General features: G+C 40.4%; 3 protein-coding genes across 3 annotated transcripts; all 3 read left to right on the top strand.

The window, feature by feature from the left end:
* Positions 1 to 12,630: 12,630 nt before the first annotated feature.
* On the top strand, positions 12,631 to 37,536 carry LOC132767085 (transmembrane protease serine 9-like). The gene is made up of 11 exons (XM_067465610.1): positions 12,631 to 12,693; positions 16,510 to 16,654; positions 17,648 to 17,789; positions 19,025 to 19,297; positions 22,209 to 22,360; positions 23,122 to 23,179; positions 27,289 to 27,469; positions 31,378 to 31,516; positions 33,618 to 33,759; positions 35,035 to 35,292; positions 37,248 to 37,536. Exons 1-11 carry the CDS (start codon positions 12,633 to 12,635, stop codon positions 37,404 to 37,406), a joined length of 1,710 nt encoding a protein of 569 aa, XP_067321711.1. The 5' UTR covers positions 12,631 to 12,632; the 3' UTR covers positions 37,407 to 37,536.
* Positions 37,537 to 42,498: 4,962 nt separating this feature from the next.
* Positions 42,499 to 54,018, top strand: LOC132766987 (granzyme A-like). Its single transcript, XM_067464605.1, has 5 exons — positions 42,499 to 42,589; positions 46,816 to 46,954; positions 48,849 to 48,990; positions 50,572 to 50,844; positions 53,641 to 54,018. The coding sequence occupies exons 1-5, from the start codon at positions 42,499 to 42,501 to the stop codon at positions 53,794 to 53,796; spliced, it is 801 nt and encodes a 266-aa protein (XP_067320706.1). The 3' UTR covers positions 53,797 to 54,018.
* A 2,576-nt stretch (positions 54,019 to 56,594) lies between these two features.
* LOC137096215 (granzyme A-like) lies at positions 56,595 to 66,999 on the top strand. Its single transcript, XM_067464860.1, has 5 exons — positions 56,595 to 56,655; positions 61,535 to 61,673; positions 63,005 to 63,146; positions 64,420 to 64,677; positions 66,657 to 66,999. Exons 1-5 carry the CDS (start codon positions 56,595 to 56,597, stop codon positions 66,813 to 66,815), a joined length of 759 nt encoding a protein of 252 aa, XP_067320961.1. The 3' UTR covers positions 66,816 to 66,999.
* Positions 67,000 to 72,089: the final 5,090 nt, after the last annotated feature.

Raw genomic sequence — 72,089 nt, 5'->3', positions numbered from 1 at the left:
TGCAGCTGGCGCATGAGCCTGAGCTGTGCAAATGCTCCCCTGGTCACCGCTGAAACCTGGGGATCCAGGCTCAACGATGAATCCAGGATCACACCCAAGCTGCGAACCTGCGCCTTCAAGGGGAGTGCGACCCCATCCAGCACAGGCTGTAACCCTATACCCTGTTCGGCCTTGCGACTGACCAGGAGTACCTCTGTCTTGTCTGGATTTAATTTCAATTTGTTTGCCCTCATCCAGACCATTACAGCGGCCAGGCACCGGTTCAGGACCTCGACAGCCTCCTATTATAGTACTACTTCTACTATTATAGTAGTGTTGCATGAAATAAAAATTATGGGGTTTTTTTTTGTGTCAGGAGTGAATTGAGAAACTGCAAGTAGCTTCTGGTGTGAGAGAATTGGCCATTTGCAAGGATGTTGCCTAGGGGATGCCTAGATGTTTGATGTTTTACCATCCTGTGGGAGGCTTCTCTCATGTCCCTGCATGGGAAGCTAGAGCTGAGATGGGAGATCATCCCACTCCCTGGATTCGAACCACCAACCTGTCGGCCAGCAGTCTTGCTAGCACAAGGGTTGAACCGACTGCACCACCGGGGGTTCCAAAAAGGGACTTTCCCTCCTTGGCACCTCCTACACCGAACAGGAGACAAAGTAGTTCCAGCTGGAACTACTTACAGCAGGGGGTGAGCCAGGCTAATGGCCTGGGTCTGCCCCCTTCTTCATTTGGTTCCTTGCCTTCGAGGGAGGATGATATCACCCAGGTTGGTATAGAGGGCCTTGGGGGATGGTGAGACCTTTGCCTCACGCCCCCCCCCCGGGCCCCCGCAGCTCCTTTGCTTTTCTTCCCATGGGCAACTGGGTGGCAGCCTGGCCATCTGCGGAAACGGAGGGTGGTTTTCTTTGTTGTCTGGGTAGTTGCAGGCCTGGCGCAGCCGCCCCCCTTTTTCTTTTGGGTGTGGGCCTGGGTCAGGGGTCCCTGCACCCCCTCTCTCCTTTTGAGCACATGCCCGGGCTGAGACCAGACGCTGCTGGGGTGTTGCTGATTTTGCTCGGTGCTTGATGGGGCTTTTCGGTGCTTACGGTGGCGCCAGCATGGTGCAGCTGGAGGCGCAGTGGGCTTGGTCCTCCTTCTTTGGCCATCGTCCAGCCCACTGTTTGTCTTTACAGATGCAGTTCCACTGGTTCATAGATAGAGGGTCCTAATTTGTGGCCACAGTTATATCCATTGGGCAGAGCGTCAGGCTCGGAAGAGTCCCTATGGCCAGCACCTGGGCCTTGCCTCCAGTGCCATGATTGAATGGAGAGGCAGAAGAGGCTTATGTTGGGATGGTTTGATCCCATTGTTATTTGAGTCCAGGAGTGGCCCCCCTCCTGATGTTTTGGTCATCCAACTAGGTGGAAATGACTTAGGCCTACTTAAAGACAAAGCATTGTGTTTATAAGCACACACTGATTTCCTTAGTATATGGGAGGTTTGGACCCATAACCATATTGCGTTGTCCGCAATGATACCATGCCTCAAATGGCCTGGAGGTGCTGAGGTTGGAAAGTTCGAAAGAGCCCGAAAGTGAGTGAATAGACCCATGCGCACAACGCTGACCCAAGATAGGGGATCCTACATCTATCACAATGACATTACCCATGACAAGACACTTTTTTTACCATGCAGATGGGATCCATCTCTCAGATATGGGCAACAGTCAGTTTTTGTTAGGTTTGCAGATAGGATTTAGGGCAGTTCTAGGGGACTTGGTGGGGGATGGGGACAAAATAGACATCTGCTCCCAATCCGTGGTGGAAATAGCAAGGGGTTCTAAATTTGGTGTATACCCAAGGCACCCCACTCTGTGTCCAGAAGAGGGCGACTAAAATGATCAAGGGTCTGGAGAACAAGCCCTATGAGGAGCGGCTTAGGGAACTGGGCATGTTTAGCCTGAAGAAGAGAAGGCTGAGAGGAGATATGATACCCATGTATAAATATGTGAGAGGAAGCCACAGGGAGGAGGGAGCAAGCTTGTTTTCTGCTTCCTTGGAGACTAGGACGCGGAACAATGGCTTCAAACTACAGGAAAGGAGATTCCATCTGAACATTAGGAAGAACTTCCTGACTGTGAGAGCCGTTCAGCAGTGGAACTCTCTGCCCCGGAGTGTGGTGGAGGCTCCTTCTTTGGAAGCTTTTAAGCAGAGGCTGGATGGCCATCTGTCAGGGGTGATTTGAATGCAATATTCCTGCTTCTTGGCAGGGGGTTGGACTGGATGGCCCATGAGGTCTCTTCCAACTCTTTGATTCTATGATTCTATGAAGGCCATGAACTTAAACACTCACCCGGGGTTCATTGTGATGAGGTGGGGTGAAACCAAATGGCCTAGAAATGGGGAGAGTCTGGCCTCAATAACTTTGAGAGAGACTTGTCCAACACATTTCCCTTAGAGGTTTCCCGGGTTAGATCATCAGGGGACCCAGATGTTTTGCCCTATTTAGCCAAGGGGCAGGGACACGTTCTCGGCTTTGCCACACCAAGTTCAGGACACCCATAGAATTAGATTCAGTTACAAAGTTAAATAGGTAACAGCTAATAAAAGTTGTCCATATTTAAACTCAATACTATTGTGTTGTCTCGTTATTTCATTGGTTGGCAGGCAAACATTATGATAAAAAGTATAAGTCAGTTGAATATCTAACCTCACCTCAGAATTTGGTCAAATGATTTGGACTTTTTATATTTCCATGTGTCTAATTCCAATGTAAATAAGAATATTTATGGGTAATCTTCTTACAATTTGATAAAGAATGAGTAGAGTTTTGGAAAATGATTTTGTACAGCAGTTTGCAGAATTCTCCTATCATCATGGCCACTATTTTTATAACTTTTAGACCAAAAATTAGTTGCAATGTGCATTGTGTTAAAGAGTATCACAATATCATCTATTGTTAGTTCAAGTACTGAAAATTACATTTCTCTTTACACAGACATAAGCCAAGGAGGATTCTTCAAATTCTAGGAGCCAGTGGGGAAAAAGGTTGTGCAATCTTTGAGTTTATTTGGCAGGGCTCAGGAGACTTACCCAATCTAACCCAATTAATGTGGTTTTTTAAACAACTAGCTAACGTCCTCATCTATGTTTTCTTGGCACCTTTAGCTTCTGATAAAATTTCAAAGATGAAGGAAGTGGGGGAACTGTTCTAGATGCTTAACTGTTCTGGCCAAATCTTGCAATCTGTGGGTAATATTGATAACAGAAAGCCTTTGATTAACTGCAGTTCTCTGCAATCCTGTGCATATTTATTTAGCATTAAATTACACAAGGTTTTGTGGACACTTTTAGAAAGATATGGAAAAGATTATCTCACAAGTGATAGGCAGGTAATAAGTTGATAGCTATACCTAGCCTCCAGCAACATTTTGGGGTAAACATTTATGTTATGTTATTTCATGTTGTTCATTTATTTCACTGTAGTTGTAGTTTAGTGAGGCACATGCACTCTTTGGCAGAGAAGGCTAAAGACTTTATAAAACTACAGCTCCCGTTATGCCATAGCTTTGAGTCATGGCAGTCAAAGTGGTGTTAAACTGCATTAGTTCTACACTGTTCAGACATGCTTAGGACCAGAAGCCAAAAGACAGCAGCTGACAGCGGGGGAAACCATGGGCAGTGTACCACTTTGTCCCCTTACCATCATGAGTTGTCGGTTGCCATCTGACGATGTTTCCCTGCGGTCCCCAGTTTCCTTCCATGCTATCCCAGCTTCTTCCATGAGGGGTCGAATAGCCACCTAAGGAGTGTTGGAAGTCAACCTCCCACTGCTCAAGTCTCAGTCCTCAACAAGGAGCAATTCGTTAGCTTTAGGCTGGGCTGAGGGAATCCCTTACTCCATGGATCCTGAATTTTGTTCTCTTTTTCTCTTACTCCTCTCATTTTCTAACTGAAATCTCAAGTTCTCATTTCTGCTTTTTTCCACTTTTACATGCAGACCTCTCTCTACTCTGTGTGTTGAAAAAATGTAGTGTTTGAGGTTTTTTTCCTCTTGTTTTGAACCTTAGAAGGAATAGAGTTAGAGAGAAGCTTAGATCAAGAAATGTAGGTCTTATATATTTTTAAATAAACCTTGTGGAACTTTAAAGATTGCATCTTTGCCTCCTAAGCTCAAGAATTCTTTACAGCCACAACACTTCACTTTCTGCTTGCTGTGAGCTGACTGCTCTATTAAGTATCCTGTTTGTATTTTTGGATGCTCTGCTATTTTTGGCAGAATTCCCTAAGAAGGAATCCCTCAGAGCTCAATCTCTGCATGCTTGCTGCCATGTTGCCAGCATGGAGCCCAAATGGAGTCCCGCCGAAAGTAGACCTGCGTAATTTGATAGGGTCCGGTGGACTGCGTGCCAGCAGCATGTCAGCAGCATGCAGAGACAGGGAAAATCACCCGCCTGATGAGGCCCTTAGTCAAACCGACAGCAGAAAGCAGTCCCATAGATAAATTTGGTTTGTGTTTTTAAAAATACTGGAACAGACATGGGGGGGGGGGTTCCAAATGTTATAATGACATAGGGTGCTTCCAGACAGCACTAAATCATAGGTTTTAAACAGGGGCAAAAATCCTGGGACTTCAAAAGAGGTCCGCATACAGACCTATTGCTCCCAGGATTTCTGCCTTTGTTGTCCAGACTTGATGCTTTGCTGTGAGATTTAGAGGCTCCCAAGATGATCACCACAGGACTTCCACTGGAAACTTTGGTGGCTTTTTAAAAAAAAATCAGGATGCGGATATGTGGATATGCAAAGATTCAAATATGAAAATCACTGCAAAAGTTCTGTTCTTTGTCCTGGCCAGAGAAAGTGTGCCCTCCAGATGTTTCATAAAGTTTCTGGCACACAAACAAAGTTTTTGACTTCTACTCAGCTGTCATCTTCTTTTTAGGAATGGACCAAACAAGAACAAACATCTAAAACCTGGGAACAAACCCAGAGAAAAAATCCCGTGATTTCCGATTGCAGAGACATACAGATCCGCATATTTGACTCAAAAACATGATATTACTGCACCTGGAAATCTCGTGTTGTTTCGCCTTTTGTAGCAATTGCTTCTACGTTTGCAAGTAATGGCATCTGGCCACCCTTCTGCTTGCTGCGGAAGCTCCTGGGATAAAGGTACTGTCTGGATGGGCCCTTAGTCTTATTTCATTTTGATCTGTGTTCTGACCATTAAAACATCTTTGCAAGCTCAGTTTCTTAAATGCCTTCTCATGAGTCTTTGACAATGCAGACAAAGTTGGTTCCCTGCTTTGTAAACATCTAAGGTTACCCCCAGATCAAATTACCAAAGAGGAAGTATCCTTTGACAGAACATTTACATGGATGAATGACCCTTGCTTGGGAGATAAAACTAGAGATTTGTCCCATCTGGAGTGGACAGGTTCCATTCTCAAAACATCACTCTTCCAGGAAACATCTCCAGTAAACTCTTCATTGTCTGTTGAAAGCCAGAAGTGAACTTTCATCAACAACAACAACAAAGAAAGAGAAAAAATCCAGCAGGAAATGTAGTGAGTTTTGTGTAGAACCAAAACAGAGTGTGAGAGATCATGTCATGACCACTTTGTTTATCAAGTGCAGAACAAAACATCTCTGTGTACATGCAGTAGTAACTTTGCCATGTCCTAATTCCCACATTTCCCTTCAAACGGGTAGCATAATTAAAAGATTATTTAAAAGAAGTTCAGTCCTAAATACAGTTAGGCTACTTAAATCTCACTGAAATTAATGGGATTTCAGTAGGTTTGGGCAGAATAACAGCCAAAGAAATGAAAGAAGGTTAAACTGGAGGATTTCCTTTGTTGTGTTCATATGATGAATATTTGTAATGAACGCTCTCAACTGCAATGAGGAGAGCAAAATGTTGCAATGAAAACGCTTGGAACCAAAAGAAAGATTGCTTAGTTAGACATGGGTGGAATGTTCAGAAGATATATTCACTGTGTAAAATTAAGATGTGTGTGTTTGTGTGTTTATCCATCATTAAAACGAATCTGGAGCTTTGCAGGTATGTTGAATTCTGGATTCTATTATCCCCAGCTATCGTGCCAAGTAGCCATGCTCATGTAGGCCCATAGAACTATAAAGTAGGGCTTCTTAGATTCTTTTCCACCCTAGAATTTTTATGTGACCCCAGATATATAGGTATATAAATCAGTCTTTAGCTTTTAATAAATCAGCAGTTGTTAGGCTTGTTAGACTGGTTTTCTGTATTGTCAAAGACTTTCATGGCCAGAATCACTGGGTTGTTGTAGATTTTTCAGGCTTTATGGTTCTAGAAGCATTCTCTCCAGACATTTCGCCTGCATCTATGGCAGACATCTACAGAGATTGTGAGGTCTGTTGGAAACTAGGGTTTATATATCTGTGGAATGTCCAGGGCGGGAGAAAGAACTCTTGTCTGTTGGAGGTAGGTGTGAATGTTTCAGTTGGCCACCTTGATTAGCATTCAATGGCCTGATAGTTTCCAGGTGTGGCTTGTTATTGCCTGGGGGAATCCTTTGTTGAGATGTGATTAACTGTCCCTGATTGCTTCTTGTCTCAAGTTTCCCTGTGTTTGAGTGTTGTTCTTTATTTACTCTTAGAATTTTAGAGTTTTTTTAATACTGGAAGCCAGATGTTGTTCATTTTCATGGTTTCTTCCTTTTGGATGAAATTGTTTTTCAACAGAAAAACAAATTTTCCTTTTTATGAAATACAGCTGAAGAATCTTCTGCAGAGTCCATTGTATACACTGCAAGTTGTTGCTAACAGATTGATGTAAATGTCTAGCATTTGCAAACATTTTACTGTTGCCAATTTTACCCCATTTGGGGTCAGGACCCACAATTTAAGAAGCAGTGCTCTAGAGGAGATCTGTTTGGGGAATGCTGACTTTCATCATGTTAGAAACTGATCTCAAGTCAAACTTCAGAGTTTTCAGACATAGCCAAATTGGCAACTAATGACCATGCCTAAGAAAACCCTATGCAATTCATGGAGTCACCATAAGAATGGGTTACATGATACATGCATGTTCCAAAGACAGAATTTGAGTGGTGATATTCAGATCTCTACCCAGTTACTCAGATCCAAGTTTAGCTTGGCGTCACAAATCAACAAAAAAGGAGATAAACTGACGACGGTCTGAAGGATTGGAACCACGATGCAGTGAAGTGTAGCAGGGAAATTTGAACCTAGAATCTTTTTTCAATATTGTGAAAGATTGGGAATGTATTGAAATGATGATGATGGGAAATAAAACTTGCACATGTGTTGGAAGATCCTTTCACTCCATATTGACCTTCACTCCATATTGGCCATCTGTCAGGGGTGCTTTGAATGTGATTTTCCTACTTCTTGACAGGGGGTTGGACTGGATGGCCCACGAGGTCTGTTTCTATGACATAGCACATCCAAGCTCTATTATTCTGGCCATATATCAAAATGCATAGTGCAAGGAGTGAATACAATGCACATACAAATTAAAATATAAATAGAATATAAATTTTAAATTTGCAATTGAAAATTGACTGGGAGAGATTGGTCAGTTCAATCTTGAATGCTGGGATGTGAAATAACTTTTTAAACTTCTTTAACTTGAATTCATCTGTTTTCAGAAATTATTCAATGCTGCAGGTTCTCCTCTCAGTCTCTAAGAAGTGTACATCCAAAAAGAGTGTCAAAATTAGGGTGTATCTACACTGTAGAATTAATGGAGTTTAACTAACAAGAGTCAATTCCATGGGATCATGGGAGGTGTAGTTCTATAAGGTCTTTAGCCTTCTCTGCCAAAGAGTGCTGGTGGCTCATGAAACTAGAAACCCGAGAATTCCATAGCATTCAGCCATGGCAGTGAAAGTGGTGCCAAACTGCATTAATTCCACAATGTAGACACACCTTCATTGCTGAAGTAATAAGTTCATATTGCATAGTCTGGGGATACACAAAGCAACATTTTATATAATACCTGAACTTTTCAGAAATATGACTATAACAATAGAGGGAAGAACTATAGAAAAACTTTAAAACAAGTTGTCCTTCCATTCAGTGATGAACTGCTAAACCAAATATAGTTTATTCAAGCAGCATAGCAAATCTATAGCATTTACTTAGTATACATATCAGTTCAAGGAGCCCTCTAGCGGACAAAAAAAATGGTCTTCTTTTAAACTTTTAAATTTTAAATTTGTTTCCCCAAATGGTACAGATGTCATTTCTTTATGTTGCAGCTCACATGAGAAGCATTAACTATCCGCTATCACCTCAGTTGTGGAGGGTGGTCTGGAGCGATCATTCTGAAAATTAGCAAAATACTGTCCAGAATTAGTTAATGGGGAAAAATTCAGCAAACATAGGTCACAACAGCCATAAAAAGAATCACAATCTGTCCAGAGGGCTCAGAATTATTTAATACTGCAGGGGATGATATCAGAAATCACGGAGAGATCCAGGAAAATGAGCAGAGTTTGTATTATTATTATTTATTTATTATTTATTTATTCTATTTGCACATGTGTTGGAAGATCTCTACCCAGAAGAGTAATCAATATGGCTCTACAATTATTTAATGCATTTAGAGAACAAACAATTAAAGACATTTAAGTTAAAATTTTAAAAATTAGAGTTAAAATGCACATTAAAACATATAAACATTATAGTCACTATTAAAATCACGCCATCCACAATCGTAATTCGGGGCCATTCCAAAAATCATTGCACATATTTTGCAGTTATTTTTGCACTATTGTTAATCTCCAAAGGCTTGACCCAAGAGCCAGGTTTTAACTTTCCTTCTGAAAGCCAGGAAAGAGGGAGTTGCTCTAATATTACTGGGGAGGTAGTTCCACAGCTGAGGGGGCACCCTTGAGAAGGCCCTGTCTCTCGTTCCCATGACATGCCCCTGTGTAGGTGGCAAGATTGAGAGCAGGGCCTCCCCCGACAATCTTAATTTCCTAGGTGGTTTATAGGAGGAGATACTACGTTCGGACACTGGACCGGAACTGTTTAGGACTTTATAGACTAAAGCCAGCACTTTGAATTGTTATTTCCAGTGTTCTTGGGTGGATAGTTTATACAATCATAAGCATGGTGAGAGATATCCAAAGAAATCCATTCAAGCAGCTGCACAGCTGGAATTGTATTGGTCTTACACCATCGCATTAACTGAGGTTAGAAGCAAAGAATCCATGAATGTACAAAGTTATAAACAAAGAAATTGCTATACATTTATCTAAGATAACATTTATTTATTTATTTATTTATTTACAGCAATTATATCCCGCCCTTCTCACCCCAAGGGGGACTCAGGGCGGTTCACAACAAGGCACAATTTGATGCCATAAATAAATATATAGAATAAAACAACATATACTTTAAAATCACATAATTAAAAAATATTTAATTTAAAATCACACAATCCGAAAGCATATTCCTGGAGTCATTTCGGTTGACTTTACTGCTCTGGGAGATCATTATTGCACTGGAAATCATTGTACAAAGGCTTGGTCCCACATCCATGTCTTAATTTAACACCACTCCAGGAATGTCTACATCTTCCAGCACAATTTGATGGTCAGCATCTGCTGGAAACTGACCACAGAAGTGCATTGATCTAGACCAGTGGTTCCCAACCTGTGGCCCTCTTACTACTGCCATGGCTTATTAAAAATGGTTTTCTGTGGATGCGCAGATGGCCACTACTGGATGGTATATGTTCTGTATCAGAAACTAGAGCTGATGTGGCCTATCAAATGCAATTTTCTGAATCAGCACCCCCAAATAACCAAACTGACCAAAAACTGATTCCTAATCCTTTGGGTACTAATGTTGGAGAGTGGTCCCTGGTCAGGTAGTCCCTGGTCAGAAAAAGGCTGGGAACCACTGATCTAGAGATTCCTACATTCTCTCTAGAAATCTCTAGGCAATTGAGCTAAGATTTGAGAAGTGAATTTTACAAGAAGAAAGTTTGAGAATGTGTTACAGAGGCAGGATGATCAAGTGAGAAGAGAGGGAACAGAAGGGAAAGAATTTGGAAAGAGATAATAAGCATTGCCAGGCACCAGGGGAAAGATGTGGGTGAGAGGAGAGAGGGATCGGGAGGACCTGAAAGAGATGGAAGGAGGGAAAATTGCGCAGAAAGACTGTTTTCAGAAATACAGACTGTTTTGGGAAAAAAGGAACAGAGAGACGCTGAATAGAAGGGTAGAGCTGAGAGGGCGAAAAGTGCAGCAAGGAGAGAGGGGAAAAGGTTTGATTGTGTGTGTGCACATTTACCTTAATGGCCCTGGTTTCACTATAAAACCCATGACAGCCAAACCCTTGGCAGGACAGCCAAGTGTCATGCTCTGTTTTTCTGGCAACCACACCTTAGTGTTTTCTTGAGATTAAACTAATGTATTTTGAATCTCCTCGTTTCTAGTTTTTTTCCTTTTCTTTTTTAAAATCTCTTAATTTTTTTTTCTACAATCAAAATTGGATAGAGAAAGATGGGGGAAAAAGAAAAAAGAAAGTGGGTAAATATGGGATATTTACAGAAGTTCCTTTCTCTCGCCTATGGGCCTGGTTTTATAGGGTTTTTTATTTGTTGCCACCTATATTGATTCCTTGTTGGCTCCAAGCTTAAATCCACTTTATTCTTCTATTTCAGCATGATCTTCATCTTTTCTTGCTTCAAAAAATTAGTTAGTGGTGACCAATCCAGTCTCTTTTCTAGTTCTATTTTGGTTATGGGATAGTTGTTGTGTTAATATATCAATTTCCATAATTTCTATTATTTTTATCATCCACTCTTGTCTTGTCGGAATTTCTTCCGTTTTCCAGTATCTTGTGAGTACAATTGTCGCTGCCGTAATCAGGTAGGTAAAAAGAATATCTTTGTTCTTTTCCAATTTTTTATCAATGATTCCTAATAAGAAATGTTCTGGATTGAAGTTTATTCGTTCTTGAAGTATTTTCTCGTTTCTAGTTTCTAATTGGAAATAGCGGCAAGAGATATTTGAACACAGTGCCTTTCTCACCTGATGTTTCTAATTCCCACAAAACATACTTCTCATTCAGCAGAAAATTAGGGGTTTTTTTCATGAATTCCATAACAATTCTTTTACACATCAATCTTCGATGCATATATATGACATGAAACATCTTCTATATTCCAGACCATAAACTGAGTAAAAAGATGTCAGAACTGAGAACTCTTTCTCTTTTGCTTCATATTGCATTGAGAAGGGTATTTAGTAGGCCTGTGCGTTTCGTTCGTTAATTCGTTATTTCGTTATTAATTCGTTATTTTTACCACATCCGACGCGATTTCAAAACACATTTTTAAACCCGGAAGGGTTTAAAAATATCGAAACAGCAGCCCCATATATTTTACGAGCTTCAGCTCGTGTCGTTAATGGGATGGAGGCTGCTGAGTGCTGCTGGTGCCTGGGAGCCAATCTGGCGCTCCCAAGCACCCCAGCAGTAAATGGGGCGGGCGGGACGAAGGTGCGGCGCTAGCGCACACCCAGTGAGCCAAGCACCGCCCCTGCCTGTTGGGCGCCCGGCCCGCGCGCGCTCACCCTTACAACCGGCCTCCGCACGCCATCCAATCGGCTCCGGCTCCTGCGCCCTCCTCCTCCTCCTCCTCCCAGCTGTGTTGCAGCCAGGAAGTGCCAGGAGGAGGAGGAGGAGGAGGAGGGCGCAGGAGCCGGAGCCGATTGGATGGCGCGCGGAGGCCGGTTGTAAGGGTGAGCGCGCGCGCGCCATCCAATGGGCTCCGGCTCCTGCGCCCTCCTCCTCCTCCTCCTGGCACAGCTGGGAGGAGGAGGAGGAGGGCGCAGGAGCCGGAGCCGATTGGATGGCGCGCGCGTGCTCACCCTTACAACCGGCCTCCACGCGCCATCCAATCGGCTTCCTGCAACACAGCTGGGAGGAGGAGGAGGAAGAGGAGGGCGCAGGAGCCGGAGCGCAGGAGCCGGGGAGGGGATTCCTGCAGCGCCGGCTCTGCCTCCGTGGCCCGCCTGAGATGAGACCAACAATACCATCTGATTGCCACAAATTGAAGGCTGCATCCATCCAGGCTCTTTTGCTGTGAGTTTTCAGGGCTGTATGAGTGTATGACCATGTTCCAGAAGCATTCTCTCCTGACATTTTGCCCACATCTATGGCAGGCATCCTCAGAGGTCTGTTGGAAACTAGGCAAATGGAGTTTATCTATGGAATGTCCAGGGTGGGAGAAATGAAAGCCATTCAATGCTAATCAAGGTGACCATTACTGCAACATTCACACTTACAAAATGTTTTGTAAATATTTACGAAATTTCGTAAATAACAAAACATTTTTTTGGAAAGTTTTGTAAATATTTTAAATATCGAAACAAAAAAACACCCCAATTACAAATCGATTTTAGAAACAAATTTTTTCTTGATCAAACAGGCCTAGTATTTAGTGGAAATGGCATGATGAACATTTCAGGCCTAGAAATGAACAAGAGATGACTTTCAGTGCTCATATTGGAGCTATGGCAGATTTCTCGGTTTCTGACGCAATGCACATAGGAGAAAGAAACCAAACCCACTTCCTTTGAATATCATATATATATGCCATCGATACATGGGGTAAAACAGATAGGAGCAAGAATGGCTCTCCTCTTTGACATTTGGCTTTTTATGGCCATTTTCCTTCTCAGAATTTCCAGAGGTAAGTGTGCTGCATAATAGTAATCTGTGTTTTCTCTCTGCAAGAATTAACTACAAGTATTTAACTTGCAAAAGGTATGATATTATAGAATGAAACAGCCAATGTTACCTTGTGTTCTGTTTGTGGCAAAAATACAGATTCTTCTTATTTGCAAAACGAGGGAGACTACAGTGGCATCCATGATACAAACTTCATGCATGTGGTTTCATTGTTTGTTCTTTCTTCTCGCTTTACTTTTCCTTTCCTCAAACTGCATCCAAGATTCTGCAACACATGTTTCTAATCTGATGCATACCATCTATTTTTGTTGTAATTTCTATTGTTGTTGTTACCCTTCTTTTCTCCTAAGCATTGAAACCCAAAGTGTCGCACAATCTTAAAAGCTATACAAATTCAAAGCTACAAATTAGAAATACAGCAATGACCTGCAATCATGACATCTGTGTTTGAAAAGACATTGATAAGAGAGCAACAAGGAGAGAGAACAGGGCTCATGCCGGCAAGCATTAAACACTGTGCTTTCCTCCTATTTCCCTATTTATTTATACACTTTATAATTATTTCCTGTACCATTAAATGAATAAATCTCAAATAGAAGTAAGCACTTAGAAGTAAGCACTATCACTTACCTATTGTTCCCCCTTTATCCATGTTCAATGTATAAATTTGGGCAAAAAATAATTTTCTTTTAATATTTGGGGAGAAAGGCTTTTTCTATCACGCTCTTCTCTTAAGAGCTCATTTTCTAAATAAAAAGATTTATAAAAAAAAGAATGGGGATAAGAAAAAAAGGAGTAAGCACTTAGTTGGTGCTTAATTTGATGGTCCTTATGTTCTTCAGTTCTGTGGGAATCAGGCATGCTCAACTTCCACTGGATGGCACTCAAGATGTTTAACTTTAACATGGAATCGTGGGGTTTGGTTAGAGAATTGTTATGTTAACAATGTGATTACTGTGCAGCGACTGAATATTTCACCATTTAGGTTAGATAACAGAATTCTAACACAGACTTACAAGTTGACATAAGAAACCCCTTTGCATGGAAAAGCAAAAATAGGACACTTCTCAAAAAGCAAAGCTGAGGTAGCTGCATATTTTATTCAGAGCTGGTCATATTCCCCCAGATTCTGGAGGTGGTGGTCCAAAAAAGCAATTTTTATAGAGTCATGATTATTTTAAAGGGAAGACTCTTTTGTCTGAATGGTACTCAAAGTACTTTCTTCTGCAGGTGTTTTATATTCTAGAATTATGAATTCAACATTTGGTTAAGGGAACCATAAGGAAGAAAGAACAGGGGCCCTCAAGTTGCCTATCAGCACTTAGTGCCTAGGACCAATTCGCACTAGACAATTATACCACTACTATTCCACTTTGCTATCCTATGAAATCATGGGGTTTGTATTATGATGAGCATTCTGGGTGGGATTTTTAAATGCCCCTCCCCAATTCGTCAGACAAGAGATTCCGTATTGACCTCATCAGATGCAAGTCCTTCTAAGACAGTGGTTCTCAACCTGTTGTTCCCCAAGTGTTTTGGCCTACAACTCCCAGAAATTCCAGCCAGTTTACCAGCTGTTACGATTTCTGGGAGTTGAAGAACAAACATCTGGGGACCCACAGGTTGAGAACCAGGGACAAAGTGTCACAGAACCCTTCACGTGACATAAAACTACCTCCAGTTGTCATCCATAGCCTTCATCCCTGAAATGTAGAAGTGTACAGAAAGGGGGCAGTGCAGGGGGGGAGGGGACGGGGAGAATCTGTTTTCTGAGCTGCCAATGTGTCCGGAAGTGAGAGGAAGTGATTTAAAACACATGTGATCTGTCCGATCTGCCCATGTTGAATTGTTTCAGTAATGTGGAGTATTTTTTAATTAATGGCACAGTGGGTTAAACCGCTGAGCTGATGTATTTGCTGACCGAAAGGTTGCCGGTTCGAATCCAGGGAGCAGGGCGAGCTCTCACTGTTAGCCCCAGCTTCTGCCAACTTAGCAGTTTGAAAACATGCAGATATGAGTAGATCCATGAATACTGCTTCTACAGGAAGGTAATGGTGCTCCATGCAGTGATAATGGCCCATGATCTTGGAGGTGTCTACAGACAATGCCAGGTCTTCGGCTTAGAAATGGAGATGAACACCATCACCCAGAGTAGACTTAATGTCAAGGGGAAACCTTTACCTTTAATCCTTTGCTGCATTTCCTTCTTCATAGAAATTGTGCTATTACTAGCTTTAAACATAACACTGGTATAATGAAAGGGAAACAAAGCCTGGGAGGAGGGGATCGTGACAAAGTTGTTTATAATTACACTGCTATAATGGATGGAAGGAAGGCATGGGAAAGGCAGATCATGGCAAAGGAGTTTTAAATTCCTTTGCTTCCTGCCCCATGCCCCTCCCCCCACACACCCAACGGGAGGAGGTCCGTAGTAATCTTGGCTTTTGATATTGAGGTTTCCCTTGATTTAAAATAATAATAATAATAATAATAATAATAATAATAATAAAATAAACAAAATTACCATCTGTCAGCTGCAAACGGCCACACTATTGGGATCTGCATGCATTATTTGCCAATACATCACATAGTCCTAGACACTTGGAAAGTATCCAACATGTGATCCAATACAACAGCCAGCATAATGATCTTTTCTCTGTACTAATCTTACTGTGTTTCAAATAATAATAATGCGGTTTGGGTAGGGAGAGAACTTACATGTGTGATGGTTCAGATTTTTTTAAAAAATCGTTTTGTTACACTCTGAGAAAGAATGGGAAAACATAAAACATCTGATGGGATTTATAAAACAAAACGATTTTTTTAAAACAGAAGGGGATGATGCGCTTTGCTAAGAAGGTGATTCCCCCCACTTTCTGCAATGTGCCTGAAGTCCTGGGACAGAACCATGGCAGCTGAAATGGAATAGTAGCACTATACAGGCATTGTGTGGATGGGCCCCAGATTAACAGATACACAAATTATCTGTTCACAATCTTAGACATATCAATCACACAAGCACATTTGACCAAAAAAATATTTTCCTCTTTGGGGTGATACATAAATGGCTGCCTGAAATACCCTGTGTTCACCTATGTTAGTGGCGCACTTTTTTGGTTTGATGTTTTGAAAAATGTGAATCTCCATAACCATTCAGGAAATGGGATTCATCACCCTTGTGAAAACCCACGGGTCACACGACCTTTTGGAAATATATACAGAAGAGTATCATAAGTGTTCCTTTAGTTGCCCAAAAACATCTACTCTCCCTTAAAATATATTTGCCTTTAAATCATGCTCCCAAGAGACAAAATAAACGGTTCCTGCATTGAAGTCTAAGCTGAACTGTTCCTACTGATGTCTAAAGGCATCTCAAATCTAAAATGGAGCCTGAATCTGAATGTGCCCCATTCTGATCCCATGGTCTGCAGTCCCTTCCACAACAAAGAGGTTAGGGAAAATTGCAAACCAATATACACACACAATACAGTAAGCAATTATATAGATAACAAATAACCAGTGGAGGCTTGAGAAGGTTGCTATTTCCAACATGATGGTCATCAGGCCTCTCTTACAGCAGTATTGTTTTTGTGTGAGTGTGAGAGGGAAATATAGCTTACAGCACCTGGTATTCATTGCTAGTCTTCTATCTAAATACTAGCCAGAGCTGACCCTACTTAGCTTTTGAGATAAGACAAGATTTGGTGCCTTTGTGATACATAGGGCTTAGCACCACTATTACTGAAGGATTTACTACTACCATAATGTCTGTTTGTGTCTCTTTGTAACTTACACTGTTTCTTTCCCTTCCCTCTAGATCAATGTGCAGATATAATCGGAGGGAGAGAATCCATTCCACACTCAAGACCTTACATGGCCATAATCAATGTCGGAGAACAGCTCCACTGTGGAGGAACATTAATTAAACCAAACTGGGTGTTAACAGCAGCCCACTGCAAATCGTGAGTTTACATGGCTGTTCTTGCAGAGCCTTGTAATATAGCGCTGACCATCCAGACTGAAGCCTTTCCCATCTTTATCTCGGAGATCATCTTATTACAGATCAAATCTATCAAAATGTGTCAAATTGCTTCGGGTCTGGAAATTTTCATTTTGTAGTATTTGAATGCATATTTGAATGCATATCCTCAGCACATTTTTTTATTCCTGTAAAATTTGTGCAGATGAATATGGTACCTTTTGACATTGTGAATTATCTGAAATTGTGAATTATCCTTAACCAATTAAAACAGAGACAATCTGTACAGTGTGAGGGTAGATTTATGTTATGCACCTTTCACTGCTGAAACATTACAGCGCCATGATGCTTGCAGTAGTATGATAGGAAAGATCCCCATGTCAGTAAATTGCTACTGTCCCTGTTCATACAAAAGGTGGAGGGGAGCAGCATCATGCAGTAAAGTTCCTAGGAAGAAGCTCTTGGCATGTCACAGGAAGCAAGTCCTGATTACAAGAATGATGTTAAAAGGGACATTGATGATATTATTAAGTATAATACCTTGAGCAACTGCTCAAAGTATGCCTTTTAGGTTAAAAAATAAGCTCTAAAATGCACTTTTATCCTGTGTAGTTCTTCCTCCTTGCCCTGAGGCCTGAAGTAGAGGGTCCAAATGCTGAATCTCAGGGCCAGTCCCTGACAGCTAGCATTCCTAAAACACAATCCGTCAATCAATCCGTAGTGTGCAGTCATAAGCCCAACGTACACCCAACAGTGATGGTAAGACCTCCAAGCTCTAGATGGTCACTTCTCCCATGCCTTACTTCTTTCATGGCCACCTGCCTGCTGTATCATTCTTCCTTCTTATACCAGGTACACTGATGTACTTATGCTGCACCAAAACGAGCACCAATAAGGTTTCAGGCCATGCATTAGTATTCTACTTGCTAGGAATGCACTTTGCATGTATTCTAATTTGTCTTCTTTATTTTTGTAGCAATGGAACTGTCAAAGTCATTCTTGGAGCTCATTCGCGGAAGAAGACAGAGCGTTCGAAACAGACCATTGCAGTTGCCAAACAGATTCTTCACCCAGGCTTTATTTCAAACACATTGGATAATGATCTAATGCTGTTGAAGGTATATTATGTAGCTGCTAACAAAAAAGCCAAGTATTTTTTATTTTTCCCAGTGGTTGAAAAAGGTACATTTTGGGCTACAGCTCCCAGAATCCCCTTTGCCATTCTGGAGACTGGTGCTGAATTTTGCTGCTGCTTTGCACTCTTTCTTGGTAGGAATATTGAGCAATGCCATCATCTCAACAGTATGAGAGCACTTTTTTGCTGATCCATTCAATCTTGAATAGGAACGTGTGGGTCAGGAGAGGGTCCCCAATGAAACCAATGCTGTGTATTTTTACTCCAGACTGAGTTGCCAATGCTACTTTGAGATAGAGGGAGTGTATGGGAGAGAGAATTGTCTGTGCACGCACACATGTACACACATATTTTCTTCATTGTGATAAGAGGGGAGAGGTATAAAACCCTAAAACCTCCATATTTTCTGTTAAATCGTCTTAATTTTGTCTCTTTAAAGTAAGTGCAACATGCTTTAGTCATCAAAACTCTTACCGATTTTGGTGCTTTTTAAGAATGGCAATCTCTTGGATTCAATATATTGTCCTGAGATTTTGCAAATATTTCAGAACTCATTCATGCATGATATCAGCAGGTGATACAGAGTTCGTCAACATGGGCCTAGTAACCCATACTTGCTTGGCTACATATGTCCCAGATTTCATTTCTGAAATATCAAAGCATGGGAAATACATTTTAAAACAAAAACAAATGGTTACTCATATCCATGCTATAAGCGGATTCTTCAAGCTGTCCTTCAAAAAAGTAACTCTTCTCAAGATCTTGGTGGACGAGTGACCTCGCTATTACTATCATTTATACCCTTTGTTATGTCCCATTTTTGGGCTTTAGATGCAAAGCTGGGGACAGTAGCATAACAGACGTCATACCTTCCTTCATCTCTGCTTCCTGCACTTTCATACATCAATTTTATCTCCCAAACAGTTAAGTTGCAAATCTTAAAGTTGCTATCCACTGAAATGTCCAAAAGCATGCAACTGGTAGGAATGGACAGAAGCCTTAACAGATTATGACTGGGGACCACAAAGCAAAAGATGGAAGTTGCCCCAAGCAGGCAGAGGACTACAAACAGTCAGCCCAACCATTAGGCATAGTCATTTCATAGGTGTCATAGCTAAGTGGGAGATTTTGAATCCAGGTTTCTTTTCTCATGCATTGTTGTTCTCTCTCTCTTCTCTCCCCCACCCCTTCCTCCCTTCCCCTTTTAACCCACCAAAGCTTAAACGTTCAGCCAAGGTTAATCGATATGTGTCCATCATCAAGCTCACTCAAACTTTCGGTGACATAAAAGCGGGTACTCAGTGTCTTGTAGCTGGCTGGGGAAGAATTCACAAGACACTCCCAAATTTTCCTGATACACTGCAAGAAGTGAATGTTACTGTCATTGACAGAGGAATCTGTAGTGATCACAACCATTATGATTCCCACCATAACATAACAAAGAATATGGTGTGTGCTGGTGACAAAAAAGGAGGGAAGGATTCATGTGAGGTAAGATTTTTTATTTACAAGTACTTTACTCTTGCTAGGAGCTGCGGTGGCACAATGAGTTAAACCCTTGTGCCAGCTGAACTGCTGACCCACTGACTTGAAGATCTGAAGTGAGCTCACATCTGTCAGCCACAGCTTCCCATGCGGAGGCAAGAGAAACACCTCCCACAGGATGGGAACACATCTGGGAGTCCCCTGGTTAATTCTCTCACACCAGAAGCGATTTGCTGTATATTCTCAATTCACTTCTGACATGACCTGAAGAAGTGAGGGTCGGCGGTTTGAATCCACCAGACGGAGTGAGCTCATGTCCATCAGCCGCAGCTTCCCATGCATAGACATGAGAGAAGCCTACCACAGGATGGTAACTCATCCAGGCATTCCCTGGGCAACGTCCTTGCAGACGGCCAATTCTCTCACACCAGAAGCAACTTGCTGTCTATACTCAATTCACTCCTACACAATTAAAAAAATACTCTTGCTGAGCAAAAATGTGAAATCTCTTGTGATTCAATCCTTGGGTTTGAAAAATTACTTCTGATTTGCTTTGTACAGTCAACACCTCCACATTTTCGTGGCTTAGGGGCACAAGACTCCCACAAAAGCAACAAAAAAAATCTAGAAATAAAAGACCCACTATTTTTTAATCTTTGGGATTAATTTTTTTCCCCTCTTTGGGAATCTCTGGGTCCTGCAGCAAACCTCTATTTTCAATTTCTCTCAGACATCAAGCACAGAATTGGGCTGGAGGACCTACAAATGCCTAGTGAAGTGTTCTCTCTAAGAACCTCTAGTTCCTGGGGTTCATCTCTTTTGTCAACCTCTGCCAGGAAATGACCATGGGGTCACACAAGAGGACCTTGGAGATTCCTAGAGAGAACATATCAATCAAATTCACTCAAAAAATTCAATCTGCAGAGTCTTTATGTAAACTGAAATCCAAGCCCTATCATTCTTTTACAAAAATGCCTCTAGTGCTCCTGGAAGTACCATATGGAAACATCCACATTGTGCTATAAAGATACAGTTTAGCATGGACATTATAATATTCATGGTTTGGGAGCCTATGGAAATCCATGCATGTCCCATGTGGCTTTGATGATTTGTTTGAACAGAAGGACTACTTTACAAAAACAATCAGTGGCATGGTAGAGTGGTTTGAGCATTGGAATAAGTCTAGAGAATAAGGTTCAAATCTCCGCTCAGCCATGGAAACCCACTGTGCATGGCAAAATTGGGTAAATCGTAGTCTCTCAGAAAAGGCAACAGCAGACCGCTCTGAACAAATCTTACAAAAAAATACTCTATGAGAGGGGTCACCATAAGTTAGAAACAACCTGAAAGCACACAACAGTCATGAGCAACCATCCACCAACCTCTGTTCTTGTTTCATGTGAAGATATATGGGCCTTAGTTGCATTATTCAAAAGGAACAATGGATGGTATAATTCATTGCTTCCAAGCCATAGTTTGGAGACTGGATGCCCATCTGTCGGGGGGTTGCTTTGAATATGATTTTCCTGCTTCTTAGCAGGGGGTTGAACTGGATGGCCCATGAGGTCTCTTCCAACTCTATGATTCTATGATTCATTGCTTCCAAGCCCTAGTCTAGAAACATCTTAATGTGCTTAAGAAAATTATCTAGACTCAAGGCATCCATAAATGTGTACATATCCTCAAATCCCCTGTTGACTTATGGTGGCCCCATGAGCTTGATGGTTTTTCCAGTCCCTTCCTCCAAAATATGGCCCACAGCACCTGGTATTCACTGGTGGTTTCCCATTTAAGTACTAACCAGAACTTACTTAATTTAGCTTCCACAATCTGACATAATCTGGTGCCTTTATGGCAAGAGTTGATAGAATATGATTTATGTGAATATGATCTCAGGTTCAGCCATGGCTTCTCTAGATTGTTGTCCAGCAGTTAGAAGCAATTAAGTGAACCAATACATACAGTTACCTTTAACAATATCAGTTTGATCTGATAGCAACTTAACTTCTTCTTTTTTTAACTCCTAAACAAAGGTTAATGTAAACAGATTAAAATTTTGAGTTCTACCACAGATATCAAAATGTATCAGACCTTTATTATTAATGGTCCATTAGTTTCTCCACTGTCATTGGAAACTCAGGAGGTGCATCCAGTCAATGAAGAGACTACTGGCCTAACTGGCCCGTGGTCTGTCTCAGGCTGGATCTCCTCTGCCATATGATGCAGTTTCAGAATGCAGATTTACTGCATTGAATTGGATTATATGGCAGTGCACATTCATATAAATCAGTTCAATGTAGTCAGTTTGTATTCTGGAACTGCATTATATGGCAATGTCGATTCAACTTCTATATATAGTAGCTTCCTTTGTTCTTGATCAGAGGCTGAAAATATCATAATCAGAGGCTGAATATAACTAATCTGTGATGTAATTTTTAGTCAACAAGCAATACATTTGGAATATACTATTATCTCCTTTAAATATTTAACTGTGAGACCACATAGAGCAAAATTAACCTTTTAGATTTTTAAAAAAATGTATCTTCTGACTCTTTATCCCTTTTAAAATGTCCTGGCTTTATTTTTAACACATATCTGCGACCTATTTTATATACTTCTATTTAAAGCACCTAACAATACAAGCCTAATTTCTACTTGCACACAAGTCCCTTTGAGTTCACCCAGGTTCACTTTTGAATAAATGGGAAAACACGGCTGTAGAATTCTGACGAACGGAGTGGGTCTCACACTTATTTAGCAAAGAGGCAGAAGATTGCACTGTTAGAAAAATGTATAAATGCTAGGTTTACATTTTTCAGCATTCTCCTTATGATGATGTTGTGAGAATAAATATGTTATTATATAAATCTACATCTGTGAATAATAAAATAAACTCTGCACTTTCCTTTTTTATCAGTGTGATTCTGGTGGCCCTTTGATATGCAACGGGGAACAAAAAGCCGTGGTTTCTTTTGGAAAAGGATGTGCAGACAGTCGCTACCCTGGTGTTTATGCTCGTCTTGGAAAGGACCAACTAGAGTGGATAAGGAGAATCACAAGGGGATACTTGTAGATTGGGGTTTTTGAGGGGGGGGGGGGGGACTATGCATTTCTTTAAAATTTCTTTGTTTCTTTTTATTATGCCTGTGTTGTTCATTCCAGCAATATCCTATGAGGTGCTTCAGCTGTTGCCTATCAACCGCTTAATAGATTCAGACTGTGTAATGTGTTTTAAAGGAGAGGCCATGAAAAGCGCATAATCTCAAATGAGGTTTAGATGCCTGAGTTCATTTCAACTACTGTATTATAGGGAAAGGGATATTTGCCTTGATGGGAAAGAAATGTCAGCTGAGCCAAGAAAAGGGAATACAACAATGAGATGGTTTAAAGAACAAAGTGATTGGGTTACATCCCTTTTTCCTTTCCATGTTTTTAGGATAGGGGAAGACCAGCTTGCCATTTGTCTGTTTCATTAAAAGCCTTAAAGATTTACAAGGCAGACTTTAGGGAGTTCTCCTTGGTCTAAATCCGATTGCTAATCCCAATTACAGCAGCTTCCTTATATCAATGAGGTAGAGATTAATGTTGGTTTATCATTCAACAGTTAATTCAATTAGTTAATTTTAGGTGACAAGTGACTGGCAAGATCAATCTAACCCTACTATGCCTTATAGTTGGCTGATTTAGCCCCATGGATTTTGCAATTGCTTGAAGCTATGCTTTATCAAATGCTTGTATTGTTTTGTTCTGAGAATACTGCCATAGTTCCTTGGAATGGGCTTGATACCAATTCTCACATAAGGTCATTTAGATGTGATATCTACCTGCAGAAATGTAGAAGCCAATGAAGAAGCTATTGTGGCAGCAGAACGTGACCCATCTACTAATGTTGGAGCAGGTGGCAGAGAGAAAGGAAAATGCTGTCGGTTAGGAAGTTTTAAAAAGACTTACAAATGGATAAATGTCTGTGTTTGCTTTATGAATGATCAGCACCCATTTCTGCAGAAACTGAATTAAAGCTTTGTTTTCATCATCCATCCCTGTATGTTAATTGGCTACAGCACAATGAGCATGAATCCCTTTTCTTTTTGGTTACAGCAATTTGACTAGCAATTAGATTTTGGTCCTTGCATTTAGGTGGTGTCCAAAAGAAAGATGCCATTCTAACTTTCCTACACATACACTCACAAAATCACCACCTCATCCATCACTTCATGTATTTATTTATTTATTTATTTATTTACTTTCTTTGTCCTACACTGGAAAGCACGGCAGTTTACTAAATGTTATAAGCATGCAATTAAAAGTATACATAAACTGAGATGAAAGGAGTTTTAGCAAACTGTCAGATATACCCAGTCAGATGTCTCAAGTGCTATACTAGATATAACTGAGGAAATACAGAATCCTCAGCATCCAGGTGTAAGGCTGAAATCAGGAAAACATCCGAACCGTGAATTCATCTGTACATCAGATGCCTGCAGGGTCCTTCAACAAGTTGCAGAGATGGAGAATACTGGAGGCAGCACTACATATTGTCCCAACTTCCAGCACTTCAGAAATGCTTCTGTTAGTGGAGCAGCTCTGCTGAAATGTGCCAAAAGGTGTGCCTATAACAGCTTCATAACGATAGCTATGTCCCTCTGGCAGGATCTTGAGCAATATTTCTTCCTTATATCCTTTGAATATTTTTCTATTTTTGGTATTGTTATTTTAAACACCAAAAGGAGTTTTACAACAGCTCTATGAGGCAAGCTGGAAAAGTATATCAGAGCTTCTGTTTTCCACATTTATAGAATCACATTGGAAAAGACCTTGTAGGCCATCCAGTCCAACCCCCTGCCAAGAAGAAGGAAAATCATCTTCATAGTACCCCAACAGATGGCCATCGAGCCTCAGTTCAAAAGGCTCCAAAGGAGGAGCCTCCACCACACTCCGGGCAAATAGTTCCACTGTTGAACAGCTCTCACAGTTAGGAAGTCTTTCTCATGTTCGGGTGGTATCTCCACACCCTTGATCATTTTAGTCGCCCTCCTCTGGTCACATTCAAGCTTGTCAACATCACACTTCAACTGAAGGCCCAGAATTGGACACAGTGTGATTCCAGGTGTAGTCTGACCATTAGTCCTTTGCTTAGAATAAATCAGCATTTGTTGAAGTACAGCTGAAGAATTTTCTTCGGAGATCAGGAATTTATTGAAATGATGATGGGGAATAAAACTTGTACATGTGTTGGAAGATCCTTTCAGTCCATATTGACTTTCACTCCATATTGGCCATCTGTCAGGGGGCTCTGAATGCCATTTTCCTGCTTCTTGGCAGGGAGTTGGACTTGATGGCCCACAAGGTCTCTTCCAACTCTATTGTTCTATGACTTAGAGCAGCCAAGCTCTATTATTCTGTGCCAAATATCAAAACACATAATGCAAGGAATAAATATATTGCACATACAAACTAAGACACACATAGCATACAAATTTAAAATTCACAATTGAAAATTGACTGGGAGAGATCGATCTTCAATTCCATTTTGAATGCTCAAAATTTACAGGGTACATTTCTTTATGCCACAGCTCACATAAGGAGCATATACTCCCAACTCAAGAATGAAAATCAGAATGTTGGTGGACAGGAAAAGAGATTTAAAGATGGGCTTAAAGCTAATCTTAAAAACTGAGAACTGGGAAGCCCTGGCCCTTGAGCACTCTAACTGGAGGTCAGCTGTGACCAGCAGTGCTGTAGAATTTGAAAAGGCACGAATTAAGGGCAAAAGGGAGAAATGTGCCAAGAGGAGGGCACATCAAACCAACCCTGACCGGGACCGCCTTCTGTCTGGAAACCGATGTTCTCACTTTGGAAGAACATTCAGGTCAAGAATAGGGCTCTACAGTCACCTACGTACCCACTGCCAAGACACTACACTTGGAAGGCCATCATACTCAGACAAGGAGGGATCATCTAAGTAAGTATCAGCTATCACCTCAGTTGCGGTGGTCTGGAGCGATAATTCTGAAAATTAGCAAAATGCTGTCCACAATTAGCCCCTTAGAAGCACAAGGGTAAATGGGGAGAAACACAGCAAACATAGGTCACAACAGCCATTAAAAAAAATCACAATCTGTCCAGAGGTCTCAGAATTATTTAATACAGTAGGTGATGGTTTCAGAAATCACAGAGAGATCCAGGAAAATGAGCAGAGTTTGGAATTTCCAATGTTCTTGGTTGGAGAGTTTATATAATCATAAGCATGATGAGAGATATCCAAAGATATTCATGCCGCTGCACAGCTAGAATTGTATTGGTCTTCCACCATCGCATTCACTGAAGTTAGAAGCACAGAATCCCTGTGAATGTGCAAAGCCATGAATAAAGTAATTGCTATACATTTATCTGAGATAACATTAATTGATTTATTTACTGCATTTATATCCCACACCTTCTCAGGGCAGCTCACAACAAGACACAATTTGATGCTATAAATACACATATAGAATAAAACAAAATATACTTTAAAACCACAAAATTAAAACATATTTAATTGAAAATCACACAATCCAAAAGCATATTCCTGGAGTCATTTTGGTTGACAATTACATTATTCATTACTGCACTGGGAGATCATTATTGCACTGGAAATCATTGTCCAAAGGCTTGGTCCTGCATCCATGTCTTAACTTAACACCACTCCAGGAATGACTACATCTTCCAGCACAATTTTATGTTCAACCTCTGCTGGAATCTGACCAGAGATGTGCATTGGAGGATCTAGACCAGTAGTTCCCAACCTGTGGTCCATGGACGACCAGTAGACCACAAGAACTAAAATATGCTCTACGGCCTCACTGTTACTACACTGTTGCAACAAAGGAACTGGTCTTGCGAAACCCTCTTATAATGCCGAGGCTTATTAAATATTTTTTTCTGTGGGTGATCAGATGCTGATTACTGGATGGCCTATGTTCTGTATTAGAAACTAGAGCTGATGTGGCCCATTCAATGCAATTTTCTGAATCAGCATCCCCAAATAACCAAACCGAATCTAAAGCTGACCAAAAACTGATTCCTAGCCATTTTGGTACTAATGTTGGAGAGTGGTCCCTGGTCAAGTGGTCCCTGGTCAAAAAAAAGGTTGGGAACCACTGATCTGGAGATTCCTAGAATCTCTCTAGAAGTATCTAGGTGATGGAGCTAAGATTTAAAAAGTGAATTTTACAAGAAAAAAGTTTAAGAATGGGTTACAGAGAGCAGAGGACTGAGTGAGAAGAGATTGAAAAGGAGGGAAGGAATTTGGAAAGAGATAAGAAGCATTGCCAAGCACAAGGGGAAAGATGTGGGTGAGAAGTGAGAAGGATCGGGAGGACCTGAAAGAGACGGAAGGAGGGAAAATTGAACGTTTGTTCTCAGAAAAACAGGATTTTTTTGGGAAAAGGGGAACAGAGAGACGCCGAATTGAAAGGAAGAGCTGAGAGGAAGAAACGTGCAGAAAGGAAAGAGGGGGATAGGTTTGATGGCATATGTGCATGTTTACCTTAATGACCCTGGTTTCACTATAAAACCCGTGATGTGGGACAGTCAAACGTAGTGCTCTGCTTTCTGGCAATCACTCCTTAATGTTTTCTGAAGATTAAACTATTGTATTTTGAATCTCCTCATTTCTAGTTTCTGATTGGAAATAGAGGCTAGAGGTATTTGAACACAGTGCCTTTCTTGCCTGATCTTTCTAATTCCCACAAAGCATACTTCTGACTCAGCAGGAAATCAGGATTTTTTTCATGAATTCCATAACATTTCTTTTACACACCAATCTTCAATGCACATATATGACACGAAACATCTTCTATATTCCAGACCACAAACTGAGTAAAAAGATGTCTGACCTGAGAACTCTGTTTCTTTTGCTTCATATTGCATTGAGAAGGGTATTGAATGGAAATGGCATGATGAACATTTCAAGCCTAGAAATGAACAAAAGATGACTTTTAGTGTTCATACTGCAGCTATGGCAGATTTCTCGGTTTCTGACGCAATGCACATATGAGAAAGAAGCCAAACCCACTTCCTTTGAATATCATATATATATGCCATTGATACATGGGGTAAAACAGATAGGCGCAAGAATGGCTCTCCTCTTTGACATTTGGCTTTTTATGGCCATTTTCCTTCTCGGAATTTCCAGAGGTAAGTGTGCTGCATAATAGTAATCTGTGTTTTCTCTCTGCAAGTATCAACTACAGGTATTTAATATGAAAAAGGTATGATATTATGGAATGACACAGCCAATGTACCCTGTGTTCTGTTTGTTGCAAAAATACAGATTCTTAGTATTTGCAAAACGAGGGAGACTACAGTGAGATCCATGATATAAACTTCATGCATGTGGTTTCAACCACTATATCATTTGTTCTTCTCTCTTTACTTTTCCTTTCCTCAAATTGCATCCAAGATTCTGCAACACATGTTTCCAATTTGATGCATACCATCTATTTTTGTTGTAATTTCTGTTGTTGTTGTTACCCTTCTTTTCTCCTAAGCATTGAAAACCAAAGCGGCGCACAATCTTAAAAACGATACAAATTCAAAGCTACAAACTAGAAATACAGCAACGACCTGCAATCATGACATCTGTGTTTGAAAAGACATTGATGAGAGAGCAACAAGGAGAGAGAAAAGGAGAGAAAATAAAGAGCTCATGCCGGCAAGCATTAAACACTGTGCTTTCCTCCTATTTCCCTATTTATTTATACACTTTATAATTATTTCCTGCACCATCAAATGAATGAATAAATCTCATATAGAAGTAAGCACTTAGCTGGTGCCTAATTTGAGCGTCCTTATGTTCTTCAGTTCTGTGGGAATCAGGCATGCTCAGCTTCCACTGGATGGCACTCAAGATGTTTAACTTTAACATGGAATCGTGGGGTTTGGTTAGAAAATTGTTATGTAAACTCTGTGATTACTGTGCAGCGACTGAAAATTTCACCATGTAGGTTAGATAACGGAGTTTTAACACACACTTAAAGTTCTGCCTTTGGACATCAAGGTGAGCTAATGCTCAGTACCTCCACATAAGCTCCTCTGTGGAGGAGGCTTGTATAAAGCATGGTCAGTCCAGTCCATTAGCTATAGATGACAACTCAGCAATGGCATAAGAAACCCCCTTTGCATGGAAAAGCAAAAATAGGGCACTTATCATAAAGTAAAGCTGAGATGGCTGTATACTTTATCCATAGTGGGTCATATTCCTCCAAATTCTGGAGGTGGTAGTCCAAAAAGGCAATTTTTACATTGTCACAATTATTTTAAAGGGAAGAGTCTTTTGTCTGAATGGTACTCAAGTACTTTCTTCTGAAGATGTTTTCTATTCTAGGGCTATCCATTCCACATTTGGTTAAGGGAACCATAAGAAGGGAGAACTAGGGCCCTGAAGTTGCCTATCAGCACTTAGTGCCTAGGACCAATTCGCACTATGCAATTATAGCTCTACTATTCCACTTTACCATCCTATGGAATCATGTGTTTTGGAGTATGGTGAGCATTCTGGGTGGGATTTTTAAATGCCCCTCCCCAGTTTGCCAGTCAATTGATTCTGTGGGGATCTCATCAGATGCATGTCCTTCTAAGAGTGGTTCTCAACCTGTGAGTCTCCAGGTGTTTTGGCCTACAACTCCCAGAAATCCCAGCCAGTTTACCAGTTCTAAGATATTTCATGGACAAAATGCCACAGAGCCCTTCACATAACATAAAACTACTTCTGGTTATCATCCATAGCACTTCGTCCCTGAAATCTAGTAGAAGTGTACAGAAAGGTGGGGGAGGGGTTGGACAGGAGACAGGGAGAATCTGTTTTCTGAGCTCCCAACGTGTCTGGAAATAAGAGAAAGTGATTTAAAACACATGGGATCTGTCAGATCTGCCCATGTTGAATTGTTTTAGTAATGTGGAGTAATTTTTTAAATTAATGACACAGTGGGTTAAACTGCTGAGCTGCTGAACTTGCTGACCGAAAGATTGGCAGTTCGAATCCGGGGAGCGAGGTGAGCTACTGCTGTTGGCCCCGGCTTCTGCCAACCTATCATTTCAAAAACATGCAGATATGAGTAGATCAGTCAAGAATGAGTCTGTGGGAAGGTAATGGTGCTTCATGTAGTCATGATGGACACCTGATCTCGGAAGTGTCTATGGACAATGCCAGCTCTTCAGCTTAGAAATGGATTTGAGCACCACCACACATGACTAGAGTTAATGTGAAGGGAAAACCTTTACCTTTATTCCTTTTCTGCATTTCCTTATTCATAGAAATTGTGCTATTGCTAGCTTTAAACAAAATACTGGTATAATGAAAGGGAAGCAAAGCCTGGGAGGAGGGGATGGTGACAAAGTGGTTTATAATTACACTGCTGTAATGGAGGGAAGAAAGGCATGGGAAAGGTAGAGTATGGCAAAGAGATTTAAAATTAATCTGCTTCCTCTCCCCCCCCCCCCCCCACAAATGGGATGGGTTTTATAGTAATCTTGGTTTTTGATATTGAGGTTTTCCCAGATTAATAATAATAATAATAATACTGCATTATGGGTAGGGACAGAACTTGCATGCGTGATGGTTCGGAATGTGGGACAGAATGGGAGAACATAAAGCGTCTGATGGGTTTTGTAAAACAAAATGATGTCTTTTAAAAAAGAAGGGGATGATATGCTTTGCTAAGAAGGTGATTCCCCCCCCCCCCCTTTCTGCAATGTGTCTGATTCCCTAGGATAGAACCATGACAGCTGGAATAGTAGCACTATACATATGAGGGGTATTTTTTAAGTAAGGTCCGTTTTGTTGTAGACACTAGTCGTTTGCGCGCATACTGCAACGAGCGTGTGCGTCGTGTACCGGCATGCCTCGGGAACAACTGTGCTCAGTTTCAGCTCTGTAGCTAACCTGTATGGTTCTGTTCTGTGCTTTAAAAATGTTTAAGACTATCAACTCACCCGCCGCTTAGTGATACGGTTTTTGTCAGCAAGGAACCTGCCTGCTGCAGAAATTCATCGACAGATTTGTGAAGTGTACGGTGATACTGTTATGAGTGAAAGCAAATTGTGTAAGTGGGTACGACAATTCAAAGATGTCCGTGACAACATCCATGATAAGGACTGCTCCGGTCGCCCTTCTTTGATTACAGACGATTTGGTTATCGGAGCAGGCGGCAAGTTTTTATGAAGAGGGTATTTTAAAATTGGTTCAGAGGTATGATAAGTGTTTGAACAAACTTGGCAACTATGTCAAAAAATAGAGTGAAGTATGTACTTTCTGAAAATAAATTTACTTTTTTGAAATAAACTTTCGTTGTGTACTTATATTCAAACAGACCTTACCCCTCGTACATTGTGTGGATGGGCCCCCAGATTAACAGATACACAAATTATCTGTTCACAGCCTTAGACATATCAATTACACAGGCACATTTTATCTATCTATCTATCTATCTATCTATCTATCTATCTATCTATCTATCTATCCCTCTATCTATCTATCCCTCTATCCCTCTATCCCTCTATCTATCTATCTATCTATCTATCTATCTATCTATCTCCTCTTTAGGGTGATACATAAGTGACTGCTTGAAATATCCTGTGCCCACATGTTAGTGGTGCACTTTTTGGTTTGATGTTTTGGAAAATGTGAATTTCCATAACCATTCAGGAAATGGGATTCATAACCCTTTCGAAAACCCACTGGTCAAATATCCTTTTGGAAATATATACAGCAGAGTGCAATACAGTAAGCAATTATATAGATAACAAATAACTAGTGGAGGCTTTAGCAGGTTGCTATTTCTAACATGATGGTCATCAGGCTTCTTTTACAGCAGTGTTTTTGTGTGACTGAGAGAGAGAAATATAGCTTACAGCACCTGGTATTCATTGCTACTCTTCTATCCAAATACTAGCCAGAGCTGACCTTACTTACAGTAGTTTCTTAGTTTAGACAAGATTTGGTGCATACCTAGGGCTTAGCACCACTATTACTGAAGGATTTACTACTACTATGATGTCTGTTTGTGTCTCTCTGTAACTTAACATCGGTTTCTTCCTTCCCTTAGATCAGTGTACAGACATAATCGGAGGGAGAGAATCCATTCCACACTCAAGACCATTCATGGCCATAGTGCAAGGAAATGACAGTTGTGGAGGAACATTAATCAATCCAAACTGGGTGTTAACAGCAGCCCATTGCTATTAGTAAGTTTTCATAAATTATCCTGTTTTTACAAAGTTAATCAGTATTACTTGTTGAAATCTGCATTCTAATAAACAGCTGTGTTTGCAAATCATGCTACAAAGTAGAAAGGTGCATTTGCTAGAAGAATAAGCTCCATGGTGATTTTTGTTAAACAAAAATCTGTTTTTTAATTTTTATTTAGATTTTTTTAAAAAAACCTATATACCAACAAACAAACAAACAAACAAAAACAAAGTCGAAAAAATTAGAATAAAAGAAAACATATCACTACTACTACATTCTATACATCAGAAAACATTAACTACATACAATCTACATTATCTAATCTGTCTTGACATTATCTGTCTGATGGTTTCACTCTCTCTATATTCTACACCCATTAAATGAAAAAGAACCATTGGTACATCCTTTCCCCAAACAATAACACGAATTCACTTAGAAACAGTGCTTGATCTTCATCTATCAAGGCCTATAGGACTTTCTGCAACCTCTAAACCAGGGGTCCTCAAACTAAGGCCTGGGGGCCGGATGCGGCCCTCCAAGGTCATTTACCCGGCCCTTACTCAGGGTCAACCTAAGTCTGAAACGACTTGAAAGCACACAGTAACAACAACAACAGTCCTATCTCATCAGCCAAAAGCAGGCCCACACTTCCCATTGAGATACTAATAAGTATATATTTATTAAAACTGTTCATTTTAATTATTGTATTGCTTTTAAGTGTTTTCTGTACTACAAATAAGATATGTGCAGCGTGCATAGGAATTCATTCATGTTTTTTTCAAATTATAATCTGGCCCTCCAACAGTTTGAGAGACTGTGATCTGGCTCTCTGTTTAAAAAGTTTGAGGACCCCTGCTCTAAACCAAACTTGCAGCACAAATCTTATAGTCATTTTTAAGCAGAAATATATGTATGTAATTTTTAGGGTCTTCAATGTCTCAATTATCTTTAGGGATTACTCTTATAATAGCTTGCTATTACTTAAGACATTGTCCATCATTTGGAGTAATGGTATGCATGGCTGGTCTTACAGAGCCTTGTACTATAGCGCTGATAATCCATCTAGACCGGAGCCTTTCCCATCATTATCTCAGAGATCATCTCATCACAGATCAAAACTATCAAAATGTGTCAAATCACTTCAGTACAGGGCCTGAAAATTTTCATTTTGTAGAATTTCAATATATATTTGAATGCATATCATCAGCACATTTTTTTTGATTCCTGTAAAATTTGTGCAGATGGGTTTGATACTTTTTGAAAACAAAGTCTGCAATTGTGAATTATATTTAACAAATTAAAACAGAGAAAATCTGTACAGTGTGATAGTAGATTTATGTTATGCACCTTGCACTGCTGAAACATTACAGCGACATGATGCTTGCAGTAGTATGATAGCAAAGGTCCCCATGTCAGTACATTGCTACTATCCCTGTTCACATGAAGGGTGGAGGAGAGCAGCATCATACAGTGACGTTCCTAGGAAGAAGCTCTTGGGATGTCACAGAAAGAAGGTCCTGGTTGCGAGAATGATGACAAAAGCCACATTAACTGCATGAAGTATGCCTTTTAGGTTAAAAACAAATGTCTAAAAATTTGCTTTCATCCTGTGCCCTTGCCCTGAGCTCTGAAGTAGAGGGTCCAAATGCTGAATCTCAGGGCCAGGGCCTGACAGCTGGCATTCCTATAACACATTCAATCAGTCATTCTCATGAGAAAATACACTTTGAACAGGAATCCCCTGGTCATTCAACAACAACAATTCTTCATTGATTAGTCAATTTTGGCCATATCAAAACATGCAAAACATACAAAAAATACAAAACAGCCAATCAATCTTTAGTGTGCAGTCATAAGCCCAACATAAACCCAACAGTGATAGTAAGATCTCCAAGCTCTAGATGGTCACTTCTTCCATGCCTTACTTATTTCATGGCCACCTGCCTGCAGTATCATTCTTCTTTCTTATGCTATTTCACTGATGTACTTATGCTGCACCAAAACAAGCACCAATAAGATTTCAGGCAATGCATTAGTATTCCACTTTCTAAGAATGCACTTTGCATGTCTTCTAATTTGTCTTTGTTATTTTCGTAGTAAAGGAACCATGAAAGTGATGCTTGGAGCTCATTCACGGACAAAGGCAGAGCATTCGAAACAGATAATTGCAGTGGCTAAAAAGATTCCTCACCCAGGCTATATTCCAGAAATATTTGATAATGATCTAATGCTGTTGAAGGTATATTGTGAAGCTGCTAAGAAAAAACCAAGTACTTTCTATTTTTCCCAGTGGTTGAAAAAGGTACATTTTGGACTACATTTCCCAGAATGCCCTTTGCCATTCTGGAAACTGGTACTGAAGATTTGCTACTGCGTTGTGCTCTTTCTTGGTAGGAATATTGAGAAGTGCCATCATATCAATAGTATGAGAGCACTTTTTTGCTGTTCCATTCAATCTTGAGTAGGAACGTTTGGGTCAGGAGGGGGTCCCCAATGAAACCAATTCTGTTGTATTTTTACTCTAGGCTGAGTTGCCAACGCCACTTTGAGAAAGAGGGAGTGTATGAGAGAGAGAGTTGTATGTGCACACACACATGTACACACATATTTTCTTCATTGTGTTAAAAGGGGAGATGTATAAAACCCTAAAACCTCTACAATTTCTGTTAAATAGTCTTAATTTTGTGCCATTAAAATAAGTGTAACATGCTTTAGTCAGCAAAACTCTTACCGATTTCAATGCTTTTTAAGAATGACAATCTCTTGGATTCAATACATTGTCCAGAAATTTTGCAAACTGCAACACATATTTCAGAACTCATTCGTGTATGACATCAGCAGGTGATACAGAGCTTGCCAACATGGGCCTAATAACCCATACTTGCTTGGCTATATATGCCCCAGATTTCATTTCTGAAATATCAAAGCATGGGAAATACATTGGACAAAAATACAAAATGGTTTCTCATCCCCATGCTATAAGGGGATACTGCAAGTTGTCTTGTTTTAAAAAAATCGCTTTTTTTCAAGATCTGGATGGACAAATGACCTTGCCATTACTATTATTGATCCTCTTTGTTATGTCCCATTTTTAGGCCATAGGTGCAAAGCTGAGAACAGTAGGATAACAAATATCATACTTTCCTTCCTCTTTCTCTGCTTCCTGTACTCTCATACATCAACTTTATCTCCCAGAAAGTTAAGTTACAAATCTTAAAACTGTTGTCCACTGAAATGTCCAAAAGCATGCAGCTGGTAGGAATGGATGGAAGCCTTAAGAGATGATGACTGGGGAATGCAAAGCAAGAGATGGAAGTTGCCCCTAGCAGACAGAGGACTATAAACAGTCAGTCCAACCATTAGGCATAGTCATTTCATAGGTGTCACATCTAAGTGGAGATTTTGAATCTGGGTTTCTTTTCTCATGCATTGTTATTCTCTCTCCCTCTCCTCTCTCTCTCTCTCTCTCTCTCTCCCCCCTTCCTTCCTCCCTTCCCTTTTTAACCCACCAAAGCTTGAGCGTTCAGCCAAGATTAATAGATATGTGTCCATCATCAAGCTCACTCAAACTTCCGCTGACATAAAAGCAGGTACTCGGTGTCTTGTAGCTGGCTGGGGAAGAATTCACAAGACACTCCCGATTTTTCCTGATACACTGCAAGAAGTGAATGTTATTGTCCTTGACAGAAGAAACTGTAGTAATTACCGCCATCGCTTAACAATGAATATGGTGTGCGCCGGTGACAAAAAAGGAGGGAAGGGTTCATGTAGGGTAAGAAATTTTATTTACAAGTTCATTAGTATTGCTATGAGTTGCGGTGGAGCTATGGGTTAAACCCTTTTGCCGGCTGAACTGCTGATCCACTGAGCTGAGGGTCGGCGGTTTGAATCCGCCAGATGGAGTGAGCTCATGTCTATCAGCCCCAGCTTCCCATGCATGAACATGAGAGAAACCTACCACAGGATGGTAACACATCCGGGAATCCCATGGGCAACATCCTTACAGATGGCCAATTCTCTCACACCAGAAGCCACTTGCTGCCTATACTCAATTCACTTCTGACACGGTTTTTAAAAAATTACTCTTGCTGAGAAAAAATGTGAAATCCCTTGTGAAACGGTCCTTGGGTCTGAAAAATTACTTCTGATTTGCTTTGTACAGTCAACACCTCCACATTTTCAGGGCTTAGGGACACAAGACTCCCACAAAATTGAAAAACCCACAAATAAAACACCCACTATTTTTTAATCTGAGAAAACTCCTGCCATGGAATCTCTGTCTTCAACTTCTCTCAGACATCAAGCACAGAAGTCCTACAAATGCCTAAGGAAGTGTTCTCTCTAAGAACCTCTAGTTCCTTGGATTCACCTCTGTGGTCAATCTCTGCCACAAACTGACCATGGAGTCACACAAGAGGACCTTGGAGATTCCTAGAGAGAACATATCGATCATATTCACTCAAAAAGTCCATCTGCAGTCTTTATGTAAATTGAAATCCAAGCCCTATAATTATTTTACAAAAAATGCCTCTAGTACTCCTAGAAATACCATATGGAAACATCCACATTGTGCTGTAAAAATACAGTTTCGTATGGACATTATAATATTAATGGTGCGGGAGCCTGTGGAAAATCTATGCATGTTCCATGTGGATTTGATGTTTTGTTTGGTTTTTCCAGTCCCTTCCTCCAAAATATGGCCCACAGTATTCACTGGTGGTCCCCCATCTAAGTACTAACCAGCACTGACTTTGCTTAGCTTCCACAATCAGACAGAATCTGGTGCTTTTGGGTCAAGCATTGATAAAATATGATTTACGTGAATATGATCTCAGGTTCAGCCGTAGCTCTTCCAGAATTAGAAACAATGAAGTGAACCAAAGCATACAGTTACCTTTATCAGTTAATTTAAACAGATGTAAATTTTGAGTTCTACCACAGATATAAAAATGTATCATTAATGGTCCATTAGAGTTTCCAGTCTTATTAGAAACTCAAGAAGTGCATCCAGTCAATGAAGAGACTACTGGCCTAACTGGTCCGTGGTGTCAGACTGGATCTACAGTGCCATATAGTGCAGTTTTAGAATGCAGATTAACTGCAATGAACTGGATTATATGGTAGTGCAGACTCATCTAAATCAGTTCAATGTAGTCAGTCTGCATTTTGGAACTGCTTTTGAAACTCAACAATATGGCAATGTTGATTCAATATATAGTAACTTCTTTTGTTCTTGATCAGAGGCTGAAAATAACAAGTTACAAATAACTAACCTCTTTCTTGAAAAAATAATTTGTAACTATATTATGACATAATTGTTAGTCAGCAAGTGATAAATTTGAAATATACTATTATCTCCCTTAAATATTTAACTGTATGCATCACATAGAGCAAAATTAACCTTTTTTTATTTTTAAAGCATTATCTTCTGACTGTTTAGTCCTTTTAAAATGTCCTTTGTTTGTAACACAAATTTGCAACCTATTTCATATACTTTCATTGAATGCACTTAATAATACAAACCTAATTTCTACTCGTACGCAAGTCCCTTTGAGTTCCTCCAGGTTCATTTTTGAATAAATGGAAAAACAATGTATAAATGCAAGGATTACATTTTTCAACATTCTCCTTAGGATATTGTTGTGATAATATATTTTTTTAAAAGAAAAGTACAAATCTACTTCTGTGAATAATAAAATAAACTCTGCACTTTCCTTTTTTTATCAGGGTGATTCTGGTGGCCCTTTGATATGCAACGGGGAACAAAAAGGCGTGGTTTCGTTTGGAGGAGAGATATGTGAAAACATTCGCTTCCCTGGTGTTTATGCTCGTCTTGGAGAGCACCAACTTGCCTGGATAAGGAAAATCACAAGGGGACACTTGTAAATTGGTTTTTTTTTTAAAAAACCTATGCATTTCTTTAAAAAATCTTTATTTCTTCTTATTACGCCTGTGTTGTTCATGCTAGCAATATCCTCCCAGGTGCTTCAGCTGCTGATGTCTGATTCAGCTGCTTAATAGTCTCAGACTCTGTAATGTGTTTTAAAGGAGAGGCCATGAAAAGCGCATAATCTCGTATGAGGTTTAGATGCCTGTGTTCATTTCAACTATTGTATTATAGGGAAAAGGGATCTTTGGCTTGATGGGAAAGAAATGTCAGCTGAGCCAGGAAAAGGGAATACAACAATGAGATGACTTAAAGAACAAAGTGAATGGGTTACAGCCCTTTTCCTTTTCCATATGTTTAGAATAGGGGAAGTCCAACTTGCCATTTGTCTGCTTCATTAAAAGCCTTAAAGATTTACAAGGCAGACTTCAAGGCGTTGTCCTTGGTCTAAATCTGATCACTGATCCCAATTAGAGCAGCTTCCTTAAATCAATGTTGGAGGAGCAGGTGGCAGAGAGAAAGCAAAATGTTGTTGGTTAGGAAGTTTTAAAAAGACTTCCAAATGGATAAATGTCTATGCTTGCTTTATGAATGATCAGCACCTATTTCTGCAGAAACTGAATTAAAGCTTTGTTTTCATCATCCATCCCTGTGTGTTAATTGGCTACAGCACAATGAGCATGAATCCTTGTCCTTTTGTGTTACAACAATTTGACTAGCAATTAGAGTTTGGTCCTTGAATTTAGGTGGTGTCCAAAAGAAAGATGCCATTCTAACTTTCCTACTCAAAAAATCACTCCCTGAATCCATCACTTCATGTATTTACTTTCCTTCTCCAACACTGGAAAACAAGGCAGTTTACTAAATGTTATAAGCATGCAGTTGAAAACATATATACATTGAGATTAAAAGAGTTTTAAACTAACTACAGAGATTAAAAAATCAGTCAGATATCCCAAGTCAGATGTCTTGGGATATCTGAGCAAGCACAGCTGGTACACTGTGACAAGTTGCACTGAAAGGAGAAGCCTGGAGGCAGCACTACATATTGTCCCAACTTCCAGCACTTCAGAAATGCTTCTGTTAGTGGAGCAGCACTGCTGAAATGTGCCAAAAGGTGTGCCTATAACAGCTTCATAATTATAGCTATGTTCCTCCGGCAGGATCTTGATCAATATTTCTTCCCTAAATCCTTAGAATTTTTTTCCATTTTTCTTATTGTTATTTTAAACACCAAAAGGCCTTTTTACAACAGCCCTATGAGGCAAGCTGGAAAAGTATATCTGATCTTCTGTTTTCCACATTTTAAAATCAAAGAATCATAGAATCATTGTGTTGGAAGAGACCTCATGGGCCATCCAGTCCAACCCCCTGCCATGAAGCAGGAAAATCACATTCAAAGCACACACACCCCCCCCCCCCCAAGGATGGCCATCCAGCCTTTGTTTAAAAGCCTCCAAAAGAAGGAGCCTCCATCATATTCCGGGGCAGAGAGTTTCACTGCTCAACAGCTCTCACAGTTAGGAAGTTCTTCCTAATGTTCAGGTGTAATCTCCTTTCCTGTAGTTTGAAACTGTTGTTCCACATCGTAGTCTCCAGAGAAGCACAAAGCAAGCTGCTCCCTCCTCCCTATGACTTCCCCTCACATATTTATACATGGCCATCATGTCTCCTCTCTTCCTTCTCTTCTGCATGCCCAGCTCTTTAAGCCGCTCCTCATAGGACTTCTTCTCCAGACCCTTGATCATTTTAGGGTTGTCAACATCTCCCTTCAATTGCAGTGCCCAGAATTCGACACAGTGTGATTCCAGGTGGAGTCTGAACATTAGTCCTTTGCTTAGAATAAATCAGCATTTGTTAGGCTTGTTAAACAGGCTGATTCTCATTTTTATAAAGTACAGCTGAAGAATCATCTTTGGAGATCAGGAATGTATTGAAATGATGATGATGGGGAATAAAACTTGCATATGTGTTGGATGATCCTTTCAGTCCATATTGACTTTCACTCCATATTGGCCATCTGTCAGGGGGCTCTGAATGCAATTTTCCTGCTTCTTTGCAGGGAGTTGGACTTGATGGAGGTCCATTCCAAATCTATGATTCTATTGTTGTATGACTCAGAGCAGCCAAGCTCTATTATTCTGTGCCAAATATCAAAACACATAGTGCAAGGAATAAATATAATGCATGTACAAACTAAAGCACACATAGAATATAAATTTAAAATTCACAATTGAAAATTGACTGGGAAAGATCAGTCTTCAACTCCATCTTGAATGCTCAAAATTTACAGGTTACATTTCTTTATGTTGCAGCTCACATAAGGAGCATATACTCCCAACTCAAGAATGTTTAACAGAATGTTGGTAGACAGGAAAAGATGGGCTTAAAGCTAACCTTAAAAACTGTGGCATAAACACAGGGAAGCTGTGGCCCCTGAGCACTCTAGCTGGAGGTCAGCTGTGATTAGCAGTGCTGTGGAATTTGAAGAGGCACGAATGGAGGGCGAAAGGGAGAAATGTGCCAGGGGAAAGGCACATCAAGCCAACCCTGACCTGGACAACTTTCCATCTGGAAACCAACGTTCTCACTGTTGAAGAACATTAGGATCAAGAATGGGGCTCTACAGTCACCTGCGTACCCACTGCCAAGACACTACACTTAGAAGGCCACCATATTTGGACAACGAAGGATCGCCTAAGTAAGTATCCGCTATCACCAGAGTTGCGGTGGTCTGGAACAAATATTCTGAAAATTAGCAAATTACTGTCCACTATTAGCCCCTTAGAAACACAACGGTTAATGGGGAGAAACTCAGCAAACATAGGTCACAACAGCCATAAAAAGAATCACAATATGTCCAAAGGGCTCAGAATTATTTAATACAGTAGGTAATGATTTCAGAAATCACCGAGAGATCCAGGAAAATTAGCCATTAATTAAACCACATAATTAAAACATATTAGATTGAAAATCGCACAGTCCAAAAGCATATTTCTGGAGCCATTCTGGTTGACAATTGCATTATTCATTACTGCACTGGGAGAGCATTATTGCACTGGAAATCATTGTCCAAATGCTTAGTCTCACATCCATGTCTTAACTTAAAACCACTCCAGGAACATCTGCATCTTCCAGAACCACTTCTTGGTCAACTTCTGCTGGAAGCTGACAATAGAATTGCATTGGAGGATCTAGACCAGTGGTTCTCAGTGTGGTCCATGGATCACCAGTGGTCTACAAGAACTAAAATATGGTCTGCAATACCACCACTACTACAATGTTGCAACGAGAGCAACTAGTTTTGCGAAACCCTCTTATAGTGCAAGGCTTTTAAAATATGATTTTCTGTGGATGACCAGATGGCGACTGCTGGATGGCATATGTTCTGTATCAGAAGCTAGAGCTGGTGTGACCAAGCCAATGCAATTTTCTGAATCAGCACCCCCAAATAACCAAACCAAATCTAAAGTTGACCAAAAACTGATTCCTAACCCTTTTGGTACTAATGAGTGGCCCCTGGTCAAGTGGTTAAAGAAAGGTTGGGAACCACTGATCAGGAGATTCCTAGATTCTCTCTACAAATCTCTAGGTGATGGTGCTAAGATTTGAAGTAAATTTTACAAGAAGAAAGTTTGAGAATGGGTTACAGAGAGGGGAGAATTGAGTGAGAAGAGAGAGAAAAGGAGTGAAGGAATTTGGAAATTGGAAAGAGATAATAAGCATTGTCAAGCACCAGGGGAAATGTGTGAGTGAGGGCCCACTGAATCACAGAGTTGGAAGAGACCTCATGGGCCATCCAGTCCAACCCCCTGCCAAGAAGCAGGAAATTTTCATTCAAAGCACCAACAGATGGCCATCCAACCTCTCTACCCCCACCCCCACCACCTCCGCCACCCTTTGGGCAGCATTCAGATGACAAAATACAAAGGCTAGCCTTTCTAGGCTGGCCAACACAAACACAACCTGCAGGCAAAACTTGAGCGATGAAGCGATGAAGGAACTGAAGGAAGGAAGGAGAGAGGTAGAATGGGGGGGAGGGATCAGGGATTCACTTTCAGGGCTTTCGTGGGTGAAGAAAGAGAAAGCAAGCCCTGTGGTGCAAGAGAAGGAAGACGCCTCCTCCTGAAGGCGTCACAGGAGAGAGTTTATCCCAGGATGGAGTTGAGACTACACCTGTCGCTGTCCCTTTGGGGGCTGTTGCTCCTGCTCCTCCTGTGCACCCGGGGCCCCTCAAGAGTGCCCCTCGGGAATGCGGTGCTCTAAGCAAATGCGTATCTTGCCTAATGGTTCATCTGCCCCTGATTACATGCATGCATGTTAGCGCTGATGACTCTGGTTTCACCCATGATGCAGGACAGTCAAGTGTGGTGCTCTGCTTTTCAGGCAACTACACCTTAGTGTTTTCTGCATATTAAACTCTTGCATTTTGAATCTCTTCGTTTCTAGTTTCTGATTGGAAATAGCAGCTAGAGATATTTGGGCACTGTGCCTCCAGCATGACTAAAGGAAGTTGACTTTGAGCTTACACTGAAAGACCTAGGGATTCCTGGAGAGAACAATTTCAATCAAACCCATGAATAATCAAATGAAATTGTTTTGCTGACAGCATGTTAACTTGGGAAATGTTTGCTTGTTCCAAACTTGAATTGAGAAACCTTGTTACTATTTATTGTTTTATCACAAGTGATGGCTCTTTCAGTGGCTTTCTCAGCCGATCTTTCTAATTCCCACAAAGCATACTTCTCATTCAGCAGAAAATTAGGTTTATTCATGTATGCCATGATAGCAATTCTTTTACACACCAATCTTCGGTGCACATATATGACACGAAACATCTTCTGTATTCCAGACCACAAACTGAGTAAAAAGATGTCTGACCTGAGAACTCTGTCTCTTTTGCTTCATATTGCATTGAGAAGGGTATTTAATGAAAATGGCATGATGAACATTTCAGGCCTAGAAATGAACAAGAGATGACTTTCAGTGTTCATACCGGAGCTATGGCAGATTTCTCGGTTTCTGACGCAATGCACATAGGAGAATAGCCAAACCCACTTCCTTTGAATATCATATATATATCTACCATTGATGCAGGGAGTAAAACGGATAGGAGCAAGAATGGCTCTCCTCTTTGACATTTGGCTTTTTATGGCCATTTTCCTTCTCAGAATTTCAAGAGGTAAGTGTGCTGAATAATAGTAATCTTGTGTTTTTTTCTCTCTGCAAGTATCAACTATAGGTATTTACTAGGGCTGGGCGGTTTCGTTTCGTTAATTCGTAATTCGTTAATAATTCGTTAATTTTTTCAATTACAAAACGATAACGAACCATTCTGGAGCAATTATTAAAAAAAACGAATTTTCAAAAACGTTTTGTAAATGCTTTGTATTTCGATATTGTATTCGTTTCGTTATTGTTTTGAGGTCGTTTCGTTATTATTTCCGCATGTCTGGGCCAGTTTTATGGTTTAATTAGTGAAAAAAAATTATAACATCACACCAACAGTCAACAACAGAGGGAGAGGGAAGCTTCAGAAGGTTTTGGAGGTTTTTTAGCGTATTTCGCGGTCGCGTCCGCCATTAACGAATCGATTCGTTATTGTTTCGGAAATCGATTCGTTAATTTTTTACCATTTACGAAATTTGGTAAATATCGAACTTTTTAAAAGGAAAATTTTGTAATTATTTTAAATATCGAAGCAAAAAAACCCCCCAAATACAAATCGATTTTAGAAACAAATTTTTCCGTTGTTACCCAGGCCTAGTATTTACTATGCAAAAGTATGATATTTTAGCATGAAACAGCCAATGTAGCTTTGTGTTCTGTTTGTTGCAAAAATACGGATTCTTAGTATTTGCAAAAGAAGGGAGACTACAGTGAGATCCATTATATAAACTTCATGCATGTAGTTTCAACTATCACATCATTTGTTCTTTTTTTTCTCACTTTACTTTTCTTTTCCTCAAATTGCATCCAAGATTCTGCAACACATGTTTCTAATTTAATGTATACCATCTATTTTTGTTGTAATTTCTGTTGTTGCTGTTGTTGTTGTTACCCTTCTTTTCTCCCAAGCATCAAAACCCAAAGCAGCGCACAATCTTAAAAATGATACAAATTAAAAGTTACAAACTAGAAATACAGCAACAACCTGCCATCATGACATCTGTGTTTGAAAAGACATTAATAATACAACAACAAGGAGAGAGAAGAGGAGAGAGACTAAAGAGCTCATGCCGGCAAGCATTAAACACTGTGCTTTCCTCCTATTTATTTATACACTTTATAATTATTTCCTGCATAATCAAATGAATGAATAAATCTCACTTAGTTGGTGCCTAATTTTATGGTCCTTATGTTCTTTAGTTCTGTGGGAATCAGGCATGCTCAACTTCCATTGGATGGCACTCAAGATGTTTAACTTTAACATGGAATTGTGGAGTTTGGTTAGAAAATTGTTATGTTAACAATGTGATTAGTGTGCAGCGACTGAAAATTTCACCATGTAGGTTAGATAACAAAGTTTTAATACAGACTTACAAGTTGGCATAAGAAACCTCCCTTGTGTGGAAAAGCAAAAATAGGACACTTCTCAAAAAGCAAAGCTGAGATGGCTGTATATTTTATCCAGAGCTGGTCATATTCCTCCAGATTCTGGAGGTGGTAGTCCAAAAATGCAATTTTTACAGCGTCATGATTATTTTAAAGGGAAGAGTCTCTTGTCTGAATGGTAATCAAAGTACTTCCTTTTGAAGATGTTTTCTATTCTAGAGCTATCCAATCCACATTTGGTTAAGGGAACCATAAGAAGGAAGAACAAGGGCCCTGAAGTTGCCCATCAGTACTTAGTGCCTAGCAACAATTCGCACTATGCAATTATAGCACTATTATTCCACTATTATTCCATCCTAGAGAATCATGAGGTTTGTAGCATGGTGAGCATTCTGGGTGGGATTTTTACATGCCCCTCCCCAATTTGCCCGTCAAGAGATTCATGTATTTTGGTCTCCAAATCCCAGCCAGTTTACCAGCTGTTAGGATTTCTGGGAGTTGAAGGCCAAAACATCTGGGGACCCACAGGTTGAGAACCACTATTCTAAGGTATTTCAGGGACAAAGTGCCACAGAGCCCTTCACTTGACATAAAACGACTTCTCATTGTCATCCACAGCACTTTGTCCCTGAAATGTAGTAGAAATGTACAGAAAGACGGCAGCAGCAGAGGGTGGGGGGTGGACAGGAGATGGGGATAATCTGTCTTCTGAGCTCCCAATGTGTCTGGAAACGAGAGAAAGTGGTTTAAAACACATGAAATCTGTCAGATCTGCCCGTGTTGAATTGTTTCAGTATTGTGGAGTATTTTTTTAAAATTAATGACACAGTGAGTTAAACCACTGAGCTGCTGAACTTGCTGACCAAAAGGTTGGCGGTTTGAAACCAGGAAGTGGGGTGAGCCCCATCGTCTGCCAACCTAGCAGTTCGAAAACATGCAGATATGAGTAGATCAATCGATACTGATTCTGTGGGAAGGTAATGGGTGCTCCATGCAGTCATGATGGCCACACGATCTCAGAGGTGTCTATGGACAACGCCAGCTCTTCAGCTTAGAAATGGAGATGAGCACCACCACCCAGTATCGGACACGACTAGACTTAATGTCAAGGGGGAAACTTTACCTTTAATCCTTTGCTGCATTTCCTTCTTCATAAAAATTGTGCTTTTGCTAGCTTTAAACATAACACTGGTATAAGGGTGAGCTCTCACTGTTAGCCCCAGCTTCTGCCAACCTAGCAGTTCAAAAACATGCAGATATTAGTAGATCAATGGATACTACTTCTGCAGGAAAGTAATGATGCTCCATGCAGTCATGCTGGCCACATGACTGCATGAAGCACCATTACCTTCCTGCAGACAATGCCAGCTCTTCGGTTTAGAAATGGAGATGAGCACCACCACCCAGAGTCGGACACGACTAGACTTAATGTCAAGGGGGAAACTTTACCTTTAATCCTTTGCTGCATTTCCTTCTTCATAGAAATTGTGCTATTGCTAGCTTTAAACAAAACCCTGGTATAATGAAAGGGAAGCAAAGCCTGGGAGGAGGGGATCGTGACAAAGTCGTTTATAATTACACTGCTATAATGGAGGGAAGAAAGGCACGGGAAAGGCAGATCATGGCAAAAGATTTAAAATTCCTCTGCTTCCTGCCTCCCCCCCCCCCCCCCCACACACACACACAAATGGGATGGGGTTCATAGTAATCTTGTTTTTGATATTGAGGTTTTCCCTGATTTAAAACAAGAAACAACAACAATAATGTGGTGTGGGTAGGGACAACACTTACATGTGTGATGGTTCAGAATGTGGGACAGAATGGGAGAACATAAAGCGTCTGATGGGTTTTGTAAAACAAAATGATGTCTTTTAAAACAGAAAAGGATGATATGCTTTGCTAAGAAGGTGATCCCCCCCTCCCCCACTTTCTGCAATGTGTCTAAATCCTAGGACAGAACCATGGCAGCTGAAGTGGAATTGTAGCACTATAAATAGATTGTGTGGATGGGCCCCCAGATTAGCAGATACTGTTCAGTCTTAAACATATCAATTTACACAAATTGGGGTGATACATACGTGGCTGCCTAAACACCCTGTGCTCGCATACATTAGCGGAGCACTTTTTTGGATTGATGTTTTGGAAAATGTGAATCTCCATAACCATTCAGGAAATGGGATTCATCACCCTTTTGAAAACCCACTGGTGAAATGACCTTTTGAAATATATACAGCAGAGTATCATAAGTGTTCCTTTAATTTCCCAAAAACATCTACTCTCCCTTAAAATATATTTGCCTTTACATCGTGCTCTCAAGAGACAAAATAAACAGTTTCTGCATTGAAGTCTAAACTGAACTGTTCCTACTGATGTCTAAAGGCATCTGAAATCTAAAATGGAGCCTGAATCTGAACATGCCCCATTCTGATCACATTCCCACAACAAAGAGGTTAGGGGAAATTGCAAACCAATATACACATACACTTACATACTTACTTACTTACTTACTTACTTACAATACAGTAAGCAATTATATGGATAATAAATAATTAGTGGAGGCTTGAGAAGGTTGCTATTTCCAACATGATGGTCATAAGGCTTCTTTTACAGCAGTGTTGTTTTTGTGTGAGTGTGAGAGAGAAATGCAGCTTACAGCACATAGTATTCAATGCAAGTCTTTTTTTTTCCAAATACTAGCCAGAGCTGACCCTATTTAGCTTCTGAGATTAGACAAGATTTGGTATCTTTATGATACGTAGGGCTTAGCACCACTATTACTGAAGGATTTACTACTGCCATAATGTCTGTTTGTATCTCTTTGTAACTTACATTGGTTTTTCTTACTTCCCTTAGATCAATGTGCAGACATAATCGGAGGGAGAGAATCCATTCCACACTCAAGACCTTTCATGGCCATAGTCCAAGGAGAACACATGTGTGGAGGAACATTAATCAAATCAAAATGGGTGTTAACAGCAGCCCACTGCGAATTGTAAGTTTACATAAATTATCCTGTCTTTACAAAGTTAATCAGTATTAATTGTTGAAATCCATTTTGCAATAAACAGCTGTGTTTGCAAATCATGCTACAAAGGAGAAAAGTGCATTTGCTAGAAGAATAAGCTCCATGGTGATTTTTGTTTTTAATTATTTTTTTATTTAGACAAATTAATAAAAAAATCTATATACCAACAAACAAACAAACAAATACAAAATTGAAAATACTTTTTTGGAATAAAGGAAAACAATTCACTACTTCAACATTCTATACATCACAAAACATTAACTACATACAATCTACATTATCTAATCTGTCTTTACATTATTTGTATAACCTACAAGTCACTGAGTTTGTGAGTTTTGATTTCTCATTCCTCTCGTAATGCCTCATCGCCTCACAATGTAGACTGAGGTGGGATATCCAAGCTCTTGGTATACCGTCTGCCCTGTCTGTCCTTTACTTTTATGTCACAGTAATTAATTGGTGGCAGCAGTGGGATAACCAAAATATTGGTGGGATATCTGCACAGGCTGGCTGCCTATCTTTTACAGTTACACTCTCTCGGTAGTCTACATCCATTACGTGAAAAAGAACCATTGATATATCCTTTCCCCACATAATAACACTCTTTCACTTAGGAAGCATGCTTGATTTTCATGTATCAAGGCCAAAATTGCAGCACAAGTTTTAAAAATTATTTTTAATTAATTATTTGACACAAACAATCAAATATATAATCAGAAAGTATACATTCAAAAATAATGTAATGTGTCTAGATCTGTATTCAGATGGCAACTTGTGCAAAATAAGTATAACATACTTTACCATTCAGCACAAATCTTATAGATATTATTTAGCAGAAATATAGGTCTGTAATTTTTAGGGTCTTCAATGTCTCCTAACTCTTTAAGAATTAATGTTATAATAGCTTGCTACTACTTAAGAATATAGCACCGATAATCCATCTAGACCGGAGCCTTTCCCATCTTTATCTCAGAGATCATCTCATCACAAATCAAAACCATCAAAATGTGTCAAATCACTTCAGTTCAAGGTCTGAAAATTTTCATTTTGTAGCATTTGAAAGCAATCCTCAGCACCTTTTTTTATTCCTGTAAAATTTGTGCAGATGAATTCGGTACCTTTTGAAAACAAACTCTGCAATTTTGAATTACCTTTAACCAATTTAAACAGAGAAAATCTGTACAGTGTGAGAGTAGATTTATGTTATGCACCTTGCGCTGCTGGAACATTACAGTGGCATGAGGCTTCAGTAGTATGATAGCAAAGGTCCCCATGTCAGTAAATTGCTACTACCCTGTTCACACAAAGGATGGAGGAGAGCAGCATCGTGCAGTAAAGTTCCTAGGGATGTCACAAGAAGCAGGTCCTGGTTACAAGAATGATGTTAAAAGGAACATTAATGATATTATTAAGTATAATACCTTGAGCAACTGCACAAAGTGTGTTTTTAAGTTAGCAAAAGAATCTCTAAAATGTGCTTTCATCCTGTGTAGTTTTTCCTCATTGCCCTGAGCCCTGAAGTAGAGGGTCCAAGTGCTGAATCTCAGGGCCAGTGCCTGACAGCTGGCATTCCTATAACACACTCAATCAGTCAATCAATCCTTAGTGTGCAGTCATAAGCCCAACATAAACCCAACAGTGATGGTAAGATCTCCAAGCTCTAGATGGTCACTTCTCCCATGCCTTACTTCTTCCATGGCCACCTGCCTGCGGTATCATTCTTCCTTTTTATACAAGTTACACTGATGTAATTATGCTGCACCAAAATGAGCACCAATAAGGTTTCAGGCAATGCATTAGTATTCTACTTGCTAGGAATGCACTTTGCATGTATTCTAATTTGTCCTCTTTATTTTTGTAGCAATGAAACCGTCAAAGTCATTCTTGGTGCTCATTCCCGGAATGAGACAGAGCGTTCGAAACAGACCATTGCAGTTGCCAAACAGATTCCTCACCCAGGCTTTGTTTTAAAGACATTTGATAATGATCTAATGCTGTTGAAGGTATATTGTGTAGCTGCTAACAAAAAACCAAGTATTTTTTATTTTTCCAAGTGGTTGAAAAAGGTACATTTAGGACTACAGCTCCCAGAATCCCCTTTGCCATTCTGGAGACTGGTGCTGAATTTTGCTGCTGCTTTGCACTCTTTCTTGATAGGACTATTGAGCAGTGCCATCGTCTCAACAGTTTGAGAGCACTTTTTTGGTGTTCCATTCGCTATTTAGTAGGAATGTGTGCCCCCGGTGGCGCAGTGGGTTAAAGCACTGAGCTGCTGAGCTTGTTGACTGAAAGGTCACAGGTTCAAATCCACGAAGCGACGTGAGCTTCCGTTGTCAACCCTAGCTTCTGCCCACCTAGCAGTTTGAAAACAGGCAAATGTGAGTAGATCAATAGGTACCGCTCCGGCGGGAAGGTAATGGCGCTCCATGCAGTTATGCCAACCACATGACCTTGGAGGTATCTATGGACAATGCCGGCTCTTTGGCTTAGAAATGGAGATGAGCACCCACCCCAGAGTCGGACTTCATGTCAGGGGAAAACCTTTACCTTTACCTTAGAAATGTGTGTGTCAGGAGGGGGTCCCCAATGAAACCAATGCTGCTTTATTTTTACTCCAGACTGAGTTGCCAATGCCACTTTGAGATAGAGGGAGTGTATGAGAGAGAGAGAGTTGTATGTCCACGCACACATGTACATGCATATTTTCTTCATTGTGTTAAGAGGGGGGATAGATAAAGCCCTAAAACCTCCAGTATTTCTGTTAAATAGTCTTAATTTTGTCTCATTAAAATAAGTACAACATGCTTTAGTCATCAAAGCTCTTACCAATTTCAATGCTTTTTAAGAATGACAATCTCTTGAATTCAATACATTGTCCTGAGATTTTGCAAATATTTCAGAACTCATTCGTGCATGATATCAGCAGATGATACAGAGTTCGTCAACATGGGCCTAGTAACCCATACTTGCTTGGCTACATATGTCCCAGATTTCATTTCTTAAATATCAGATCATGGGAAATACATTGGACAAAAAAACAAAAAAAAATGGTTGCTCATGTCCGTGGTATAAAGGGATCCTGCAAGCTGTCCTTCAAAAAAGTAACTTTTTTCAAGATCTTGGTGGACGAGTGACCTTGCTATTACTATCACTGATCCCCTTTGTTATGTCCCCTTTGTTAGGCCTTAGATGCAAAGCTGGGGACAGTAGGATAACAGACGTCATACCTTCCTTCCTCTTCCTCTGCTTCCTGCACTCTCATACATCAATTTTATTTCCCAAACAGTTAACTTGCAAATCTTAAAGCTGCTGTCCACTGAAATATCTGAATGCATGCAACTGATAGGAATGGACAGAAGCCATAAGAGATGATGATTGGGGAACACAAAGCAAGAGATGGAAGTTGCCCCTAGCAGACAGAGGACTACAAACAGTCAGCCCAACCATTAGGCATAGTCATTTCATAGGCGTCATAGCTAAGTGGAGATTTTGAATCTGGGTTTCTTTTCTCATGCATTGTTGTTCTCTCTCCCCGTCCCCCTCTTTCTCCTTCCTTCCTCTCTTGCCCTTTTACCCTATCTAAGCTTAAGCGTTCAGCCAGGATTAATAGATATGTGTCCACCATCAAGCTCACCCGAACTTTCGCTGACATAAAAGCAGGTACTCGGTGTCTTGTAGCTGGCTGGGGAAGAACTCACATGACAGACAAGATCTATCCTGATAGACTGCAAGAAGTGAATGTTACTGTCATTGACAGAAGAATCTGTAGTGATCACAACCATTATGATTCCCACCATAACATAACAAAGAATATGGTGTGTGCCGGTGACAAAAAAGGAGGGAAGGATTCATGTTCGGTAAGAATTTTTATTTACAAGTTCATTACTCTTGCTAGGAGCCATGGTGGCACAGTGGGTTAAACCCTTGTTCCAGCTGAACTGCTGACCCACTGACCTGAAGACCTGAAGGTCAGTGGTTCAAATCATCCGGATGGAGTGAGCTCACGTCTCTCAGCCCCAGCTTCCCATGCGGTGACATGAGAGACGCCTCCCACAGGATGGAAACACATATGGGAGTACCCTGGGCAATTCTCTCACACCAGAAGCGACTTGCTGTATATTCTCAATTCACGTCTGACACGGTTTTATAAAATTACTCTTGCTGAGCAAAAATGTGAAAACCCTTGTGAAACAGTCCTTGGGTCTGAAAAATTACTTCTGATTTGCTTTGTACATTCAACACCTCCATATTTTGGGGGCTTAGAGGCACAAGACTCCCACAAAAGTGAAAAGTGTGACCATGGAGTCACACAAGAGAACCTTAGAGCTTCCTAGAGAGAACATATCAATCAAATAAAAAAAATTCCAATCTGCAGAGTCTTTATGTAAATTGAAATCCAAGCCCTATTATTATTTTACAAAAAAATGCCTCTAGTGCTCCTGGAAGTACCATATGGAAACATCCATATTGTGCTATAAAGATACAGTTTCATATGGACATTAGGATATTGATGGTGCGGGAGTCTATGGAAAATCTATGCATGCCCCATGTGGCTTTGATGTTTTGTTTTAAAAGAAGGACTACTTTACACAATCACTGGCCAATTTGGGGACCAGTGCCAGCATAGTGTTGTGCTTTGAGCATTGTAATATGTCTAGAGAATAAGGTTCAAATCTCTGCTCAGCCATAGAAACCCACTGTGCATGGCAACATTGGACGAATCACAGTGCCTCAGAAAAGGCAAAGGCAGACCCCTCTGAACAAATCTTACAAATTAAAAAAAATCCATGAGAGGGGTCACCATAAGTTAGAAACAACGTGAAAGCACACAACAGTCATGAGCAACCATCCACCCACCTCTGTTCTTGTTTCATGTGAAGATAGATGGGCCTTAGTTGCATTATTCAAAAGAATAATGGATGATATAACTCATTGCTTCAAAACCCTAGTCTAGAGGCTGGATGCCCATCTGTGGGGGTGCTTTGAATGCAATTTTCCTGATTCTAAGAGGGAGTTGGACTGGAAGGCTCATGAGGTACCTTCCAACTCTATGATTCTATGATTCATTGTTTCCAAGTCCTAGTCTAGACACATCTTAATGCCCTTAAGGAGCCCCCGGTGGCGCAGTGGGTTAAACCCTTGTGCCGGCAGGACTGAAGACCGACAGGTCGCAGGTTCGAATCCGGGGTGAGGCGGATGAGCTCCCTCTGTCAGCTCCAGCTCCCCAAGCGGGGACATGAGAGAAGCCTCCCACAAGGATGATAAAAACATCAAATCATCCGGGCGTCCCCTGGGCAACGTCCTTGCAGACGGCCAATTCTCTCACACCAGAAGCGACTTGCAGTTTCTCAAGTCGCTCCTGACACGACAAAAAAAAATGCCCTTAAGAACATTATCTAGAATTAAGGCATCCATACATATGTACATGTTTCCTCTAATCCCCTGTTGACTTATGGTGGCCCCATGAGCTTGGTGGTTTTTTCAGTCCATTCCTCCAAAATATGTCCCACAGGACCTGGTATTCACTGGTGGTCTCCCATTTAAGTACTAACCAGAACTGAATTTATTTGGCTTCCACAATCAGACAGAATCTGGTGCCTTTAGGGCAAACTTTGATATAATATGATTTATGTGAATATGATATCAGGTTCAGCCGTGGCTTCTCTAGATTGTTGTCCAGCAGTTAGAAGCAATTAAGTGAAACGACGCATATAGTTACCTTTAAGAACTGATCTGATAGCAACTTAACTTCTTTTTTTAAACTCCTAAACGAATGTTAATGTAAACAGATGAAAATTTTGAATTCTACCACAGATATCAAAACGTATCAAACCTTTACTATTAATAGTCCATTAGAGTTTCCACTCTCACTGGAAACTCAAGAGGTGCATCCAGTCAATGAAGAGACTACCGCCCTAACTGGTCCGTGGTCTCAGGCTGGATTTACGCTGCCATATGATGCAGTTTTACTGCAATGAACTGGATTATATGCCAGTGCAGACTCATATAAATCAGTTCAATGTAGTCAACCTGCATTCCAGAACTGCATTATATGGCAATGTTGATTCAACTTCTATATATAGTAGATTCCTTTAATCTTGATCAGAGGCTGAAAATAACAATATATTCAGAGGCTGAATATAACTAACCTCTGATGTAATTGTTAGTCAACAAGCAATAAATTTTGAATATACTATTATCTCCTTTAAATATTTAACTGTGAGACATCACAAAGAGCAAAATTAACCTTTTTGGATTTTTAAACATTATCTTCTGGTTGTTTATCCCTTTTAAAATATCCTGGCTTTATTTTTAACACATATCTGTGACCTGTTTTATATACTTCTATTTAAAGCACCTAACAATACAAGCCTAATTTCTACTTGCACACAAGTCCCTTTGAGTTCACCCAGGTTCACTTTTGAATAAATGGGAAAACACGGCTGTAGAATTCTGACGAACGGAGTGGGTCTCACACTTATTTAGCAAAGAGGCAGAAGATGGCACTGTTAGAAAAATGTATAAATGCTAGGATTACATTTTTCAACATTTTCCTTATGATATTGTTGTGATAATATATATTGTAAAAAGAAAAGTACAAATCTGCTTCTGTGAATAATAAAATAAACTCTGTACTTTCCTTTTTTTATCAGGGTGATTCTGGTGGCCCTTTGATATGCAAAGGGAAACAAACAGGCGTGGTTTCTTTTGGATTCGGATGTGCAATCAGTCGTTTCCCTGGTGTTTATGCTCGTCTTGGAAAGAACCAGCTTGACTGGATAAGGAAAATCACAAGGGGTTACTTGTAGATTGGTTTTTGGGGAAGGGAAACTATGCATTTCTTTTAAATTTCTTTGTTTCTTCTTCTTATGCCTGTGTTGTTCATCCTAGCAATATCCTATGAGGTGCTTCAGCTGTTGCCTATCAACCGCTTAATAGAATCAGACTGTGTAATGTGTTTTAAAGGAGAGGCCATGAAAAGAGCATAATCTCGTATGAGGTTTAGATGCCTGGGTTCATTTCAACTATTGTATTATAGGGAAAAGGGATCTTTGGCTTGATGAGAAAGAAATGTCAGCTGAGCCAAGAAAAGGGAATACAACAATGAAATGGTTTAAAGAACAAAGTGAATGGGTTACAGCCCTTCTCCCTTTCCATATTTTGAACATAGGGGAAGACCAACTTACCATTTGTTTGCTTCATTAAAAGCCTTAAAGATTTACAAGGCAGACTTCAGGGAGTTCTCCTTGGTCTAAATCCAGTTGCTAATCCCAATTACAGCAGCTTCCTTATATCAATGAGGCTGAGATTAATGTTGGTTTATCATTCAACAGTTGATCCAATTAGTTAATTTTAGGTGGTGATGACTGGCAAGATCAATCTAAGCCTGCTGTGCCTTATAGTTGGCTGATTTAGCCCCATGGATTTTGCAATTGCTTGAAGCTATGCTTAATCAAATGCTTGTATTGTTTTGTTCTGAGAATACTGCCATAGTTCCTTGGAATGTGTTTGATGCTAATTCTCACACAAGGTCGTTTAGATGTGATATCTACCTGAAGAAATGTAGAAGCCAATGAAGAAGGTATTGTGGCAGCAGAATGTGACCAATCTACTAATGTTGGAGCAGGTGGCAGAGAGAAAGGAAAATGCTGTTGGTTAGGAGGTTTTTAAAAGATTTGCAAATTGATGAATGTGCATGCTTGCTTTATGAATGATCAGCACCTATTTCTGCAGAAACTGAATTAAAGCTTTGTTTTCATCATCAATCCCTGTGTGTTAATTGGCTACAGTGCAATAAGTATGAATCCGCTGTCCTTTTGGATTACAACAATTTGACTAGCACCTAGCAAAAATTTGACTAGCAAGTTTTTGGTCCTTGAATTTTGGTGGTGTACAAAAGAAAGATGCCATTCTAACTTTCCTACACATACACTCATAAAATCACCCCCTGCATCCATCACTTCATGTATTTACTTTCTTTCTCCTACACTGGAAAGCAAGGCAGTTTACTAGATTGTATAAACATGCAGTGAAAAACATACATAAAATGAGATTAAAACAGTTTTAAGCTAACTACAGAGATTGAAAAAAATCAGATATCCCAAGTCGGATGTCTCAAGGAGTAAGCGCAACTGCTACACTAGATTTAACTGATCAAGTACAGAAGCATCAGCATCCAGGTTTAGGGCTGAATTCAGGAAAACATCCAAAATAGGAACTCATCAGTGCATCAGATCTGGGCAGGATCCTGCAACAAGTTGCAAATGTGTTCACTGAAAGGAGAAGTCTGGAGGGAGCACCACATATTGTCCCAACTTCCAGCACTTCAGAAATGCTTCTGTTAGTGAAGCTGCACTGCTGAAATGTGCCAAAAGGTGTATCTATAACAGCTTCATGATTATACCTATGTCCCCTCTGGCAGGATCTTGATCAATATTTCTTCCCTAAATCCTTAGAATTTATTACTATTTTTGTTATTGTTATTTTAAACACCAAAAGGCCTTATTACAACAGTCCTATGAGGCAAGCTGGAAAAGTATATCTGAGCTTCTGTTTTCCACATTTATAAAATCATAGAATCATAGAATCATTGAGTTGGAAGAGACCTCGTGGGCCATCCATTCCAACCCCCTGCCATGAAGCAGGAAAATCACCTTCATAGTACCCACAACAGATGGCCATCCAGCCTCTGTTGAAAAGCCTCCAAAGAAGGAGCCTCCACCACACTCAGGGGCAGAGAGTTCCAATGCTGAACAGCTCTCACAGTTAGAAAGTTCATCCTCATGTTCAGGTGGAATCTCCATTTCTGTATTGAAAGCATTATTCCATGTCCTAGTCTCCAGGGCAGCAGAAAACAAGCTGCTCACTCCTCCCTATGACTTCCCCTCACATATTTATACCTGGCCATCATGTCTCCTATCCGCCTTCTCTTCTGCAGGCTAAACATGCCCAGCTCTTTAAGCCTCTCCTCATAGGACTTCTTCTCCAGACCCTTGATCATTGACACACACACAAAAAAAATACCTTAATGACAATGGTTTCACTATAATGATGTGGGACACTCAAACGTAGTGTTCTTCTTTTCTGGCAACCACTCCTTAATGTTTTCTGAAGATTAAACTATTGTATTTTGAATCTCCTCATTTCTAGTTTCTGATTGGAAATAGAGGCTAGAGGTATATGAACACAGTGCCTTTCTCACCTGATCTCTCTAATTCCCACAAAGCATACTTCTGACTCAGCAGGAAATCAGGATTTTTTCATGAATTCTATAACATTTCTTTTACACACCAATCTTCAATGCACATATATGACACGAAACATCTTCTATATTCCAGACGACAAACTGAATTAAAAGATGTCAGAACTGAGAACTCTGTCTTTTTTGCTTCATTTTGCATTGAGAAAGGTATTTAGTGGAAATGGTATGATGAACATTTCAGGAATAGAAATGAACAAAAGATTACTTTTAGTGTTCATACTGGAGCTATGGCAGATTTCTCGGTTTCTGATGCAAACCACATAAGAGAAAGAAGCCAAACCCACTTCCTTTGAATATCATATATATCTACCATTGATGCATGGGGTAAAACGGATAGGAGCAAGAATGGCTCTCCTCTTTGACATTTGGCTTTTTATGGCCATTTTCCTTCTCAGAATTTCCAGAGGTAAGTGTGCTGCATAATATTAATCTAGTGTTTTCTCTCTGAGAGTATCAACTACAGGTATTTAATATGCAAAAGGTATGATATTTTGGAATGAAACAGCTAATGTAGCCTTGTGTTCTGATTGTTGCAAAAATACAGATTCTTAGTATTTGCAAAATGAGGGAGACTACAGTGAGAGCCATGATATAACCTTCAGGCATGTGGTTTCAACCACCATATCATTTGTTTTTCTTTTCTCACTTTACTTTTCATAGAATCATAGAATCATAGAATCAAAGAGTTGGAAGAGACCTCATGGGCCATCCAGTCCAACCCCCTGCCAAGAAGCAGGAATATTGCATTCAAATCACCCCTGACAGATGGCCATCCAGCCTCTGTTTAGAAGCTTCCAAAGAAGGAGCCTCCACCACACTCCGGGGCAGAGAGTTCCACTGCTGAACGGCTCTCACAGTCAGGAAGTTCTTCCTAATGTTCAGATGGAATCTCCTCTCTTGTAGTTTGAAGCCATTGTTCCGCGTCCTAGTCTCCAAGGAAGCAGAAAACAAGCTTGCTCCCTCCTCCCTGTGGCTTCCTCTCACATATTTATACATGGCTATCATATCTCCTCTCAGCCTTCTCTTCTTCAGGCTAAACATGCCCAGTTCCCTAAGCCGTTCCTCATAGGGCTTGTTCTCCAGACCCTTGATCATTTTAGTCGCCCTCCTCTGGACACATTCCAGCTTGTCAATGTCTCTCTTGAATTGTGGTGCCCAGAATTGGACACAATATTCCAGATGTGGTCTAACCAAAGCAGAATAGAGGGGTAGCATTACTTCCTTAGATCTAGACACTATGGTCCTATTGATGCAGGCCAAAATCCCATTGGCTTTTTTTGCCGCCACATCACATTGTTGGCTCATGTTTAACTTGTTGTCCACGAGGACTCCAAGATCTTTTTCACACGTACTGCTCTCGAGCCAGGCGTCCCCCATTCTGTATCTTTGCATTTCATTTTTTCTGCCAAAGTGGAGTATCTTGCATTTGTCACTGTTGAACTTCATTTTGTTAGTTTTGGCCCATCTCTCTAATCTGTCAAGATCGTTTTGAATTCTGCTCCTGTCCTCTGGCTATCCCTCCCAATTTGGTGTCGTCTGCAAACTTGATGATCATGCCTTCTAGCCCTTCATCTAAGTCATTAATAAAGATGTTGAACAGGACCGGGCCCAGGACGGAACCCTGCGGCACTCCACTTGTCACTTCTTTCCAAGATGAAGAGGAAGCATTAGTGAGCACTCTCTGTGTTCGTCCACTTAACCAATTACAGATCCACCTCACCGTAGTTTTGCCTAGCCCACATTGGACTAGTTTCCTTGCCAGAAGGTCATGGGGGACCTTGTCGAAGGCCTTACTGAAATCCAGGTACGCTACATCCACGGCATTCCCCGCATCTACCCAGCTTGTAGCTCTATCGAAGAAAGAGATCAGATTAGTCTGGCATGACTTGTTTTTGATAAATCCATGTTGACTATTAGCGATGACTGCATTTGTTTCTAAGTGTTTGCAGACCGCTTCCTTAACAATCTTTTCCAGAATCTTGCCCGGTATCGACGTGAAGCTGACCGGACGGTAGATGTTTGGGTCGTCCTTTTTTCCCTTCTTGAAGATTGGGACCACATTGGCCCTCCTCCAATCTGCTGGAACTTCTCCCGTTCTCCAAGAACTCTCAAAGATGGTTGCCAGTGATTCCGAAATGACTTCCACTAGTTCCTTCAATACTCTGGGGTGTAGTTGATCTGGCCCTGGGGACTTGAACTCATTAAGAGCGGCCAGGTATTCCTGGACGACTTCTTTCCCAATTTGGGGTTGGATGTCCTCCAATCCCTCATCCACTCCATCTTGCTGAGGTTGAAGACTCTCTTTTTGTGAGAAGACCGAGGCAAAGAAGGCATTAAGTAGTTCTGCCTTTTCCCTATCCCCTGTCAGCATTGCCCCATCTTCTCCTCGAAGAGGTCCTATCGCCTCCTTGTTTTTCCTTTTTCTACTGACATAAGAATAGAAGCCCTTTTTATTGTTTTTAATGTCCCTGGCAAGTCTGAGCTCATTTTTTGCTTTAGCTTTGCGGACCTTTTCCCTACAGGTGTTGGCTATTTGTTTGAATTCTTCTTTGGTGATTTCTCCCTTTTTCCACTTCTTGTGCATGTCTCTTTTGTGTCTTAACACAGTTAGAAGTTCTTTGGACATCCATTCTGGCTTCTTTGCACTTGTCCTATTTTTTCTCTTTGTTGGCACGGTTTGCAATTGCGCCTTGAGTATTTCACTCTTGAGAAATTCCCATCCATCCGTAGCTCCCTTGTCTTTTAGTATCTATGTCCACGGAATGCTGCTCAGCGTTTCCTTCATTTTTTGGAAATCAGCTCTCCTAAAGTCCAAAATGCGGGTTTGACTTGTCTTAGTTTCGGCCTTCCTTTGTACCTCAAATTGCAGGAGCACATGGTCACTTGCCCCTAAGGATCCTACCACTTCGACCGCATCGATCAGGTCCTCCGCATTTGTTAGGATGAGATCAAGAGTAGCCAATTCCCTTGTTGCCTCTTCTACCTTCTGGACCATGAAATTGTCTGCAAGGCAAGCGAGGAATTTGTTGGACCTTGTACTCTTGGCCGAGTTTGTTTTCCAGCAAATATCGGGATAGTTGAAATCGCCCATGACTACTACATCTCTTTTCTGTGCCTGTTTGGTCAACTGTTGGCAGAAGACTTCATCAAGATCTTCCTCCTGGCTTGGGGGTCTGTAGTAGACGCCTACAACGACATCTTTTTGAGTCCCAGTTCCCTTGATTCTTATCCAGATGATTTCAAGCTGGTTTCCCAGATTGCTGTCTTGAATTTCTTCTGCAGCATAATAGTTTTTGACATATAAGGCTACTCCGCCTCCTCTCCCCTTTGTTCGGTTTCTGTGAAAGAGGTTATACCCCTCGATATCTACATTCCAGCGATAGGAGTCATCCCACCAGGTTTCAGTGATGGCTATGATATCATATTTGTGGTGTTGTGCTAGAAGTTGGAGTTCGTCTTGTTTATTTCCCATGCTCTGTGCATTAGTGTAAAGACATGTGAGCCCCTGGGATCTTCCCTTGAGCTGTTTAATTGGGATTATTGTGCTTTTGGTACTTGGTCCTTGTTGTGTTTGTGCAGCCCTCCGTTTTTCCTTTTCTTAAATTGCATCCAAGATTCTACAACACATGTTTCTAATTTAATGCATACCATCTATTTTTGTTGTAATTTCTGTTGTTGTTGTTGTTGTTGTTACCCTTCTTTTCTCCCAAGCACTGAAACCCAAAGCGACGCACAATCTTAAAAACTAAATAAATTAAAAGCTACAAACTAGAAATACAGCAACAATCTGCAACCATGAAACCTGAGTTTGAAAGATGTGGGTAAGAGAGCAACAAGGACAGAGAACAGGAGAGAGACTAAAGAGCTCATGCTGGCAAGAATTAAACACAATTTCTCTAATTATTTATACACTTTATAATTATTTTCTGCACCATCAAATGAATGAATGAATATGAATAGAAATAAACACTTAGTTGGTGCCTAATTTGATGGTCCTTATGTTCTTCAGTTCTGTGGGAACCAGGCATACTCAACTTCCACTGAATGGCACTCAAGATGTTTAACTTTAAAATGGAATCGTGGGGTTTGGTTAGGAAATTGTTGTGTTAACAATGTGATTACTCTGCAGCGACTGAAAATTTCACCATTCATCAATTACAATGTGATGACAAAAATCAACTAAAAGAATGCTGAGTACAACTGAGTAACACTGATACATTTAACAGTGTCATTTCAAAATTCAGTATGACTGAGCTCTACTCTACCAAACACTTCCCTACTTCAATATAATGAAGTCCTTAGACATATCAATTACACAAGAATATTTTTCCTCTTTGGGGTGATACATACTGTAAGTGGCTGCCTGAAACACCCTGTGCTTACATATGTTAGTGGAATACTTTTTGGTTTGATGTTTTGGAAAATATGAATCTTCATAACCATTTGGGAAATGGGATTCATTACCCTTTTGAAAACCCACTGTTCAAATGATCTTTTGGAGATATATACAGCGGAGTTTCAGAAATGTTCCTTTAGTTGCCTAAGAACATCTACTCTCCCTATAATATATTTGCCTTTAAATCATGTTCTCAAGAGACAAAATAAACAGTCTTCTTTAAGACCCACAGAGTTGGTTTACTCACAAAACTTCATGTATACATGCACTTTCCTTATGAATCCAGTTACAAGAGGATTTTAAGTTGTTTCTCTGTGTAGGTAACACAGGGGATCTTTCTTAGAAACAATAGTCCATAGTCCAAAGCATCTCTCTGTTCTGAGATCTAAGGAAGAAGATCCTGCATTGAAGTCTAAACTGAACTGTTCCTACTGATGTCTAAAGGCATCTGAAATCTAAAATGGAGCCTGAGTCTGAACATGCCCAATTCTGATCACATGATCCGCAGCCCCTTCCACAACAAGGAGATTAGGTAAAATTGCAAACCAATATTCACATACAGTACAGTAAGCAATTATATAGATAACAAATAACTAGTGGAGGCTTGAGAAGGCTGCTATTTGCAACATGATGGTCATCAGGCTTCTTTTACAGTAGTGTTGTTTTTGTGTGAGTGTGAGAGAAAAATATAGCTTACAGCACCTGGTATTCATTGCTAGTGTTCTTTCCAAATACTAGCCAGAGATGACCCTACTTAGTTTCTGGGAGGAGACAAGATTTGGTGCCTTTTTGATAGGGCTTAACACCACTATTACTGAAGGAGTTAGTACTATCATAATGTCTGTTTGTGTCTCTTTGTAACTTAACATTGGTTTCTTCCTTCCCTTAGATCAATGTGCGGACATAATCGGAGGGAGAGAATCCATTCCACACTCAAGACCTTTCATGGCCATAGTCCAAGGAGGGGGCCTATGTGGAGGAACATTAATCAAACCAAACTGGGTGTTAACAGCAGCCCACTGCAAGTAGTAAGTGTATATAAATTATCCTGTTTTTACAAAGTTAATCAGTATTAATTGTTGAAATCCACATTCTAATAAACAGCTGTGTTTGCAAATCATGCTACAATGGAGAAAAGTGCATTTGCTAGAAGAATAAGCTCCATGGTGATTTTTGTTTAGAAAAATTAATAAAAATACTTTTTTAGAATAAAGGAAAACATATCACTACTACGTTCTATAAACATAACAGTTTAAATAATGCACCATTAAGGCCTTTTCGCGAACCACCATGAAAGTTTCGGGGGGGGGGGGCTGAAGCCTGGCTTAATGGTGCATTATTTAAACTGTTATGTTTATTCATATCATGATCTGATCACCATACTCAATATCCCATATGCATGGGGGTATTGGGGTAATGATACAAAAGGTTTGCTAGGCTAGACCCTCTTTCACTCATACTCAGCCCACCCCCCCCCCGAAACTCAGCCACCCCCCCCCCGAAACCCCCCTGAAAAAAAATTCAGCCCCCCCCCCCCCCCCGAAACAAAATCCTGGCTACGGGCCTGACTACATACAATCTACATTATCTAATCTGTCTTGACATGATCTTTCTGATTGCTACACTCTCTTTATATTCTACACCCATTAAAGGAAAAAGAACCATTGGCACATCCTTTCACCACATAATAACACCCGTTCACTTAGAAACCGTGCATGATCTTTACATATCAAGGCCTACAGGACTTTCTTCAACCTCTAAGCCAAACTTCCAGCACAAATCTTTAGGGTCTTCAGTGTCTTAGTTATCTTTAGGAATTACCGTTATAGTAGCTTGCTATTACTTAAGACATTGCCCATCATTTGGAGTAATGGTATGCATGGCTGGTCTTGCAGAGCCTTGTAATATAGCGCCGATAATCCATCAAGACCGGAGCCTTTCCTATCTTTTTTCTCAGAGACCATCTCAGCACAAATGTGCTTTCATCCTGTGTATTCTTCCTCCTTGCCCTGAGCCCAGAAGTAGAGGGTCCAAGTGCTGAATCTCAGGGCCAGTTCCTGACAGCTAGCATTCCTATAACACACTCAATCAGTCAATCAATCCTTAATGCGCAGTCATAAGCCCAACATAAACGCAACAGTTATGGTAAGATCCAAGCTGTAGATGCTCACTTCTCCCATGCCTTACTCCTTTCATGGCCACCTGCCTGCAGTATCATACTTCCTTCTTATACTATTGCACTGATGTACTTATGCTGCACCAAAACGAGCACCAATAAGATTTCAGGCTGTGCATTAGTATTCTACTTGCTAGGAATGCACTTTGCATGTCTTCTAATTTGTCTTATTTATTTTTGTAGTAGTGGAACTGTCAAAGTCATTCTTGGAGCTCATTCACGGAAGAAGCCAGAGCATTCGAAACAGAGCATTGCAGTTGCTAAACAGATTCCTTACTCACGCTATAATGCAAAGAGACATGAAAATGATCTGATGCTGTTGCAGGTATATTGTGAAGCTGTTAACAAAAAACCAAGCATTTTCTATTTTTCCAATTGGTCGAAAAAGGTACATTTTGGACTACAGCTCCCAGAATCCTCTTTGCCATTCTGGAGACTGGTGCTGAATTTTGCTACTGCTTTGTGCTCTTTCTTAGTAGGACTATTGAGCAGTGCCATCATCTTAAGAGTATAAGAGCACTTTTTTGTTGTTCCATTCAATCTTGAGTAGGAATGTGTGGGTCAGAAGGAGGTCCCCAATGAAACCAATGCTGCTGTATTTTTACTCTAGGATGAGTTGCGAATGCCACTTTGAGAAAGAGGGAGTGTATGAGAAAGAGAGTTGTATGTGCACACATGCATGTACACACATATTTTCTTCATTGTGTTAAGAGGGGAGATGTATAAAACCCTAAAACTTCCATAATTTCTGTTAAACAGTCTTGATTTTGTCTCATTAAAATAAATGTGCTTACTCATCAAACTCTTACCAATTTCAATGCTTTTTAAGAATGACAATCTCTTGGATTCAATACATTGTCCTGAGATTTTGCAAACTGCAACACATATTTCAGAACTCATTTGTGTATGATATCAGCAGGTGATATAGAGTTTGTCAACATGGGCCTAATAACCCATACTTGCTTGGCTACATATATCCCAGATTTCATTTCTGAAATATTGGAGCATGGGAAATACAGTGGACAAAAAAACAAAAACAAAAAATGGTTTCTCATGTCTATTCTATAAGGGGATTCTGCAAGTTGTCTTTTTTAAAAATCACTTTTTTCAAGATCTTGGTGGACAAATGACCTTGCTATTACTATTACTGATCCCATTTGTTATGTCCCATTTTTTGGCCTTAGATGTAAAGCTGGGAACAGTAGGATAACAAACGTCATACTTTCGTTCTTCTTTCTCTGTTTCCTGTACTCTCATACATCAATTTTATCTCCCAAACAGTTACATTGCAAATCTTAAAACTGTTGTCCACTGAAATGTCCGAAAGCATGCAACTGGTAGGAATAGACAGAAGCCTTAAGAGATGATGACTGGGGAACACAAAGCAAGAGATGGAAGTTGCCCTTAGCAGTCAGAGGACTACAAACAGTCAGCCCAACCATTAGGCATAGTCATTTCATAGGTGTCACATCTAAGTGAAGATTTTGAATCTGGGTTTCTTTTCTCATGCATTGTTGTTCTCTCTCCCTCTCCTCTCTCTCTCTCTCTCTCTCTCTCTCTCCCCTTCCTTCCTCCCTTCTCTTTTTAACCCACCAAAGCTTGAGCACTCAGCCGAGATTAATAGATATGTGTCCACCATCAACCTCACCCAAACTTTCACGGACATAAAAGCAGGTACCCAGTGTCTTGTAGCTGGCTGGGGAAGAATTCACAAGACACTCCCGATTCTTCCTGATACACTGCAAGAAGTGAATGTTACTGTCCTTGACAGAAGAATCTGTAGTAATTACCGCCATCGCTTAACAATGAATATGGTGTGCGCCGGTGACAAAAAAGGAGGGAAGGGTTCATGTAGGGTAAGAAATTTTATTTACAAGTTCATTAGTCTTGCTATGAGTTGCGGTGGAGCTATGGGTTAAACCCTTTTGCCAACTGAACTGCTGATCCACTGAGCTGAGGGTCGGCGGTTTGAATCTGCCAGACGGAGTGAGCTCATGTCTGTCAGCCCCAGCTTCCCATGTATGGACATGAGAGAAGCCTACCACAGGATGGTAACACATCCGGGAATCCCCTGGGCAACGTCCTTGCAGATGGCCAATTCTCTCACACCAGAAGCCACTTGCTGTCTATACTCAATTCACTTCTGACATGATTTTTAAAAAATTACTCTTGCTGAGAAAAAATGTTAAATCCCTTGTGAAACGGTCCTTGGGTCTGAAAAATTATTTCTGATTTGCTTTGTACAGTCAACACCTCCACATTTTCAGGGCTTAGGGGCACAAGACTCCCACAAAATTGAAAAACCCACAAATAAAACACCCACTATTTTTTAATCTGAGAAAACTCCTGCCATGGAATCTCTGTCTTCAACTTCTCTCAGACATCAAGCACAGAATCAGACTGGAGGTCCTACAATGCCTAGGGAAGTGTTCTCTCTAAGAACCTCTAGTTCCTGGGATTCACCTCTATGGTCAACCTCTGCCACAAACTGACCATGGAGTCACACAAGAGGACCTTGGAGATTCCTAGAGAGAACATATCAATCATATTCACTCAAAAAGTCCAATCTGCAGAGTCTTTATGTAAATTGAAATCCAAGCCCTATAATTATTTTACAAAAATGCCTCTAGTACTCCTGGAAATACCATATGGAAACATCCACATTGTGCTATAAAAATACAGTTTCGTATGGACATTATAATATTAATGGTGCGGGAGCCTGTCGAAAATCTAGGCATGTTCCATGTTGATTTGATGTTTTGTTTGGTTTTTCCAGTCCCTTCCTCCAAAATATGGCCCACAGTATTCACTGGTGGTCCCCCATCTGAGTACTAACCAGGGCTGACTTTGCTTAGCTTCCACAATCAGACGAATCTAGTGCTTTTGGATCAAGCATTGATAAAATATGATTTACGTGAATATGATCTCAGGTTCAGCCATAGCTCTTCCAGAATTAGAAACAATGAAGTGAAGCAAAGCATACAGTTACCTTGAACAATATCAGTTAATTTAAACAGATGTAAATTTTGAGTTCTACCACAGATATCAAAATGTATCATTAATGGTCCATTAGAGTTTCCAGTCTCATTAGAAACTCAAGAAGTGCATCCAGTCAATGAAGAGACTACTGGCCTAACTGGTCCGTGGTGCCAGAGTGGATCTACAGTGCCATATAGTGCAGTTTTAGAATGCAGATTAACTGCAATGAACTGGATTATATGGTAGTGCAGACTCATCTAAATCAGTTCAATGTAGTCACTCTGCATTTTGGAACTGTTTTTGAAACTCAACAATATGGCAATGTTGATTCAATCTATAGTAACTTCTTTTGTTCTTGATCAGAGGCTGAAAATAACAAGTTACAAATAACTAACCTCTTTCTCGAATAAATAATTTGTAACTATATTATGACATAATTGTCACTTAGCAAGTGATAAATACTTAGCAAGTGATATACTATTATCTCCCTTAAATATTTAACTGTATGCATCACATAGAGCAAAATTAACCTTTTTAAATTTTTAAAGCATTATCTTCTGACTGTTTAGTCCTTTTAAAATGTCCTTTATTTGTAACACAAATTTGCAACCTATTTCATATACTTTCATTGAATGCACTTAATAATACAAACCTAATTTCTACTCGTACGCAAGTCCCTTTGAGATCCTCCAGGTTCATTTTTTAATAAATGGAAAAACAATGTATAAATGCAAGGTTTACATTTTTCAACATTCTCCTTAGGATATTGTTGTGATAATATATTTTTTAAAAGAAAAGTACAAATCTGCTTCTGTGAATAATAAAATAAACTCTGCACTTTCCTTTTTTTTATCAGGGTGATTCCGGTGGCCCTTTGATATGCAACGGGGAACAAAAAGGTGTGGTTTCTTTTGGAGGAGAGATATGTGAAAACATTCACACCCCTGGTGTTTATGCTCGCCTTGGAGAGCACCAACTTGACTGGATAAGGAAAATCACAAGGGGACACTTGTAAATTGGGTTTTTTTTAAAAAAAAACCCAACAACTATGCATTTCTTTAAAAAATCTTTATTTCTTCTTATTACGCCTGTGTTGTTCATGCTAGCAATATCCTACCAGGTGCTTCAGCTGCTGATGTCTGATTCAACTGCTTAATAGTCTCAGACTGTGTAATGTGTTTTAAAGGAGAGGCCATGAAAAGCGCATAATCTCGTATGAGGTTTAGATGCCTGTATTCATTTCAACTATTGTATTATAGGGAAAAGGGATCTTTGGCTTGATGGGAAAGAAATGTCAGCTGAGCCAGGAAAAAGGAATCCAACAATGAGATGACTTAAAGAACAAAGTGAATGGGTTACAGCCCTTTTCCTTTTCCATATGTTTAGAATAGGGGAAGTCCAACTTGCCATTTGTCTACTTCATTAAAAGCCTTAAAGATTTACAAGGCAGACTTCAAGGAGTTGTCCTTGGTCTAAATCTGATCACTGATCCCAATTAGAGCAGCTTCCTTAAATCAATGTTGGAGCAGGTGGCAGAGAGAAAGCAAAATGTTGTTGGTTAGGAAGCTTTAAAAAGACTTCCAAATGGATAAATGTGTAAGCTTGCTTTATGAATTATCAGCACTCATTTCTGCAGAAACTGAATTAAAGCTTTGTTTTCATCATCCATCCCTGTGTGTTAATTGGCTACAGCACAATGAGCATGAATCCTTGTCCTTTTGTGTTACAACAATTTGACTAGCAATTAGAGTTTGGTCCTTGAATTTAGGTGGTGTCCAAAAGAAAGATGCCATTCTAACTTTCCTACTCAAAAAATCACTCCCTGAATCCATCACTTCATGTATTTACTTTCCTTCTCCAACACTGGAAAACAAGGCAGTTTACTAAATGTTATAAGCATGCAGTTGAAAACATACATACATTGAGATTAAAAGAGTTTTAAACTAACTACAGAGATTAAAAAATCAGTCAGATATCCCAAGTCAGATGTCTTGGGATATCTGAGCAAGCACAGCTGGTACACTGTGACAAGTTGCACTGAAAGGAGAAGCCTGGAGGCAGCACTACATATTGTCCCAACTTCCAGCACTTCAGAAATGCTTCTGTTAGTGGAGCAGCACTGCTGAAATGTGCCAAAAGGTGTGCCTATAACAGCTTCATAATTATAGCTATGTTCCTCCGGCAGGATCTTGATCAATATTTCTTCCCTAAATCCTTAGAATTTTTTTCTATTTTTCTTATTGTTATTTTAAACACCAAAAGGCCTTTTTACAACAGCCCTATGAGACAAGCTGGAAAAGTATATCTGATCTTCTGTTTTCCACATTTTAAAATCAAAGAATCATAGAATCATTGTGTTGGAAGAGACCTCATGGGCCATCCAGTCCAACCCCCTGCCATGAAGCAGGAAAATCACATTCAAAGCACACACACACACCCCAAAAGGATGGCCATCCAGCCTTTGTTTAAAAGCCTCCAAAAGAAGGAGCCCCTTCACATTCCGGGGCAGAGAGTTTCACTGCTCAACAGCTCTCACAGTTAGGAAGTTCTTCCTAATGTTCAGGTGTAATCTCCTTTCCTGTAGTTTGAAACTGTTGTTCCGCATCGTAGTCTCCAGAGAAGCACAAAGCAAGCTGCTCCCTCCTCCCTATGACTTCCCCTCACATATTTATACATGGCCATCATGTCTCCTCTCATCCTTCTCTTCTGCATGCCCAGCTCTTTAAGCCGCTCCTCATAGGACTTCTTCTCCAGACCCTTGATCATTTTAGGGTTGTCAACATCTCCCTTAAATTGCCGTGCCCAGAATTGGACACAGTGTGATTCCAGGTGAAGTCTGACCATTAGTCCTTTGCTTAGAATAAATCAGCATTTGTTAGGCTTGTTAAACAGGCTGATTCTCATTTTTATAAAGTACAGCTGAAGAATCATCTTTGGAGATCAGGAATGTATTGAAATGATGATGATGGGGAATAAAACTTGCACATGTGTTGGATGATCCTTTCAGTCCATATTGACTTTCACTCCATATTGGCCATCTGTCAAGGGGCTCTGAATGCAATTTTCCTGCTTCTTTGCAGGGAGTTGGACTTGATGGAGGTCCATTCCAAATAAATGATTCTATTGTTCTATGACTCAGAGCAGCCAAGCTCTATTATTCTGTGCCATATATCAAAACACATAGTGCAAGGAATAAATATAATACATGTTCAAACTAAAACACACATAGAATATAAATTTAAAATTCACAATTGAAAATTGACTGGGAAAGCTCACATATGTTGCAGCTCACATAAGGAGCATATACTCCCAACTCAAGAATGTTTAACAGAATGTTGGTAGACAGCAAAAGATGGGCTTAAAGCTAAACTTAAAAACTGTGGCATAAACACAGGGAAGCTGTGGCCCCTGAGCACTCTAGCTGGAGGTCAGCTGTGATTAGCAGTGCTGTGGAATTTGAAGAGGCACGAATGGAGGGCGAAAGGGAGAAACATGCCAGGGGAAAGGCACATCAAACCAACACTGACCTGGACAACCTTCCATCTGGAAACCAACATCCTCACTGTGGAAGAACATTAGGATCAAGAATGGGGCTCTACAGTCACCTGCGTACCCACTGCCAAGACACTACACTTGGAAGGCCACCATATTTGGACAGCAAAGGATCACCTAAGTAAGCATCCGCTATCACCAGAGTTGCGGTGGTCTGGAGCGATCATTCTGAAAATTAGCAAAATCCTGTCCACTATTAGCCCCTTAGAAACACAACGGTTAATGGGGAGAAACTCAGCAAACATAGGTCACAACAGCCATAAAAAGAATCACAATCTGTCCAAAGGGCTCAGAATTATTTAATAGGCCTGGGTAACAACGGAAAAATTTGTTTCTAAAATCGATTTGTATTTGGGGGGTTTTTTTGTTTCGATATTTAAAATAATTACAAAATTTTCCCTTAAAAAAGTTCGATATTTACGAAATTTCGTAAATGGTAAAAAATTAACGAATCGATTTCCGAAACAATAACGAATCAATTCGTTAATGGCAGACGCGACCGCGAAATACGCTAAAAAACCTCCAAAAACTTCTGAAGCTTCCCTCTCCCTCTGTTGTTGACTGTTGGTGTGATATTATAATTTTTTTTCACTAATTAAACCATAAAACTGGCCCAGACATGCGGAAATAATAACGAAACGACCTCAAAACAATAACGAAACGAACACAATAACGAAATACGAAGCATTTACAAAACGTATTTAAAAATTCGTTTTTTTTAATAATTGCTCCAGAATGGTTCGTTATCGTTTTGTAATTGAAAAAATTAACGAATTATTAACGAATTACGAATTAACGAAACGAAACCGCCCAGGCCTATTATTTAATATAGGTAATGGTTTCAGAAATCACTGAGAGATCCAGGAAAATTAGCCATTAATTAAACCACATAATTAAAACATATTAGATTGAAAATCGCACAGTCCAAAAGCATATTTCTGGAGCCATTCTGGTTGACAATTGCATTATTCATTACTGCACTGGGAGAGCATTATTGCACTGGAAATCATTGTCCAAATGCTTAGTCTCACATCCATGTCTTAACTTAAAACCACTCCAGGAATATCTGCATCTTCCAGAACCACTTCTTGGTCAACTTCTGCTGGAAGCTGACCATAGAATTGCATTGGAGGATCTAGACCAGTGGTTCCCAGTGTGGTCCATGGATCACCAGTGATCTACAAGAACTAAAATATGGTCTGTGGCCCCACCACTACTACAATGTTGCAACGAGAGCAACTAGACTTGCGAAACCCTCTTATAGTGCCAAGGCTTTTTAAATATGATTTTCTGTGGATGAGCAGATGGGACACTGCTGGATGGCATATGTTCTGTATCAGAAGCTAGAGCTGGTGTGGCCAAGCGGTGTCTGGGAGGGCTTTTGCACAATTGAGACTCGTGCGCCAACTGCGACCATACCTCGCGAAGGCTGATCTGGCCAGGGTGGTCCATGCCTTGGTCACCTCCAGATTGGACTACTGCAATGCGCTCTACATGGGGCTGCCCTTGAAAATGGCTCGGAAGTTCCAACTGGTCCAACGATCAGCAGCCAGGATGTTAACTGGGGCCCCTTACAGAGAGAGATCAACCCTCCTGTTCAAGGAGCTCCACTGGCTGCCGTTTATTTTCCGAGCCCAATTTAAGGTGCAGATGCTTACCTACAAAGCCCCGAATGGTTTGGGACCATCCTACCTGCGTGACCGCATCTCCATCTACGAACCCACGCGTTCACTTCAGTCATCTGGAGAGGCCTTGCTCGTGATCCCGCCTGCGTCGCAGACAGGGCCTTTTCCGTGGTGGCCCCCCGACTCTGGAACACCCTCCCCAAAGATCTTAGACAGGCCCCTACATTGGCAGTCTTCAGAAAGAACTTGAAGACCTGGCTGTTCCGATGTGCCTTCCCAGATTAGGAAATCTCCAATACCAAGTCCCATAAGCACTTTACTAGTATTAAGATTGCTGCACGCCGCACACTGCACTTGCCCTATAATGCTTTATATACCACCTGTCACATCAGCACTTTTAATCCCGTACCCATTACTCTGGCCCGGCCCAGTTTTATTGTGTCTTAGTGTATTGTTTATTGCCTGTTGTTTATATTGCTTTAATTGTTTTAATTTGCTTTAGGTTTTTGTATTGTATATTGCGTGTTGAGGCCTTGGCCTTTGTAAGCCGCATCGAGTCCTTCGGGAGATGCTAGCGGGGTACAAATAAAGTTTAATAATAATAATAATAATAATAATAGCCAATGCAATTTTCTGAATCAGCACCCCCAAATAACCAAACCAACTCTAAAGTTGACCAAAAACTGATTCCTAACCCTTTTGGTACTAATGAGTGGTCCCTGGTCAAGTGGTCCCTGGTTAAAGAAAGGTTGAGAACCACTGATCAGGAGATTCCTAGATTCTCTCTACAAATCTCTAGGTGATGGAGCTTAAGATTTGAAGTAAATTTTACAAGAAGAAAGTTTGAGAATGGGTTACAGAGAGGGGAGAATTGAGTGAGAAGAGAGAGAAAAGGAGTGAAGGAATTTGGAAATTGGAAAGAGATAATAAGCATTGTCAAGCACCAGGGGAAATGTGTGAGTGAGGGCCCACTGAATCACAGAGTTGGAAGAGACCTCATGGGCCATCCAGTCCAACCCCCTGCCAAGAAGCAGGAAATTTTCATTCAAAGCACCAACAGATGGCCATCCAACCTCTCTACCCCCTCCGCCACCCTTTGGGCAGCATTCAGA

This window comes from Anolis sagrei, chromosome 2, assembly GCF_037176765.1.
Source record: "Anolis sagrei isolate rAnoSag1 chromosome 2, rAnoSag1.mat, whole genome shotgun sequence".
Lineage (NCBI taxonomy): Eukaryota > Metazoa > Chordata > Lepidosauria > Squamata > Dactyloidae > Anolis > Anolis sagrei.
This window is presented reverse-complemented; position numbering and strand designations above follow the sequence as displayed.

Coding starts and splice junctions, on each gene's coding strand:
- LOC132767085 (XM_067465610.1), top strand. CDS start 12,633: ATGGCTCTCCTCTTTGACATTTGGCTTTTTATGGCCATTTTCCTTCTC. Junction 19,298..22,208: donor GAGGGAAGGATTCATGTGAG/GTAAGATTTTTT, acceptor CTTTTTTATCAG/TGTGATTCTGGTGGCCCTTT. Junction 23,180..27,288: donor AACGTGACCCATCTACTAAT/GTTGGAGCAGGT, acceptor TTCATACTGCAG/CTATGGCAGATTTCTCGGTT.
- LOC132766987 (XM_067464605.1), top strand. CDS start 42,499: ATGCAGGGAGTAAAACGGATAGGAGCAAGAATGGCTCTCCTCTTTGAC. Junction 48,991..50,571: donor ATGATCTAATGCTGTTGAAG/GTATATTGTGTA, acceptor ACCCTATCTAAG/CTTAAGCGTTCAGCCAGGAT. Junction 50,845..53,640: donor GAGGGAAGGATTCATGTTCG/GTAAGAATTTTT, acceptor TTTTTTTATCAG/GGTGATTCTGGTGGCCCTTT.
- LOC137096215 (XM_067464860.1), top strand. CDS start 56,595: ATGGCTCTCCTCTTTGACATTTGGCTTTTTATGGCCATTTTCCTTCTC. Junction 61,674..63,004: donor ACAGCAGCCCACTGCAAGTA/GTAAGTGTATAT, acceptor TTATTTTTGTAG/TAGTGGAACTGTCAAAGTCA. Junction 63,147..64,419: donor ATGATCTGATGCTGTTGCAG/GTATATTGTGAA, acceptor AACCCACCAAAG/CTTGAGCACTCAGCCGAGAT.